Here is a 72,089-nt window from a genome sequence, read left to right as displayed (position 1 = left end):
GAGGTTTCTTCCTGTTAAAAGGGAATTTTTCCTCTCCACTGTCGCTACAAGCATGCTTAGTGTGAAGGATTATTGAAGAGTCAATGAGTCGATGCAATCAGATGGTTTCCCTTAGATAGAAAACTTTGTATCAATTTGACTGTATGATCTGGTTGAACTGCCTTGAGATGACGTGTTGTGTCTATATAAATAAACTGAATTGAATTTAATTGAAAATTACAACGTTAAAATTTTTACCAATATAGACATGTTAGACATTGTTGAAAAGCTTAGATTCTCCACAATTCTACTGCCAAGTTCCTTTTATGGACACAGATAGCACCAACGCACAATTGACACAGATATAGCAGCATGTCAAAATGTAAACATTACAAAGCATCCACAACAACATACCTTGAAGGCGTCCAGAAGCCGTTTTATAAATCCAGTCTTCAATTGTTTATGCCCCATTCGTCAATAAGGGTCCACAGATTAAAAGTAATCGAAAATATTAACAATAAAATATTCCATGAAATGGCCATCTTGGTAATAAGACCTATTTCCTCATTTGTTTGCCTATGTTTGTTTGGAATTTTCTTTTCTTACCTACAAGACAAAAGTGTCCGCATCATTGTACGGTTTGATTTGAGTCAGGGACAGCCGATGAAGTCTCACAAGCGCTCCTTGCCGGTCAGCCAATGACACACCAAATAGAGCAATATTACGCCTGATAGAGTCCTGCTATTATTGGTTAGGACCACGTGGGCTACTGGGCATTGTAGCTAATGAAATAAGGTTTCAAACAAGGCTAGACATGGCTGGGTTGCATAAAGCAGGGCTGTGTTACCGGCTTGCGTAAGAGTGAAATACAATGCTGAGGCTGGATCAATGTGGGCAGTTCAAAGCTGAATACTTACAATGTCTGACGCGAAAAAACAAAAACACTACAGGTGCTAGGCTTCAGGTACTTAGAGATTCACTTCCAAACAGAAACCCCACATTCATATCTTCAGGTAACACAGAGTACATGTCAGACTTAATAATATTACTTTAGCCATAGTTTCAAGGTGTTGCTTTATTGTATATCTCGTACCATGTCTTTCGGTTGTGCTTTTCTTTTTTTTCATCTCATTACAGGTGATGAAGCAGACTGAAAATGTTTTTTCATTGTCTCCTTCCTATCTCCTCTTTCATCTTTTGTCCTTTTTTTTTCTTTTTCTTTTTCCTTTTTCTTTTTCTGTTTTTCTGCTCTACTTACATTGCAGTGTCCATATAAACTGTAAAACTCCCTGCATAATTATAATAAAGCAATTTATATGCATGAAACAATTGGAGCAGTATAGCAATTGGCATATCGCTACACTTGTGAAAGTAAAATCTGTTGGGCTCCTTTTGGCATCAAGACAATTATTCTTATTGCCACCTTGCCAGACAGGACACTGTAAAAAAAGAAAAAAAGAAAAAACAAAGCTCAGAAAAGGCACTGGGGCTTATTTTAGCTTGAAATAAGCTTTTATAGATTGTATATTATTTTAGGTTTCTAAATGTTACATTTTGTTATGTTCTGGAAAAAAAGTGGAAAATACTTGCTTTATAAAATACTTGCTTTATAAATGTTTTTTGGCCATCACAATGCTTTAGTGTAATTCTATAGGTTTGGCACCATCTGGCAGATTTGGACAGGTTTGGAGACGCTGGTGACACCAAAAGTTCAAAGCCCCACAGCTCTGGAACTATTGTAGAAAGAGGTCTGAAATATTCTGCATTTTGTTATGTTTGAGCTGATGCAGCTTAGGCTGTGTTTTACTCACCCAATTTTCATTTATATTTTCAGAAACTAGGAGATGAAAGCTTTCAAATGATTACCACACATGTAATGTGGGCTTACAGTTCCTCAGTTATTTACTTTTCTATTTGGGTATTCAAAATAGGTGAGGATTACTTAAAATTGGGTGGGTGTTAAGAGGACTATGCCGTTGTCCCAAAAACGTTGCTAGTCAGGAGCATAAACTACATATACTGATATACAGTCAGGTCCATAAATATTGGGACAGCAACACAATTCTAATCTTTTTGGCTCTATACACAACCACAATGGATTTGAAATGAAACAAACAAGATGTGCTTTATCTGCAGACTTTCAGCTTTAATTTAAGGGTATTTACATCCAAATCAGATGAACGGTGTAGGAATTACAACAGTGTGTATATGTGCCTGCCACTTTTTAAGGGACCAAAAGTAATGGGACAATCTGCTGCTCAGCTGTTCCATGGCCAGGTGTGTGTTATTCCCTCATTATCCCATTTACAAGGAGCAGATAAAAGGTCCAGAGTTCATTTCAAGTCTGCTATTTGCATTTGGAATCTGTTGCTGTCAACTCTCAATATGAGATCTAAAGAGCTGTCGCTACGGAAAACCACTGTGGTGGATGACCGAAGAATTCTTTCCCTGGTGAAGAAAACACCCTTCACAACAGTTGGCCAGATCAAGAACACTCTCCAGGAGGTAGGTGTATGTGTGTCAAAGTCAACAATCAAGAGAAGACTTCACCAGAGTGAATACAGAGGGTTTACCACAAGATATAAACCATTGGTGAGTCTCAAAACCGGAAGGCCAGATTAGAGTTTGATAAACAACATCTAAAAAAGCCTTCACAGTTCTGGAACAACATCCTTTGGACGGATGAGACCAAGATCAACTTGTACCAGAGTGATGGAAAGAGAAGAGTGTGGAGAAGGAAAGGAACTGCTCATGATCCAAAGCATACCACCTAATCAGTGAAGCATGGTGGTGGTAGGGCATGTATGGCTGCCAATGGAACGGGTTCTCTTGTATTTATTGATGATGTGACTGCTGACAAAAGCGGCAGGATGAATTCTGAAGTGTTTCGGGCAATATTATCCGCTCATATTCAGCCAAATGCTTCAGAACTCATTGGACGGCGCTTCACAGTGCAGATGGACAATGACCCAAAGCATACTGCGAAAGCAACCAAAGAGTTTTGTAAGGGAAAGAAGTGAAATGTTATGCAATGGCCAAGTCAATCACCTGACCTGAATCCAATTGAGCATGTATTTCATTTGCTGAAGACAAAACTGAAGGGAAAATGCCCCAAGAACAAGCAGGAACTGAAGACCGTTGCAGTATAGGCCTGGCAGAGCATCACCAGGGATGAAACCCAGCGTCTGGTGATGTCTATGCCTTCCAGACTTCAGGCTGTAATTGACTGCAAAGGAATTGTCACCAAGTATTAAAAAGTGAAAGTTTGATTTATGATTATTAATCTGTCCCATTACTTTTGGTCCCTTAAAAAGTGGCAGGCACATATACACACTGTTGTAATTCCTACACCGTTCATCTGATTTGGATGTAAATACCCTCAAATTAAAGCTGAAAGTCTGCAGATAACGCACATCTTGTTTGTTTCATTTCAAATCCATTGTGGTGGTGTATAGAGCCAAAAAGATTAGAATTGTGTTGATGTCCCAATATGTATGGACCTGACTGTATGTAGTTTATCCAGGGCTTTCTACTTTTTTACATAAAAAACTCAATTCATTAAGTTGTTGAGGACAAAGTTGCATAGTCTAAAAACATATATTTAGTGTAGCCAAGGGTATTCCCAGAATGACCATTTCTCATTCATTTAATGTATCAACAACTTTGAATATAAGGTGCTCAACGCCAATGGTTAGAGTAAGAAATAGCTAAGAAAAACTGGGAGAAGGTCATTCTGCCAGTTTAATTTCAAATATGACTGAGAGTTAGACATACTTTACTTTTATTTTATCCAAACAAAGTGTATACAAAACAACATTTTGTTACACACAGCTTACTGACAGTGAATGAGCAGCAGCTTAGCTGTGAAATTAATCTTTCCATTTATAAAGTGCAGCAGTGATCAAAGTGTAAAAAGTGTGGGAGAAATATGATGTGAAAGGCATTGATGTGGTAAGGTTCAGAGCAGTGAAAAATAAATAAATAGATATAGTGCAATTCAGTAAAAAACACTAAGTTGATTTTTTAGATTCACCATGTAGTGCAAGTATGATGTTATTAGTGTGATGCATTGGCTCGATTTGTAACTAAATTAGTCAGTCTGTTTTTCAACAGTACAGCAGTCTTATGGCAGTGGGGGAAAAGCTGTTACAGAACCTGCTTGGCCTGCATTGAATGCTGTGAAGCCTCTTTTCAGAGGGCAGCTGGGAGAACAGTCCATGGTGGGGGGGTGAGAGGGGTCACTAATAATGTTAGAGGCTTTAATGGAGGGAAGAGGAGCCCAGATGATCCTCTCTGCTGTTCTCACCACTCTTCTTGCCTTCTTCCAGTCTGAGGCGCTGCAGCCTCCACACCACACAGTGAGAAAGCTGGTCAGAACGCTCTCTATGGTGCTTCTGTTGAAGGTTGTGAGGATGGGTGGGGGCAGGTAGGCTCTCCTTAACCTCTGCAGGAAGTACAAGTGCTTATTTGCCCTTTTGACCAGTGAGGAAATACGCTACAATTTTTGGTATCCATCCTTTCCCACTTATATTGTCAGGGTCGCAGTGGTTTATTGGTGAAACACAGGGTATACCCTACACAGAAACACACACACACTCACACCAAAGGACGATTTAGAGAAGCCAATTGACCTAACAGTCGTGTTTTTGGACTCTGAGAAGGAAGCTGGTGTATCCAGAGGGAATCCACACATCTACAGGGAGAAGATCTAAACTGTAGGCAGAAAAACCTTGGGCAAGGAATTAAACCCTGGATTTCATGTTTGTATTTTGAAAAACAGGTTTGTGTTAGTACATAAACCTGCCCTAACAAAGCACTAACCATTCAGTCTATTAGCTGGGTTTTATTCATGTACGTAGGTTGGATGGCAATTTCTATCAGGATTTGTTTGTGGAAGTTTGACCCAAAGCAGAAGCAGGAAGGCAGAGGTGAAATGTAAGTGGATTTAATGATGAATAACTGTAAAAACAAAGTCCAAACAAACAGGCAACCAGGAATCCTAAATGAAAACAAAGTCCAAAACCAACAAGAAACCACGAGTCCAAAAATTCAAAAATCAAAACATGACAATGAGTAAAAATGAACCAGAAACTAAGGAGACATCAGGGGAATCACTACTCAAAGGAGGAAGGCCCAGAGAGACGAAGTTGGAGCATGTTAGATGAAGTTTGACGAGGACCCAGAAAAGAGGAACTGAAGAGAGGGGGCTTTTAAAGGAGACAGAGACAAAGAGAGGGCTAATGAGAAGATTCGAAACAGGTAAGGACAGAGCAGAAACAAAACAGGAGCTAGGGAGAAAGGAGAACACAAGAGGGCAGCAGAGGGCAACAAATGAAAAAACCTGGAACACTGACAATAACGACGTAGAAAATACAACAAAATAATAATTAAACCGGTAAGACTCTAAAACAAGGAGAAAAGTAAAACCAAACACTCAAAAGAAAACATAACAGAGCCAAGACTGAAACAATAGCTAAGTATTAACTAGAGAACACAGAAAAATACAATTAAAACCACTAACACTATAAAACAAGGAGCAAAGCAAAACTGAACACTAAAAAGAAAATATAACAGAACCAAGACTAGGACAGTAACTGAGAAAAAAAATACAAGAACACAATAAACTAAGAATTAAACCATAAAAACTAGGAAACAAGTAGAAAAGCAAAACTGGATACTCAAAAGACAAACATGACAGAAAACAGAAACCTAACAGCTTCAAGCAGCTCAACCTTCACCTATTCAATGATGTGGCCCCTGGTGAAGCAGTGGTTAAATCCCCATGGGGCATGCGGACAGCGGACATTAAAGTGCTCATTCTGAATGTGGTCTTGGGTTTGACAGAATATCTTTGATCCATGTGGCATCGCGGCCAAACAGACAAACACAACAAACAGGTTTGTTTTATGTAACTTGATGGGAATTAAGGTAAAGCTGGAAATTCAGATCTTTGTATGGAATAGGATATCAGTACATTTTGTAATCAGACATATTTCAAAGGCGAGATATTCTTAGAATAATATTTAACTTTATTGTCATTACAATCACAAGTACAAAGCAACGAAATACACCCTCTGCATTTAACCCAACTGTTAGGTTTATTCAATGATGATTATAAAATTAATGTGTTCATATGAAACATTGTTGAAATTAGATGCTTCACACTGCCTTGTGATTCAGTCAAGAGGAGAGCGTCCTGTCTTATGACCTGATCAACTGTCCTGTCAGAACAATACTCTGTTTGTAACCATGTGTTATGTTCTGTTAATAAAGCGCTCTGCAGAGGAGGTCCGGGGAGAGACAGAGTGTTTGAGTCTTGGGTGCAACTGTCTCTCCTCCTGCAGAAGCTGTATGAAAATCTCTTACTGTGTATTTCAGTTCTTCTTTTACAAACCTACATTTTTGAACCCAACACCAACCTTTAGGGGGGCAGTTTTCTGCCATTGTGCGGCGCTCGGTAAGCAGGGGAGCCTTCTTCTTTGATGTTGAGGATAAAGAGTGGAAGTTCAAACTTGCCAGTAAGTCTGCAATCTCAATCCACAGGTTCCTGCCTACTGTTCCTAAATGGTGTGATTTGCAATCAGTTGGTGTATTCTAGGTGACGAGGATCTAAACGACACGTCGGTCTCACCATGTGCTGATGTTTTATAACCTGTTGCGATATCAGAGCTGCAATATATGCGGGGAGATGTAGTTACAATCTGGTTATTTGCAGTCAGCTCCAACAGGACAGCACTAAACATTGTGTTCAACGATTTTCAACATAATGAAAAAGGAGGGTCACTTTAGCCTTACCAAAGGTGAAATCACATGCTAACATGTTTTTAGACAGAACAAAGCCAGTTCTTAATGGGACCAAAGAAGATGTCATGATCTGGCCTGTTTGCTCTCCCTTAATTAGTAATTCCTTTCACCTGCCGTTTTCCCTCCCTGCCTCAGTTATAATTTATTTTTCTCACCTGTTTCCTCGGGTTTAAATCCAGTTCAGCCTGAGCATTCAGTGCCAGATCATTACTTGTCTTTCTGTTAGCCTGTCTGTTAGTTTTATTTCCTTGGTTCATGTCCTGGATCCTAGCAGCCAGTGGAAAGAGGGTTTTTGTGTTTGTCTCGTCTCCTGATTGTCCACTGTTCCTTCCTGTGAAGTCCTCTGGGTTTTGGCTCATTATGTGGGGAGGTTCAGTTTTTATCCAGTAAGCCTGGCTCCAGGGAGGAGACCAGTTTAAAGTCCTGCTTCAAATTCCGGTGCTACGTCCTGTCTCGGCTCCCCTTTTCCACTATGCCTGCCTGTCTGCAACTGATCCTGTCTGCTCCTGTGCATGATCACCTGGTCATGCTTCTGGTCCCAGTCAGACTCTGAACCCTCCTGGGAGCCTGTGGATGCCTGGAAGTCTGGATCCTGCCACCTATTTCTGTTCCTGCCTGATCTGGATCCTGCCTGTTGTGTCTGTTCCTGTCTTTTCTGGATCCCTGACCAGGATCAGCTTCCAGCATGACCTCTGGGACTGCAGCACTGGGGACATTCTTGGTCTGGACTGTTAAACCAGGTAAATGACCAACGCAGATAATCTTCTATAAGTTGATCGTGGTCACTTACCTGTGTTTCTCCCCTAGAGTGTCTGAGATTGGGCGGTGCCCCGCCCCCCCCCCCCCCCCCCCCCCGCCTGCAGTGTCCGCGAGCCACAGCTTCACTTTTGTTTTGTTTTATTTGATAAACGTTTTGAACTTTCCTACTGACTGTCTCTCCCTGAATACTGGGTCCATCTGTCCTCGGTTCATGACAGAAGACTGGTATCTTTAGGAACAAAAAAAGGAGTTTAGTAAACTCCGGTTAGTTTTGTCACAAGTCGGATGATAAGCTGCAGCTGGTATCCAAGGCTGACCAGAATAATTGCCAGAGTTGTGATATGAACCAAATTATTCTCATACAAATGAGTAGGATGTTCTCATACATTAAATGCATCTTTGCAACACCATATCATTAAAGCTATTTGCTTTATGAATGGATGATTGAGACAAAGCAGACAATACTTCCCTACGATCTACGTTAATGTTTTCACAAGTAGGTGTGGTTCGTTGTTGTTGCATCAGGAGAATTATATAAGTAGGAAAAAGTTTCAGACTCTTCTTCAATGATTTTCATGGTAGAAAAAGCTGCCACTGGCTCAAAATGAACTAGTTATTAAATGAAATCTGAAATTTTACATGAACATTTTTATTACTCGTGTAATTCAAGCTCCTAAGGCAATCATTCAGCTTTTCACTATATCTTCTTGATTTAATGTGTCTCACCGCCAGAGGAGGATTGCTGAAGCATTTCACCAAAATTTACTTTTCTCTAAAGTGAAGGACATAGATCTTACCTTTCTCATCACTGCAGCAGGCCTTTCTTCATGCCTGCCTTCCGCTCTATAATTTGTTATCTGGACTTCCACAGTGAGTCTTGCATGCTAATCACATTATGAGTGCAGTTTTTGGGGGGATGGAGGACAGTGTTGTACATCAGTGTTTGCTGTCAGCAGATGACCAGCAGCGGAAATGAAAGACAAAAGCCAAGGGAGATCACATAAGGCTTCAGGGCTAAACTAATCAGATGACTGTTCAGTTGGGGATTCACTAATTTGCTAATTGGTCATTCTGTCTTTCCTCTCACGACACAGCCTGGACGGTTCTGATTAGATTGTTTTCACTAATGTCTTGTTTTGAAGCCATAGTTTGCTTGTTTCCCGTGCCTTAAAGAAATGATTTATCCTGATCATTTCAAATGTTATCAAAGCTAAGCAACACTATTCATTTTAACTTCTCATAAATGGAAGGATTAAAGGTGCCTATTAAACATAACAAATTTCAATACATCTTTCAAAGAAAATTCTTCCACTTCTTTAAAGTGTATTGCTAAAAAAGGATATTTACCTAAAAACATGAGCGTTTGTTGAATTTCTATCTCACTGCAGTGACCACTGTATTACCCTACAAATTGGCCATGTTAACAATATCTGCTCATTTTACACATGACACATTCCTCATGATCAGGCATCATCAAAGTCGGTCCTCCTGCAGGTTTTAGAGGTTTCCCTGCTCCAGCACAGCTGATTCTGATGATTGTAGTTCAGCAAAAGCCTGTTAATCAGTTATCAATGTAAATCAGATGTGCTGGAGCAGGGAAACCTCTAAAACCTGCAGGACAGCATCCCTCGAGGACCGACTTTGGGGATGCCTGATCATGATACTGAAAGCTCACATCTTCTTAATTTTTTTTTAATGGAAATTAACACATAGTTCCTGTATTCATGCTTTCTGTAAAGGCAGCTGCAAAAGAAATAAATAAGTAAAAATAACAAAATAAAACACTTCAACATTCCAGGTCTCATAAAGCGGTTCACTGCCAGTCACGGAAATATCAAAATGAAATTGTTATCTATGATCATTTGTTCTCATGGTTCTACACAACTAATTTGAAGGAGCATAATAATTACAAATAATCAAAAATATTCAATATAAACCCAAAGAATTTTTGTCCTTGATTCTGCTCATGGACATTATCAACTGTGTTTATAACGTATGCCACTGAATGGAAGTCCTTCAGTCTTGGGGGGGGTTATGCTACAGTCACACTTTAAGCAGCAGGAGCTGTTTAATTTTTGATGCTTGTACAAGTTTAGTTCTGATGCGCAGCTGAAGCATCTGTGCTGCTCTAGCTGCATGGTGGAAAAGTGGGTCTGATGCTTGTTGGGCGGAGCTACCCTATCCTTTCTTTGCCTGGAACAATTGCAGCTATATTTGCTGTGATCAGTGCATAAAAAGCAGTTTAAAATCCTTTTTATTGAGATAGTGTTGGGATCCTGAGGCTTGCCCACCAGAGGGCGCCGAGGATCCCTTCATAGGGGTTTTTTGTGTTACTGTTGGGATCTGGGGTTCTGTCTACCTTTCTCCACCAGGGGGCGTATTGGATCTCCTGAGGCTGGAGCTGACTCCACCAGCTGTTCCTCATCTGCTCATCAGGAGACCAGTATTTAAGCAGGCTGAGAACCTCACTCCAGTGCCAGAGTGTTAGTTAGTCACGATACAGCAAACCCTGAGCCAACCTGCCTGTCTAGTCTCCAGACTACGAAACCTGAACCTGAACCTGATCCTTTTGTGTTTTCTGCTTCCCAGGTTGAACCTGCCAGAAACCAGAAATCTCCTAAAGAGTTTCTCTGTTGGAAATCAGTCTGTCTGATCTCAGTAGAACCCTGGAGAACCAAACCTGTCAAGGATCTGCCAGCCTGCCCCCAGAAGAATCTGGAAGGGAAACTGAAGCTGAAACCAGGTGATCAACAAGCCCTAACCAAACTCAGCCTCCACCAAGCCTCAGCCTGCCGTCAGGCTCTGGACCCCCCTGGTTCCCCCCTTTGCCACTCAGCTCAAAACTCCAGAACAGTAACCCAGTCGTGACCAGCTCTGGACCTGATTACCCCCTGACCTGTTTTTGTTCTCATTAATTATTAAACCTTTGAGCTTTCCCTGCCTCCTGGTTGTGTTTCTGCATATAGGCCTGAATCCGAAACCCATCATGACAGATAGTCCACCTGAACTATTCATTTAAAGCTAGAGTGTGTAGTAATTACAGGGATTTACTGACAGACATCTTATATATTATAGGTAATGATGTTATTTATTATCATCTAAAACTGCAATACTCAATATTTTTGTTTGTATTGCCACAGAAACTATTTATAATTACATTGGAGTGGGTCATGAATTTATTGAAACAGGCATATTTGCTCTATGGCAGTGCAGCGCTAAAACACTAGTGACTGTAGAGATTACCCTGATGCTCAAATGTGAGAGGTTAGGCCAATATAAAAGCTATATCCTAAAAAGACTAATAAAACACCTAAAATTATATATGTACATTACACTTGCATCGGATGTTACAACAGGAAACTTTCTCTTGTTCTTGGTCCATGTTTTCTTTGATTGAGTGTAGAAAACAGAAGGATGAATGTCCGGGACAAATAAGGAAAGAGGAGACAGTGTTCTGGAACTCAAGCTGCAGTGAAGAAGTCACTGCGATAACACAAGAGGGCACCTGAACCGGGCCATGGTGGACAGCTGTGTCCGCCCCTGGAGCTAGGGAACTACAGCGATAGAGGCGAAAGCTCGGCGGTGTCCTGTCAGATGAGCATACCTCGTCAGACCAGTATGTCATTATCGATTTAAGGAATCTGACCCACATGCAGAGAAACCACTCAGAGAACACGGGGAAAAGTTTAACTGGTTTATTTGATGTCATGTACACAGGAGAGGGATCTGGAACTCAGCGGACTGGTGAACTGGAACTGGAAAGTCTGAAGGGGAGATCACAGAGATCAGTTCAGGGACTGTAGGAAATTTGACGGCGGGTTGAATAATGCTGGAGAGGGAATCACGTTTGAGGGGGCTCTTGTCAATCCTTGAATCCAGTCAGTGTGGGGGTAATCCTGAGAAGGAGGGAACTTGTTGGAGAGCGGACAGGTAGATATTTGTTGGACCCAGAGGAGTTATGGAGTGGACTGTCACTTGAATTTCCGACGGGAACTTGAACGGCTCATGTGGAGGTTTTCCCCTGCTCAGTGTATTTTTAGTAATTCCTTCCAGGGGGAGAAGGTCCAGGCATTCATTTTTCACAGGAAGGCTTCCTGTCGAAGTGCAAAGACAAAAAAACCTCAATAAACTCAGAGAAACACTACCTGTCACTACCTCACAGCCCACTGCTCAAATACTCCTCCAGTAATGAACAAACGAGCCGCAGGTGTGCGGGGACGCCCAACAAGGACAGGGCACCCCCTGGTGGTGGAGAGAGAAGAAACACACAAACCTGATTCCTAACACAGTACACACAGTCAATACATGTTTATCCCTTACATTTGGTACGAAAAAGAAACTTTTTTTTTGTTTGTTTTTACGGCACTAGTGGCTCGTTTTTAATAGACAGTAGGCTGACAGGAGAGGGGGGGTATGAGAGAGGGGGAGAGACATGCGGGAAAGGACGACAGGCCGGATTTGAACCCGGTTCACCGCGTCAAGGACTAAGGCCTCCATACATGGGTTGTGTGCGCTTAATGCTGCGCTATCCACCCCTGGTCAGACCCAGTGAAATGCTGGAGTCAGAGCAAAAACATATGCTAGAGGGGGCCACTCCAGTGGCTGGGAGTTGGAGGGAATTTCGCTGGGAGTTGGAAGGAAGTGGGCTGCTATAAGGCTGGCGTTTGAATGGGACGGGCCTTTTTTGAATGGCTGCTACTGTATAGAGGCTACGAAGGATAAAAGCCGGACGGCGGTGGATCAGATATGTTTGGTTGGCAAACAGACAGCTGACGGTGGGGGAGAGCGATCCCACACTTCATCTCACCGGAGACTCTGAGTTTTCGGTTTCACAACGGTTGGTGTAATTTAGCTAAATAAGCTGAGTAGGTCCACTAGGAGTCAAGGAGTCAAGCGCATGGCATCTTCAGTTGAGCCCTGATTAAACTGGATCAAAAAGATTTTAATGCTAAATTCTGAAATGGTAAGAGTAGCTTTATTTTATTACTGCACTTAAGTAGATTGTTTAAGTATCTTTGCCTTAGTTCAGTAATTTGTTTTATTTGGGGGGCAAGCCTATAACTTTCATTACATTCAATTTCAAATTCATATATTGTTCTTTCCACTTCACTACTTTTTTAGGAAACTAGTTCTTACTTGTTCCTTTTGTCTCAGCTTAGCTTTGTAATCTGCTGTTGCTGTTTTTCTTTCTTGAAGACATGCAGAACTCTCAAAGTAGAGTTGTAGATTATTTGTGGTAACAGATTCAACCATGTACCTATATTCTATAGTGAAAGTGTGAGAATCAAGTTACCCATATTTTCTTTTTCGCTTGGTTTTTAAATAAAAAAATTATCAAATTAGCTTTCCTAATTTTTTGCAGCACCTCTGGTAGTACACCTTTGATGCTGTATGTTTGTATAATGTTGCATACAAATTAAGGAACAAAGTTATTTATACATTTAAAACTTAAACATTAAATAGGGAAACCCTTATTAATTACCCTAATTACTTCTTGCTTAAAAGTATGGTTGTCATGAAACAGGACAGATGGACCCAGTATTCAGGGTGAGACAGACAGTGGGAGAATTCAAAATGTTTATTAAAATAAACATAACGAATCACAGCGGCTGCAGGGGGGAGGGGAGCAACCCACCACCGGCGCTCTGGTTTAACAGTTCAGTGCATCCTCTCTGAGGAAGACAATCCAGCCAATGGACTGCTAAACGAGCGCAGAGCCACCCAGAGAGTGTCCCCGACGCAGCAACCTCAGTGAGCAGGTAGGAATCCGATCCAGGTCAGGGAAACAGACCAGACAGGAAAAGTTCTAGAATCCAGGTGTCAGCAGCCCAGTCATAGGTTCCAATCCACCAGGAACAGACTGATCCAGGGTTCCAGGAATCCACAGAGCGTGAAGGCAGGTTCAGAGTTCCATGCGTTCCATGAGCTCAGACAGAAACGCACAGATGCAGAGAGGCAGGCTCAGTGGTTGAGGGACAGAGACAAGACATGGTACCAGGAATATTTGCAGGAACTTCAAACTGGTCTCCAACTAGGCCTGGCTTATGGGACTTAGACCGAACTTCCCTGCATTCTGAGCCAAAACCCTGAGGGCTCCACAGAGAAGAGCCGGGAAACGATCAGAAGACAAGAGACAAACACGAAACCCTCTCAATCCACTGGCCTCCAGAGATGGGAACATGAACCAGGGATTAAACTAAACCTAACTAGAAAAACAAACAGGAATCAAACAATGATTTGGCCCCGATAGCTCGGCTGAGCGAAATATAAAGCAATAGACGCAGGTGAATAATCTGAGCACTGATTAAGAACTGGGCAGAGTTAGGCATGTGAATGAAGTAAATAATCAAGGTCAGCTATCAGGGTAGATCATGACTATAGTAGAGGATTTTCATTGATTTTTGAAAAGATCCACCCGCTCGACTTTTAAAAAAAGAATTGCACATGCACAACCCTGTACATGCTGTCGAGAGGGAACGCCTATTGAACGCGTGCACAAGCCCATTTCTCCTTGTGCATGCTCTGCTTAAAAGTTGCTGTTTGCAGATCTCATATAAGCTTATCTTCAAAAAGAAGAGTTGATATTGTCCACAATGTTAGACTCACCACCGTGTTATGCAGAGAAAAACCTGCTTGCCAAGAATTACCTCCCCTCCCACACAGTGATGAGAAAATGGATTGAAATATGAACGAAAAGGGATCTTTTAAATATATTCTTAACATTTTCATATTTCTCATTCACAGATGCCCTAAAATTGAGAGTTTTAGTGGCAGAATTTGAGTGGTATACTTTTCAGGTCAAGTTGATACTTTGGAAACCTTGTGTTTATTGAAATCGTGCTATATAAATAAGGTGGATTGAATTGGATTGGATTAACTTTAACTTTGACCAGAGTGTTTTCAAACTGCAGTCTCTATACTTCTACTTAAGTAACAAATATGTGAACTTTTGACACCACTGGAGAAGCATAAGTGATAATAATGCCAGGAGCAGAGATTAATGTAAACAAACATTTTACTTTGCTAAAATCATGAAAAAAACAAATTTTTACAAAGGTTCTGTTAAAGAAAAAGGAAAGCAACAAATGTGGTCCAAGACCTGACATGGCTTCTAGGTTTGCCGTCAAATTTAGATGATTACATTGAGAAATGTTCTGAGTATATAACACCATATGGCAGGGGTGCTCAAGTACCGTCCTCAAATGATAAATGGTAAATGGCATGTACTTATATTGCGCCTTTTTTCAAGTCAGGAGACTTGACCAAAGCGCTTTACACCACATGCATTCACCCATTCACACACACACTCACACACTGATCTGAGCTACTCACCAGCAACCTTTTGATGCACCCCATTTTTAACACACCTGAATCAAATCTGCGTCTTGCTATGCAGAAACGGCAAGAAAAACAACAACCATGGCAGATAATGATGTGGAGAGCAGTATTTATGTTTAAACATATTGAAAAGAATGAATTTTTATGGTTGGAAAAGACCGCTAGATGCACGCCGGCACTACCATCAATGTTTACTTCCGTAAACATGGAGCACGCTGGCCTGTGACGTCATCACGTCCTCTACTGCGCATGAGGGACACTTGCGTTGTATGAATGCAGTTCACACAGGAGATCACATACAAGTCGCATATATTTGGAAATGCGAACGGCAACGCAAAAAAAATTGGATTTCACCAAAAAAAATGTAATTGAGCATCAAGGCCTGCAGTGTGAACGTAGCCTAAAAGTTATAGGATGGTAGCTCTTGACCTGGCTTCAGCATCCCTGCCTTATGAGAACTCTACTGTGGAAGACTGTGCATGTATGAAAAAAACATTGGGTTACTGTGCAATTTGACAAAAATTTCAGCAAGCCTGTTTAATCAGTAAAACTGGTCTGTTGATCTTTCTCAAAGCCTAGAGTTCATTAAATGAGAGCGTCTGAGGAGCTGAACTCTGTAGAACCCTCCCATTCATCTTCCTGTTGACGTTAAACAAACACAGCCAGCTTCACTTCAGTTTTTGGCTGAGTCATTTGCCCTGAGCGAACTGATCATTACAGGCGGTAAATCAGCTGCACATACATTCAAACAAGAAGAGAGCTCCAATTTACCAAGTGTCACAGTGACAGTGAGCAGAATCTCTGCTAGGATCCAACTGAGCAGAGATGAAACCATCAACACACCAGCATTCATCTTAATATTAGCCTGTTCAGAAGATACAAAGGTATGCAAACGGTAAGCTGAAATTCATTTATTGATTTATTTGGCACAAGAAACTGATGTGGCCTAACCACGCCCCACTGCTCCTCAACAGCTCAGCTGTAGACGTGGTCAGCAGCACCAAATTCCTGGGGGTGCAAATCACAGACACCCTCACCTGGACTGGAAACACCATCTCACTGGTTGAAAGGGCAAAGAAGCACTTGGACTTCCCGCAGATGAGGAGAGCCCACCTGCCCCCCTGCAAACTGAGGGTTTGTGGGGAGGCCGTACAGGAACTTGAAGGTCACACACAATACTTAGCCCTTATTTTGACCTGTTTTATGGACAAAGTTGGATCAGCCTGTGGTGTGTTTTCCAACTTTAATTTGGGTCGTGACTCCACATTCAGACCTCCGTTGGTTAATAAGTTTGATTTCCATTGATGAATTTTGTGTGATTTGGTTGTCAGCACCATTTGCTTTGTACAGAACAGAATTCAATCAGAGTATTTAATTCAGATATAGGATGTGTCTTTGAGTCTTGCCTTTATTTGCCTTTACAGAAATCGGCATCACAGCTGGGTTTAGGACTTAAAACTAATGGTCGTGTTTAGAGCTTAACATGGAAATGATATAAAATCAGTTGCCTTGGCTGTAATCTTGCAATAGTTGCTGTCTAGCACTGAATCTGTAGAGAAAAAATTACATAGGTAAGCCCAACCTGTTGGGGGGGTATTAAGTAAGCAGCTGCTGTAGCCATATTCAAAAGGTTTTGTTTGTGTAGTAACATTAGGTATTTTGCTTCACCACAGGTGGAAGCCAACATCATAGTTGGACTAAAATAAACATAATTTATTTACTTTGCAACACGACATGGTGCTTGCTGCTGTCATAAAATGACATGGTGGTCTTGTAGTAAACTGTCAAGTAGTAAACAACAATATAGAATCACCAGTGCAGTGAACAATATTGTGACAGTTCATAGTTAAAAAGAACTAGCTCAAAGTTCAGTTCACACAGATAAAAATGAATTAACTCATGTTCATAGTTCACTTTTTCAAAAAGTAGCTAAGTTTACAAACCTATAAATGAACTACTTGGTAAATTAATTCACAATCTTCCACAAGAGAACCTTGTATTTCATCATTTAAATCTGTGATCATAATATTGTCATGATTTTACTAAAAATCAGACCCAAATGCAGAAGACCAAACAGGGAGACCAGGAAAAGGGTTTCACAGGTTTATTAGGAGATTGTGAAGAATCCAGTGTTGCTCTGAACACTGCTCAACCGGAACTGAAAGGTGAGGAGCAGACTCTGCGGTTAGTTCAGGCTCGGTGGGAAATTAGATTCTTGAAGAGGAACTTGAAGAGGAGGTATAATTTGCTGACTCACATTTCCAGAGAAGTTGTTGACTCTTTGACTCTAGTCTGTGTGCTGTTGTTCCAGTGTTTGTCTGATTCGGTGGAGGGCGGAACATGGTTTACTCAGAATGCGGTTGTTTGTAGGTGAACGGAGAAGCTGACTGCCACTCAGATTTCCTGCAGTACTTGAACAGGTCCTAGTGGAGATGAATCCCTTGCTCAGTGTGAAGCTCAAATGATCTCTTGGGGAAAAGTAGATTCAAACCTCCAGTTTAAATCCTTAGCTCAGTTTGAAGCTCAGATGATCCTTCCAGGGAGAGAAGGTCCGAAACATCCAGTTTGCAGGATGACTTCCTGCCGAGAGGCAAAGACAAAAACAAGATTTAGACTCAGGTTGACAAGAACTCAGTTTGACTCAGCAAAACTCAGCTTGGCTAGAGTACCCAAAACTTGCAAACACTCTGGCGTTGCGGTAGTTTTGGTCAGCAGCTTCAGAGCGCTCCGTTAACGAGGTTATCTTCTGCAGGTGTGTGAAGAGGCAGACCAGAACCAGGTGCCTCCTGGTTGAGGAAGGAAGACAAGCACAGAAACACAAACACACAGACAAGAATCCTGACAAATATATAGGAAGAGATGGAAAATACTCTATTCATTCAAGGTATACTGGATGTGCTGTGAAGCCTTCATTTAACCAAATTACACAGAGGTTCAGAAACATACAGGAACATTCAGGTTCTGTTGAAAAATCTGGATCAAAAATGAGGGTTTTTTTTCTGTCCGAGTCTTCCTTTGTTACTTCATCAAACTGTGCCAAGGTTACTTTCTGTTAATGGTGAGTTTTTACTGGAGTTTTAATACAGCGTGAAAATGTATGATTGAAATTAACTAACTTTGTAAAATGAGAGGACATGTTGGGGATTATTGCTATAGAAATAAACCGACTGAACCGACTTGCAACTTCTCTGCAAGATTGACCACAGGCATAATCGGTCCATTTGTCTTCCTCTTCTAATCCTTTATGAGGTGGCATGCTCTCAGTGATTGCTCAGAAAGCATGAAACAGCTAAGCTCTTAAACAAATCATAGTGTTCTGCTTCAGAAAAATCTGTTTATGTTACCAAGAATAGATGCAGTAATAACAATGTAATGCAAATCGGGTGATGTTTAGAGAACTCTTAAGCATCTCTAATGCCTTCAGTTACGTAAAACCACAGGGGAAGCAGGCCCAAGGATGAAAGGTTGAGGAAATGAAAACATTCCAGTTTGTCCCAGATATGGCTGTTTTCCATTGCTATCAATAGCACTCACTTTGGGAACCTCCACATCACATTAGCCAAATTGCTTAGCAATTTTATCTCTGTGACAATTCTCCATCAAAAAGAATGGTTCCATTAGCAAACGTTTAAAAAATATACATAAAATAAACTGAGGTCCCCTGGTTCAAAACTCATTTCCTGAGGACTGTCCCACATTTTTGACCAGGCGCAGAGCAAGAAAGGCAGATTTCCCAGCAAATCTGTCATGCCTGTTATGTATTTTGATACACACACACACACACATACTTGCATAAAGTATTGGTAATGCATAACAAATTAATGAGCAACAGCAGAAATACATAATAAAACCCTTGAAATTATGTTCTAAAGATCAAAAGGAAGGGTGGGGCTTAAAAAGAACAATTTCAGTACTTTGATCATGTCATTAGTTTAACAGTTATGGGCTTAGCATTAAACCATTTATAACAGCTAGTACACCTGCTAATCATCTGGTCTTGCTGCTGGATATTAAAGGGGCTCCAGGTGGACTACCCTTTGCCTTAAAATCCATCTTTATACTTTTACATTTAGAAATTTGAAGTATGTTCTCAGGTTTTATCTTTTATGTTACTCTTGTTTCCAGGTTATAATATTACTTCTGCCTTGAACACCAAGTTCACTCCATGCTTTCAAGAACTCTGCCTGCTGGAAATGTCTAGCTCCTACTATTCCAAGCCAAATGCTTTTCTACCTGGGGGAGACTGCTATCACTCTCCACTCTGGATTCCTTCCTGTATTAAACTTCCTCTATCCAGCACATATGTTCCTCAGCTCATATTATTAAAACAACCTATTATCAGGACTTAGAACTGTGGACACAGATCTTCAAGCAGACAGACAGATGGTATTCGCAAAAGCGTATATTGATTAAAAGTTGATTCTGCGACTCAGCAGGTAGAGCGGAAAAGGCTGGAATGTCTGTAGAGGGAAAAACCACATGTGAGTCACTAACCTGGTTTTAAAATTCAGTCTGTGCCAAGATCAAGGAGTGGAATACAGCCAGATGACTTCCAACTTGTTCACCAATGAGGGAAGAAGGGAGCGGGAGATCGACAGGCGGATTGGTGCAGCGTCTGCCGTGAAGCGGGCGCTGTACTGGTCCGTCATGACTCTGGGTCATGACCGAAAGATCGCAGATACAAGCGGCCGAAATGGGTTTCCTCCGTAGGGTGGCTTAGAGATAGGGTGAGAAGCTCGGTCGTCCGGGAGGGACTCGGAGTAGAGCCGCTGCTCCTCCACACTTCGAGAGGAGCCAGTTGAGGTGGCTCGAGCATCTGGTTAGGATGCCTCCTGGACGCCTCCCTGGTGAGGTGGTCCGGGCACATCCCACCGGGGGGAGGCCCCGGGGAAGACCCAGGACACGCTGGAGAGACTATGTTTCTCGGCTGGCCTGGGAATGCCTTGGGGTTCCTCCTGAGTGGCTAGAAGAAGTGGCTGCAGAGAGGGAAGTCTGGGACTCCCTTCTTAGGCTGCTGCCCCCACGACCCGACCCCGGATAAGCGAAGGAAGATGGATGGATGGATGGATGGACTTCCAACAGCATGCAGCGAAGTCGCCCGGAGAGTTCTTGGAGTCGAAGCCAAGAAGGCTGCTGAACTGGCTGATGAGCAGAAGCAAGCAGACAAGGGAAGGCAGGAGTTTCCAGAAGGCACAGCTAAAGCCAGTGTAAACAGATGTAAACAGGAGTCCAGGCCAGAAGATCAGAGATCCAAAGAGGTCCCGAAAGTAAATCCAAGACGAGGTCAGGAGACAGATCCAGGGTCATAAGAAGGTAGATACCAGCAGGGATCCGAAGACAGGTCAGGCATACAGATCAGAATGGGAACAAGCAGCCTCCGAGGTTTAAAGTGCAGAACTATTCAGGATCATGCAGAGCAACAAACAGTGTACGCTACAGAACTCTTACAGAAGGGTTGAATAATCTGGCCCTGATGACTGGTAACAAGCAGCTTTTAGACCCCCTTCTCACCAGGATGATCCCAATGGAATGCCCAAATCAAGCTTTTGTCCAAAATAAATCTGGTAGGTACCCAGCACCTCTCCTCAGGTCCATAACCTTCCCAGCCCACAAAGTGTCATAGTCGATAGCCTTTTCTAGAGCAACATGACACCTAGGCACAGTGAGAAAAGTAAGGGGATGTATTGCTGCTGTGGCAACCCAGTGCAGAAACATTGTCTGGCTCTAACAGTCGTTACTATTAACACCACGTAGCATCACGGGGCCTACATCATGGCTGATGAGCTCACAGCCCAGTCACATGGAAAAAACAGCAGGCCTAAATATGAAATATTCTCCACATATCAGTCTTCAATCCATTTAACCTGGCTTTCTCAAATCATGTTGCACAAAGAAAAAAACCTTTGGACAACCCAAGTGGTGAATAATAGTCCCAGTGATATAAAACTTATATGTTAAGAAGCCTACATTGAGTATTCTCTCTGCTTTTGCGCAGCAAACATGCTGTTTCTCTAGCATTGTTTGATGCCTTTGTTAGAATGCAACACCAGCCTCAAGCAGCAGGCAGAGCAGAGAGGAAGGAATGATGAAACCAAGGCTAAAAATAGCTGCCTCCCAGGATCTCCCTGTAAATACTGAGAGCTGGCGACCAGCAGCACTGGCCTGTTTATGTCTGTATGTCTATGTGTGTGTACTTGCACATGCAGCTGAATGAGTACATAATTGTTATATTTAACTAGTAAAGCGAGGACATTTTTTTTTTTGTTTCTTATTTTCCAGTTATGCCATAGGAAGTGTATAGAATGACTTCCAAAACAATGGAAGTCAATGTAAGATGTGTTTGTTTGAGCTACAGCTGGGGGCAGTGTATTGTCAAATATCCCCCATTGTGGGGACGTACACGTCTAAAGTGGTCCAAATGGGGACATTAAACTGGTCCCCAAATGGTGAAGTTTTCTTCTTTGCGTTGGGGTAGGGTTAGGTTGGGATTAAGGTTTGTGTTGGTAATAGTTAGGGATAGGTTAAGGTTCTGGGTTAGGCAATATCATTTGTATGTATGTCAATGAAATGTCCCCGAAAGTCATGCAAACAAAGGCTGTGTGAGTGTGTGTGTATGGGTGTGTGTATGTTTGTACTGGACATACTGCAGTCCTCTTTGTCCCCTCCTTAGTCATAAACCAATGTTTATTTTAGCATTCATGCTTCATTCGAAAGCGGTACAGTTAAAGCCATCTGTAAGGTTTATTCTTGAACAAGTACATTACACAGGTCTTTGACAAAAACAATGCTATCACACAGTCAAAGTATAACAGTAAAACCATCTGGTGGAAATAGGCATCATGTCATCAGTGTCATGATAGGTTCACTGGTGGGACCCAATAATGCAGAACACCACTGAGACGGAAACTGGAGTAAAAGGTTTAACAGGGTTTATTGTCACAAGCACAGAGAGAATGACTGGTTCTGGTTCAGGCCTGGGAAACTGGTTCACCGGAGTCTGCGTGAGAGACAGTTCAGTAGCGTTGCGCATAGGAGTTTGATTCTTGATAGTTTCAGATTTGTACCTTGAGGGTTCTTGGTTAAAGCCTTGAGAGGGAAACTGTTGGGTCCGAAGATGGTTTGTTCAGCAGAGTCCGTGAGCTGCTTCAGCATCTTACTTCTTAAGAGTGAGCAGACCTTGACTTTGAGTTTCCAGCTCTTGGTCCAGAGCTGCATGGAAGTTCAGAGAGAAACTTCAGGTTTGGGCTCAGAGGGCAGGCTCGGCAGGTTAAGCTCTTCCTGAGCTTCACAGGAGGAAAAACTGGTTTCCTGGAAGACAGAGATAAAAGTTAGAATCCAGTCTGGATTCAAAAGTCAACAAAGGTTCTCAGAGATACTAGGCTTAGGTGCTAACCAACTGGATCAACACTATGGCGTTGAGGCAAGGTCTGAAGACAGCTTAAGTACTGTGGATCCTCTCATGATGGAATGAGCTCCAGCTGTGCAGGAGGCTCGACTCAGGAGGATCCACGGCGGACTCTGCTGGAGGAAGGTGGTACTTCTCCAGCTCCCAACAATCAGAAACAAAATCCATTTATGTTTTTCAGATAATACTGACACTGTTAGAGAATGATAATTTTTAAACCTTAATTCTACCAGGTATATCTGCTTGAGATAAAATAAAAAATAACAACAAAAAACTCTTTCACAGATGGGGAACTGACCTAGAATGGGAGACTTTTCACAGACTATTCGACACAAAAATTAAAGAAATGACAACACATATACAAATAAATTTTGGTGCACTTCAGCCATCCCAATTCTATACCACTCTGCTGAGTAGTATCCCAATAATACTCAGCAGAGCTAACAGAGGGGTCAAGAAGGGAGCTAAGGAAAAGGAGGCTGACACAAGAAGGCAACGGAGGGCAAACAAGAAATACCTAAGAACTCAAATACAATAAAAAATGACAAGAATAAGACCAAATGGAAGTAAAACCAATGATAGGTGTGATAAAGCAAAGACATTAAATAACGTATGAGACTGTGAATTCTAAGGGCATAGACGGGAATAACAATGACTGAAAATCAGTGGATGTCAATGGGAGTCAATACATTATCCTCGCTAAATCAAGAAGAGAATATCTGTTTCTATATCAGAGGATATGAGAATAACTTTTTTAACAACACCAGCAAAGTGAAAACACTTTAATTTATCCACACTGCTGGTGCTTTTTAATATCCAATGAGGAGGAGCTAAAAAAGGGGTTTGAATCCCCTGTGGCTGATGCCAAATGGTCCTTAATTGTTGACTGGCAGTCAGCTCTCCATTAGTTTGTTGGTGTTCATGTTTCTCATGATTCAAACTTCTACTCCTTCACTTCATTACTCATCTGCCTTTTGACCTTTCAATGCTCCATCTTCATTGTTCCCCATAACCAACTCTTCCCCATCACCACTGAAGAAATGGTTTTTCATAAATCATTATTTCTAAAGACAGTTACAACTAAATATTGAATAAGTGGACAGATAGTCAATGTTGTTAGGTCTGATTTTCTGAAAACCCTAATATTATCTCTCAGAATGGGGCACCATTTCATATGCTTATGTACATATGTGTACATAAACAATGTGCATATAAACCAATCTCCCAAACACGGTAACTAGTTTGAGGCCAAAACTAAAACTTTTTGTGCAAAGTTGGAAAGATTTTTGGAAAACTTTCTCAGCAAATAAGTTAAAAAAGATGGTAATAGTTAAGAATTTCTTTCCACTTTGTAGTCACAGACAACCCTTCATTAAAAAAGCCTCTTCGTTTATTGGTTATCCTGGTCTAACTTAATTTAATATGTAGGGAACACAAACTATGGAAACATTAACACCATTAGGCACTGAGGCTCAGTCCAAATCTGGGTAAATCTATAAGGACACATAAGCCAAAGTGCTTCAGCCATCACCATGATAAGTGCTGTCTGAATATGACTGGCAGTAAGGAATGAGGTATGAAAAGGAACCAGGATGCTTCTTATAGATGCTTCATTTAGCAAAAGGACCTCATGACGTTCTAATATGTTGCTTAGGAGCTACACAGTTTCTCACAATCTTTTGCAATTCAGGACATAAAGGCAGAGCACACCTCACTGAATTGGATAAAAACACATTATTTCTTCATGTGTAATATTTGAAACACTTGTGAAAGTTTAAACATTCAGTCTTTTGGGGTTTTATAACTGCCTGCTAAAACTGCAATGTTTTTTATTTTTTAGCTGTTTTTTAAACCATCATCCATGCAAGTTTAACAATGTCTGGAATGCTAAAGGCTGTCTGGATTTAGCACGGCAGTTTGAACAGTAGTGTATATACACTGTTAAGCTCACAAAAGGTGAAGGAACAGGACAGAGAAACAGGAAATAGGAGCAACAATCTGAACTTTTCAGAATCATCCTTGAATGATTATTAATGAACATGAACCCTACCTATAATCCCTAGCCCAAATCATGTGATGGACCATCACCAGGTGCACTGTGCTACGTAGCCCAAGCTGAAGAGCTGGTCATCCCCAACTGCCCCATTTAAATGTTGGTAGAAGTTTCTCCTTGGCTCTATCTTGACCCCACTGTGGATCTACCTTTCTTATACCTCACCCAAAATACTTAAGTTATGCTGAGCTATAATCTGCATGTGTGCTGCTGTAGGCTTGGACTGCTGGAGGACATAGGGACCCCTTTTCATCATTCTGCTTCATTCTATCTCTATTCTCCCACTCTGCAGAATCTGTTAGTTCAATCTCTAACGTTCTGCTCTCTCTGCTTTTTCCCATAGTAGCTTCATCTGGTCTGTTCCTGTTTGGCTGTGACTCCATCCTGGAGAGAAATATCAGCTGTGCTGCTGCCATCAACACCTTTGTTTATAGATGTTGGAGATCAGCCTGTTTTTTCAGTGTAGTCCTGTTTCTCTGACTGTGACTAACTGGATGTGCTCTCTTCATCCTCTGACATGGGAGCTGGCTCGGAGCTCGTCTGCCTGGCTGTGTGTTTCCTGGACGGGGCCGCCTGTGGAGCTGGTTGACAGCTGCCTTTTGTATCTATGCTTCTTTTTCTATGTCTGCTTCTGTCTCCTTGAACCCCAGTTTGCCTCAGCAGATGGCCGCTCACACTGAGCCTGGTTCTGCTGGAGGTTTCTTCCTGTTAAAAGGGAGTTTTCCTCTCCACTATTGCTACATGCATGCTTGGTTAGAGAGTTTGCTTTAGAGACAATGAGTTGATGCAATCAACTAGTTTTCCTTTGAACGACTGTATGCTTGTTGAATTGTCTCTGTAAAGATGGCATGTATTGTGAATTGTCGCTATACAAAATAAACTGAATTGAATGGGATAGAAAGCTGGACACTTCTAATGATCTGTACTTCCAAATTGGTTTCTGAGACAGTATTTTAGCAATCAAAGAAATGCACCCATCCTTTGAAGAGCTTATAGTCCATTTTGGAGTCTGGGTGATGTTTTCGAGAAAGAAATCTCAAGTATTGAAGGATGACTTAATTTTTCTGCTAAATAAAGTTAAAGGTTTTAATATGAACATGTTTTTTAGGTAGGACTTTGTTTCCATTTATTTTTGGGATTAGATTTTTTTCAAGAGTTTTGCTGATCAAAGACACCATTTCAAGAAAGATGGCTTCTGTCTTATGGTCAGGAGCAAAACTATAGAACAAACAGAACAAAAGATATGACTGTATAGACTGGTGCAGTCCAAGGGTTGCAAGTTCAATATCATCCTAGGAGGTACGACCCTGGTTTATCTAGCAGAGAACTAGAAACCTCCTTCCCCCCAGGCAGCAACCAAGAGTACAGCAAATTGTCGCTCTGCTCCTGATTGTCCAACAAGAAAAATTAGGACACAATTAATCAAATGTAAACCTTACATTTTCTTCGCACCGTTACACCCTTTAATGCATTCTGACAGAGCCACGCCCTCCAAACTACAATTATTTAATTTGATAGAGCACCAGTTCACAAGTCATTTTTTGCAAGTCCAAGTCAAGTCTCAAGTCTAGAGTAGGCCTGTTGCAATATTAAATTAATCGCACAATAAATTCTAATCACATGATTAATTAAAATAAGTGCAATAATTTGTGGGCTTGCTTGTTTCTCCTTGTGTTTTCATCTCCTTCACTGAGACGGTATAGCCTAAAGGTCGCTATTATATCTATGGAAAGATCATTATCTTGAACTGGTAAGTGAAAAATACATGCTTATATGTCACGTAGCGTTGTCACGTAGCGTTGCGTCAGTGACGTCCGTGCTAAATGACTGTTTGACGGCCCCTCTGCCGTTTTTTCTTTTTTAACCTCTGCTGTGTGCGGGTAAAGCGAGTGGCGATCAGTCAAGTTAGTAAAACAAAAATCACTTAGAAAATAAAATATTGTTCACAAGTCAGAAATCGCGAGTCTCGGTCAAGTCTGAAGTCTTTCAAATGCAAGTCTAAGGCCCCGTCCACACGAAGACGAACCCTGGCCTAAACGCACAAATTTTTCACCAAACCAGCCTCTCATCCACAAGAGCCGGCGTTTTGGGGGTCTGTAAACGATCTTTTTTTTTTCAGCCTTCAGAGTGGGAAGATTTCGAAACGACGTTTTCGCGTCTCCATCTTTACGCACTAACCGCATTTTTTTTTTTTTTACACGCATGCGTCATAGCGTCGCCTCTAAACACGCATGCGCGTCACAGTATCAAAACAACAATGGCGCCGTTGCTGCTAATGCTACTCACCCTGCTGTCGGGCTTACAACAGAATCTTCTTCTTCTGGAATATCTCCAGGAAGAACAGAACAATATCGACGACATAGTTCAGCACCTGAATTTGACTGAACCACGAAAATGGACCCGCAGGGCAACCATGTATAAATATTAGTGCGCATGCCCAACATTTCGTCGCTTATTTTTGCTTTGGCACCACAGCGCCACTTACAGGCCTGGCATACATTTTGCAGCGTTTTCATGCATTCGTGTGGACGCTCACATTTATTTTACGTCTCCGTCTTTACGACAAACGTTTTCGAAAATATCAGCGTTTCGTGTTCGTTTTGACTTCGTGTGGACGGGGCCTAAGTCGAGTCTGAAGTCATTACATATGCGACTTAAGTGCGACTCGAGTACGAGTCACAAACTCGAGTCTCCATCTCTGTAGAGCACAGAGCAAAGCAGAGGTGCAGAAGTGGCTGGAGCTTAAAGACTCACTACAGATTAAAAGGTATTTCAAATTATTTTGAATGTTGGGTCTCCTAATGAATAATTACAAGCCTTCTAAGCTAACAAAAAAAAAAAAAAAATTGTTCAGCGATTTAAGAATTGAACTTTCATATTGAAAACCTTCAAAACTGGGTCATTATGTGATATTCTTTTTCTACTTTGTTAGACTTATCATGTTAAACAGCAGATGGACAAACAGACATATTTTGGAATTGATCATCACAATGCTTAGAGATGCAATTTAAACATTTCCAAGGTACCTGCAGCTGGTTTTGCCATTTCTGAACATCTTTCTGTTATTTTTGAAAGCATAATATCCAATGATTAGACATTCTGCAGAATCTCATTTTAATATACACTCATGAGTGTTCTGTAATCTCCAGCTAAAGACCAGGTCTGTCATCCATTCATCACCCTCTCCATCTCTCTCATACATTAATTGAAACTCTTAATTTGACTAATTCAGACCGACCCAATCCCAACATTCTGCATTTCGCCTTATAACAAAGCTGAAGCAGCTCCATGGAGTGCACTACATGCTTGTCTGACTGTCAGAAGAGTCTCAGGCAGCAACATGTTGCTTTCTATTCATGTTCTGTTTATGATGTTAGTTCAATAGTAGCTTGATCTGACATAGAACTTGCTGACTGTTCTTTCATTTGATGGAAACAAATGAAACCTTTGTCCCCTGGATACCGACATGCCATTCTGTCATCAGCAAATAACAATGTATTTTCTGGTTGCAGAGTTGCTTGACATATAATTATATAGCCTATAGATGGTCAGTTGTTTTTAAGCAACAACAAATGTGGTAATTCAGTGGAAAACTGGGTTTGGATAAAAGCTGACTCCTACGTCAGTCTGAAGCACAATGGGTTCAAAATGTGTTTGTGCCTGAGAGAATATTAAAAATAGAAGAAAAATGTTGAATGCAACATTTTCTCCTAAATCACTCGTAAGAGATTAAGAACTTAAGAAATTTGTTTACATGAATGCTTCTTGCATGAGACCCAAAGTCTTCTACTCCATGCATGAACTTGTTGCATAACTCTTTCAGTCAAAGATAGCCTATTCTGAATGCGCAAAAGTTAATTTAGATTATTCTTCCCAGCAAATGTTAGACTTTATAGCCATTCGTATATTTCAATCATATGATTATGATCAGTCTATGCTACAAACCCTACTTATATATGTGTGTTTATGCATATGTATGTATATTTTCTTCTCTTCTTCCCTCCAATTGTATCTCATTGCTACTTTTCTTGTTTAATGTAGAGCACACCACTGAATACATTTTTTTTATAAATGTTACTACTCTTAATGAACTTCATATCTGTTCATATGTTATCTGCTTTTTTTTTTATTTTCTACCATTTAATGTAAATAATCTACTAAATGTTTGTTCATTTTATCTAATTATCTAACTAAATGGGCATTTTTTAAGTCTTAATATGCTAAAATTAAATCACTGCACAGTATTTTTTTTTTCTTATGCTGTGAATTTGCACTTTTATTTTAATTTTTTATTTTCCTAAGTGTTGGAAAGATCTGTGTCCATACTAGTCTGTTCTTTTGTACTCATGTGTTATGTAGCATATCTTTGAACCGAGGATTCTGTTAGATTCTAGGATTTCCTGCCTTTTAATCTCAGAATAAAACAGGCTTCAAATGGTGCCATAGGAAAACAGAATGAAAGCAATTTAATTCATGAAATATTCATAACTCATAATGCAACAAAGCCTACCCATCCCTTGCAATAATACAGCCTTTAATTCTCACAACCCAGAGATCACAGGGAAACTAAGTGAGATAGGTTTCCATGGCAATACAGATTCTTTCCTGCACCCCACTCTGACGTCACGTTGAGCTTCCTTATCAACCTGCGTCATGAGAGACCAAAGGAGGGACTAACGCTAAAGGGTGTGGCAAAGATATTAAGAATCTGTGCGCATTTGTTTAAAAACAACACTTTTTTTAAACAAATGTCTGCTGGTGTTCACATCAAACAGTTGAACAGTCTGTATTTCTAATTACACGAAGGAATACTTTCAAACCAAGCAGATCTGTTAGAGATGCCATTATCAGAAAAAACACAATAAAAGAAAAAATAGAAGAACCAGGCAGTTTCTCTCACTTTATATCTCCTCCTATAACAGTGTCCATTTGTCACATGGTTAAATTGTAGAGGATTTGCTTTGCCCTGGTTTAGTGTTTCATTACATGTTTAATACTGCCACCTTTTGGCTTCCTGTGACCTATGCACTTTTAGAGAGAACTGCACCTGAAAGCAGTTCTTTTTTATACTTCTTTTCATATGAAATGGAGTTTTTACTTAAAGTCTGAATTCAAAGTAACTGGATCATGTGTTTGTTTAATTTGTCAATAGTTGCACTGCAAAAAAGTATTTTTTTCTTAAAATAAGTGCATTTTTTCTTGAATTAAGGAGGTAAGTGAGATACTTTGCCCTCGGAACAAGACAATTTACATTTCAAATAAGAAAAAAACAATTATATTGTCTTACTACAAGTACATATTATCTACTTGTCTTATTTTAAGAATAAAAACACTAATTCCATTGGCAAATCATCTTATTTACCTGCTCAAATTAAGGGTGAATCCACTTAATTTAACAGATTTTTTACTCATTTTTACATCGTTTTTGCAGTGTGTGGTCCAAAGCATCTTCTTTTACAGAATGGTCAAACCAATTTTGAAACAATAACCTACCCAAAATGTGAAGATAAAAAAAAATCATATTAGATTCATTGGATTAATTCTAATACTTATTATATTAATTTTATCATAAAAGGTTGTTTCTCAATTTTCTGTATTTTTTAAATTGCATCTATTTTCTGATAGAGAAAAAAGTACTTATTTATACTTATAAATATCATTTTTTTTCTCAAAATATTATAAATTCGCCCATTTTCCAAAAATGTTACTTTTCAGTTAAAATGATGAGCTAAACTATAAAAAAACCCACCAATTTCATACCAAAAAGTAAAAAAAAAACAATCCACTGGACTTTGTTTCTGTCAGGGTTCGGTGTTCTGTGCTCTGCTGATTCTCTTCCACAGGTGGTTGCTGCTGACAGATGTGTCGTGGCCCCGCACCTGCGGCTCGTTGAGGCTGCTCTGCTGAGCTTATGAGGAGCAGTCATACAGCTGAAGGATGCCAGGGGGTTAAACCGTTGTGGTACGCCTAGGCCTCTGTCCTGTCGACGGATCTCTGATACCTGATGTGTTGGATTTCTGATTCTATCCCGTCTCCTGTCTCCCTCAATTCGTTGATCCCTGGATTGCTCACCTGCCCGTCTCCGTGCTCTGACTTAGACAGATTTATTTTGTCTTTATACATGAGTGTAAACAAAAAGAAACAGCTCTAGACAATTTCATTTATTTAAAGTGCAGCCTTGAAAACAGTAATAAATACATAAAAAAATAACATATGACTGTGTATTTACAGTTCTAACATACATTTTTTTGTATAAATAAATAACCCGTTTTACACAACATTCAGCAGTCCAATGGCAGCTGGGAAGAAACTGTTATGGAATCTGCTGAACCTGCATTGGATGCCTCGAAGCCTCTTTGCAGGGAGAACAGTCCATGGTGGGGGGATGAGGAGTCATTGATGATGTCATGGGCTCGGGACACGCAGCGCTGGGATGAAATGTCTTTAATGGAGGGAAGAGGAGCCCCCATGATCCTCTCTGCTGTTGTCATCTTCTTCCAGTCTGAGGCGCTGCAGCCTCCACACCACACAGTGAGACAGCTGGTCAGAACGCTCTCTATGGTGCTTCTGGAGAAGGTGGGGAGGATGGGGGGGGCAGGTGGGCTCTACTCATCCTCCGCAGGAAGTCCAAGCGCGTCTGGGCCCTTTTGATCACATTGTAAAAAGGATCAAGAAATAAGTAAAAAATTCTTATATTAAGTGTATTTACTCTTAATTTGAGTGGGTAAAAGAAATGCTTTGCCAATGGAATGAGTATTTTTACTCTTAAAAGAAGAAATTTAGATTAAATGCACTTGAAATAAGACAATGCAACTGTGTTTTCTTATTTTAAATGTAAATTGTCTTGTTCCATTGGCAAAATGTCTCTTTTAGCTGCTCAATCCAAGAACAAATGCACTTATTTTAGGAAAAAATAACTTATCTAGATTTCCATTTAAGGTGCTGTTTCCAGTCCAGTTTAGACTGTGATGTCACCCCCAGGAATTTGGTGCTGCTGACTACCTCTACAGCTGAGCTGTTGATGAGAAGTGGAGCGTGGTTAGGACGGTTCTTCCTGACGTCCAAGATTATCTCCTTCCTCAGATGAGAAAGTCTAGCAGTCTACACAAAGGGGTGTATTGAAGCCCAGCTGTTCCAGTTTGCCCATCAGATGCTGTGGGATGATGGTGTTGAAAGCTGAATGAAGTCCAGGAACAGCATCCGCACGTGGGTGTTCTTCTCCTCCAGGTGTGTCAGGCTCAGGTGGAGAGCAGCAGAGATGGCGTCCTCAGTGGAGCGGTTCCGTCGGTAGGCGAACTGGAACGGATGGAATGTTGGCGGCAGACTGGAGACGATGTGTTCTTTAACCAGCCTTTGGAAGCACTTCATCATGATGGGAGTCAGAGCGACAGGCCGCTAATCATTGAGTGAGGTGACCTGAGGCTTCTTTGGGGTCTGGAATAATGGAGGCAGACTTAAAGCATGCTGGCACTATGGATTGGTCCAGTGATGTGTTAAAGATGTCTGTGAGGACACCTGTCATCTGATCTGCCCAGGTATGTTATCAGGCCCTGGGGCCTTCCTTGGGTTGACTCTCCTCAGTTTTCCTCACTTCAGCTACGTCCAGGTTTAGTGTCTCCTCCCCCTGGTGTGGAACAGCTTTCACTGCCGGAGGCTGTTTAGTGCCTCAAACCTTCCAAAGAAGTTGTTCAGTTCATTTAGGAAGTCAGTGTTTGCTGCATCTAACAGGGGGTAGGGTGTGTTGTAGTCTGTGATCATCCAAATGCGTTTCCACATCCTCCTGGTGTTGCTGTCGTCATGGAAAAGATCCTGGATCTTCTGGCTGTGGTTCTGCTTCGCTGATCTGATGGCACGGTTTAAGTTTTTTTTTTTTTTTTTCTATTTAAAAAGGCGCCTTTCTGGACACTCAAGGTCACCGTACAAAACATAAAAAGTGTCAGAAAAAATAAAAATTATAATTATAAAACATTTAAAAACATTTAAAAAATACAGAGGCTGTGACAGTGAAATTGATATTTTTAAAGAGAATAAGCAATCTTGAACAGATGGGTTTTGAGTTGTATTTTAAAATGGAGAATTGAGTCCGTATTTCGAAGTTGGGGTGGTAGAGAGTTCCAGAGGCGGGGGGCAGAGCGGCTGAATGCTCTGCTCCCCATGGTGGTGAGACGGGCGGAGGGGACAGACAGGTGCAAAGCAGATGAGGATCTAAGAGCACGGGAGGGGGTGGGAACATGCAGGAGGTCTGACAGATATGGGGGGGGCAAGATGGTGAAGTGCCTTGAAAGTCATCATGATAATTTTATATTGAATGCGGAACTGTATGGGGAGCCAGTGGAGCTGTCGGAGGACCGGAGTGATGTGGTGGATAGAGGGAGTTCTTGTTATGATGCGAGCAGCTGAGTTCTGGACCAGTTGTAGTTTGTGGAGTGATTTCTGAGGAAGTCCAAAGAGGAGGGAGTTGCAGTAATCTAGTCGGGAGGTGACAAGGCTGTGCACAAGTATGGCAGTAGTGTGTGGGGTAAGGGAGGGACGGAGGCGGTTGATGTTTCTTAAGTGGAAGTAGGCAGACCGGGTAATGTTATTTATATGGGATTGGAAAGATAGTGTGCTATCGAGGATGACACCCAGACTCTTAACCTGGGGGGAGGGGGAGATGGAGGAGCTATCAATAGTGACTTGGAAACTGTCGGTTTTGGAAAGAGTTGATTTGGTACCAATGAGGAGAACCTCGGTTTTACTACTGTTTAATTGAAGGAAGTTGTTGGTGAACCAGGCTTTTAATTCACAGATGCAATTTGTGAGGGAGGCGGGCGGAAGAGAGGACGATGGCTGCGTGGTGAGGTAGAGCTGGGTGTCATCGGCATAGCAATGGAAGTGGATGTTGAATTTACGGAAGATATTGCCAAGGGGAAGGAGGTAGATGATGAAGAGCAGAGGCCCCAGAACAGAGCCCTGGGGCACACCTGATGTGACGGGGGAGGGGGTGGATTTGAGGGTCTTCAGTTGAATGAACTGAGTGCGGTCAGAAAAATAAGAAATAAACCAGTCCAACGGAGTGCTCGTGATGCCAATGGACGAAAGCCTACTGAGGAGGGTGGTGTGACAGATGGTGTCGAAGGCTGCACTCAGGTCGAGGAGGATGAGGATGGTGAGTAGTCCAGAATCAGATGCCATGAGGAGGTCATTGGTGATTTTGATGAGTGCTGTTTCAGTGCTATGGAGTGGCCGGAAACCAGACTGAAATTCTTCATACAGGCTGTTGGCACATAGGTGAGAATGGAGCTGGGAGGCAACTGTTTTTTCAAGAATTTTGTAAATGAAGGGTAAATTGGAGATAGGACGGAGGTTGTTGAAGTTGGTGGGGTCGGCACCAGGTTTTTTTACAATCGGGGTGATGGCAGCAGTTTTGAGAGGTGTAGGGACAGTTCCAGTGGTGAGGGAGGAGTGGATGATAGCGGAGATGAGGGGAGCCAGAGAGGGAAGGCAGGTTTTGACAAGTTTTGTTGGGAGGGGGTCCAGTTGACAGGTGGATGATTTGGATTTCCGGATGAGCTCTGTGATTTCCGAGACAGTGGGAGGATGGAAGGAGGAGAATAAATGTGTAGGCGGGGGGAGATCTGCTGAGTTGTTGAGATGAGCCGTTGATCCAAGGTTCTGGTGAATGTTCTTGATTTTTTCTGTGAAGTATGACATGATGTCATTGCAGAAGGAGGTTGTGTAAAGGTGCAGGGGGAAAGGGTCCTGGGGTTTGATGGTATTGTTAAGTATAGAGAAAAGTGACTTAGAGCTCTGTTGATTGGCAGTGATTAAGTTGGAGTAGTACTGTGATTTGGTGCTGGCAATGGAGTCCTTATAGTGCATAATGTGATTATTGTACATTTCTTTGTGTATAGTAAGACCAGTTTTTCTGTAAAGTCTTTCAAGTTGCCGTCCTTTGGTTTTCATGCTTCTGAGATTTGGGGTGTACCAGGGGGAGGAGACAGAGAAAGAAACAAATCTATTTTTTAGAGGAGCAAGTGAGTCAAGACTATTATGGAGACCAGTGTTGTAGTGAAAAACCAGATCATCAGGGGTTAGCAGATTATTGAAGTCAAGGAGGCAGGATGAGTGGATACTTGAAATAAGGGTGGAGGGATCAATTTTCTTTATGTTCCGGAAGGATATGAGGCGGGATGTTTTAGAGACTGAGAGAGTAAGATTAACTGCAAATGAGAGGAGAAAATGGTCACTTATGGGGAGTTCATCAGATATTATGTTGTGGGGGATGACACCAGAGCAACAGATTAAATCCAGAATATGTCCTTTGGTGTGTGTGGGGGTAGTGGTGTATTGCTGACATCCAAAACTCTCTAGGCAGGAAGTAAAGTCTTTGGTGAGAGGCGAATTGGTGTTGTCCATGTGGATATTGAAATCACCCAGCAGAATTAAGTTTGGTGAGAGAGAGGATAGGTGGGTGAGAAAATCAGCAAACTCAGTTAAAAAGGCACTATTCGGTTTTGGGGGGCGGTAGACAGCAGCAATGATGGTTGGAGTTGGACCAGATAGCTTGCAGACTGTGGATTCAAACGTGCTTGAAACTGGAGCTGATACCGGCGAGACTTTCCAATTCTCGCGATGAATTATCGCGAGACCTCCTCCGCGACCGGAACCACGGGGTTGAGAGATGTAAACAAACCCACTAGGAGTGGAATCGTTGAGCTGAGAGTAATCTTGGGGCTGTTGCCAGGTCTCGGTTAAGCAGAGAAAGTCCAGTTTACGGTCAGTGATGAGATCCTGAATGAGATGTCCCCTGCTTGTCAGTGAACGGATGTTGAGCAGAGCAAAGTTGAGTGCGTTGTTGTCGCAGCTGGTGGTGGTGCTAGCCGACCGAGCTAGGCGGGCTAACACGCTGTGGTTGACAGGCCGGCTGGTGGAGCATGGAGGGCGACGAATCCACCGTCGGGAGCTGGACCAGATCGATTTTATTGCTGTTGAACCGTTGCGGTGGACAATCCGACGGGACCCTCGGTGGATGTATCTCCGACGTGGCTGGAAGGTGATGTCCGGGTGAAGGTGGAGAGCCTCGGGCGCAGGTCCAAGGGAGTGACAGCGGAGCCGGAGCAGGTCAGCGGGTGAATACTGCAGCAAACCCGCCACTTGCAGGTGAGCGGGCAGTAGGAATATCCAGATACAGACAAGCAGGGTGTATGTCCTGCCGGTCCACATTATTAAAAACGCCAGGTGAGGCGGTGAGCGAAGGCAGTGAGCAACGAATACAAAAATACCGGCGAGGAGCGGCAGCAAGTCGTGCCAGCGTTCACTCCCCTAGTGAAGAAAATGAGAAACCACGCGCTGTTCTCAGTGCCTCTTTATCACCAGACTTGAAAGCTGAGTTCGGTGCTTTTAGCGATTTCCAAACCTCTCCATTTATCCTGGGTGGCTGTTTGGCCCTTGTGGTGATGTTCTTTCTGATGCTGACGTCCTCAATGCATTTGTTGATGTAGGCTGACACAGTCATGGCATACTCATCAACATTTAATAAGTTATCATATGTTGCTGCAGCCTTGAAGATGTTCCAGTCAGAGCATTCAAAACAGTCTTGGAGTTTTTCTATGGCGCCCTCAGACCACACTCTGACCTCTTTAGCTGTCGGATGGGGCTTATATGCAGGGATAAGCAGGACAGATAGGTGATCTGATGACCCGAGGTGGGAACGGGGGGCTTCTCTGAATGTATCTTGAATGTTAGAGTAAACCAGGTCTAAAGCGTTTTCACCCGGACTTGCAAAGTCCACATGTTGGTAGAAATGGGGGAGAACAGTCTTCAAGTTAGCCTGGTTAAAATCTCCAGCGATAATGAAAACACCCTCTGTGTGCAGATTGGAGCTCAGAGGTGGCAGTACAGTAATAAATAAATATGAAATAATAAACAGTAATAATCTGACTAATTCTTCTCCCAGTGTTGTCCAGCAATGGAAAATTGGTGTCCATCAGCATTTGCTAAAGTGCGTTTGGAAGTATCAAATCAGAAAAGCTTGATGGATTTGGCAAAATTGGAAAAATCTCCCTCAACTTCGCAAAAAAGTTTTATGCTTGCTTGACGTGGTTTTTGGCTTTCGCAAAAAAGGGTTAATGGGCAAAGTCGGAGATGGAGAGACTCTTTTAAAATCAGCTCTAACGTAGCAAACTTTGCCTCACATGACTGAGCAGCTGTTTCTGATGTCGGCGTCTTCCTAAATGTTTCTTTTATGTGCTTAAATATCTGGAAGCAACATCGCCATTACTAGCTGACATGTTAACATAAGAAAAACTTGCCTGATAACAGATTTATTAAAACTTTTCTCCATCAGTGATCGATCTTTTGTCAGTTCTGATTGCAGCCTTTACTTCCTATTTATTACAACCATGCGTGACGACATACTGTGGACAACCATGTATGACAACAATCCGCTTGGGAGAGCTAAGTTTAACCCAAATTAAAACACCAAATTTGCATTTTCTTTTTATTTTTGAAATTTCGCTTAAAATCATATTGCAGTTGGATGAAATTCTGAGCAATAGGTTTAAAAACTTTGACCAAGCACATGATAGGCAACCTTTGAAAGTAAAAAAATTCCCCAAAAAACTGAAAAACATAGATGCACAGATTAGTAATAGAGTAGCTATTACAAGGTGATTCAACCAATCATGTTTTGTAGAATTGTTTAAGACTTGCATTTTTTCTGCAACAAAAGCAGATTTAGATTTTGATACATAAAACAGATGAATGACAAGCTTTAATTTTCCCCCAATGATGTACGGTGTGGCATTGGTCTATCACATATGTATGGAAGAAAAACAGTCTCATTGGAATCTGCCCTTTTTTTTAACACCAAATTTTAAACACTGAATTTTTTTAGACATGAATTCCTAAAAATTCAGCTGCAAAAAATGTACTTGCAAAAATTCAGCTGCAAAAGTGTTGACCTTTTGGTGAACTCAAGCCAAAGCAATCTACACCCGATAGTCAAGCAGCTTCTAGCCAATGAAATCAGCTCATTTGGTCACGTGACACGAGTTCACCAAAAGTTCAACACATTTGCAGCTGAATTTTTTTTGCAGCTGAAATTTTTTTCTGGTGAAATTTTACCAGATAAAAATTGAGTGTAAGGAATTCAATGTTTAAAAAAATTCAGTGTTTAAAATTCGACGTAAAAAAAAAAGTCAGATTCCAATGAGACTGTTTTTCTTCCATACATAAGGGCCAAAGTTGATGGACAAAATGGAAAATTCAAGGGGGGTGAATACTTTTAAACACTGTACTATAGATTCTAACTCTTTCAGGTTTAATAATTTACATTCTTCTTTTGCCTCTGACAACATTAGCATTGCAGCCTGAATTCCAGCTCAATGAACCTGTAATGCAGAAGCAGGACAAAGTATCTTGAGATTCAAGAGTCCAGACATAGGGCAATAGAGACAACCATCAGCAAATCGTCACTTCAGCTGAGGCTCATACAATAAACCAAAAAGAAACTGATGCTTCAGGTTAAGTTGATTTTGTTGTAGAATGGAAGAAATTGTAAATCTGTTCTGATCTGTTCAGGATGTGTCTTATCTTTTGCTGTTTTTTCAAATTCAAACTTTAATGTTTTAACATAACTTCTCTTCTATTCTGTTTATTATTTTCTGTTCTGCTTCTTCCTGTCTCCCTCTCCTGCTGTCAGTCCACCACCATACAAGGTATAATTTCCACCCAGAAGACGCATTCTTCCCTGGAGCCCCTGAGACAGGTCATATCAACATGAGTTATAAATAACTTGAAAAAGAAACGCATACTTTTAAAACAGAGGACCTTCAAAGGACATGAGCATTGACCCAACTCTGTATCATTTATAGACACCAAAGTCTTGAGGAGATCAAATGATTTCTGTCTCATTTTACCATTGATTCCCTAATCTAGGAAAGTTTGCATAAGTCTGTATACAGTAGGTGTGATAAGAACCAACCTGACCCAATCTAACTTGACATCAGTCGCAGTCAGACAAGCATTTTTAATTATTTACATCTGGATGCATTGGGATAATGTGAACTGAAGTTTGACTGAATACCCAATAAATAGAAGAGACAGGAATATGTTATAATCTGCAAGAATATTTTTAACTTCACAATGTGAACATAAATGCATAACAGCAGTCGATATTGTAAAAACTGGCAGCTATCTAAATACAATCACACAGTGAAAGAACTCAGTTCCATTTATTTATAGGCTATATAGCATCAACTCTTAACACATAGTATCTCAAGGCACTTTAAGGCTGAAATGTACTTGCAAGTTGGCTTGTCACGCCGGTCAGTGCACACGTTGCACGAGCCCTGAGAAGCGCTGTGAACTTTTATAGATGAAGGGATGAAGGGGAAGTACTTGCAAAAACCACAGAGGGGCAGTGATCAACATGACAAGCGGAAAGGCAGAAAAAAACAGAAGAAACAGTTAACATCCCCCTTCCAAATGGATGAAAGCAGCATTGTTTATAGTCACTACCTTGCACATGTGCAAGCAGATGTTTATCCAGGTCATCATAAATCATATAATTATGGTACTAAAAGTACGTATTTTGGTCCCTAAATCACCAAAGAATGCAGACATGTGTCATATCAGGCGAAAGAAGGCAGGAAAATCAAAAGGACGAAGCCAGAGCCGGTGTTGAAGAGGTTCACTGGAGTCAGGGCCAGAAGATCAGAGATTGGAAGAGGTACGGTAGGAAAATCCAGGTCGGTGTCAGGAAGCAGATCCAGGATCGTAAACAGGCAGAATCCAGCAGGAGCCTGAAGTCAGGTCTGGCAAACAGAGCAGAAAAGGAACAGGCAGGCTCAGAGGTCCGAAGGCAGAATGGGTCAGGATCAGGCATCCAGAACACAATCAAGTACGATAGAAAACTCTCATCAAAGGCTAAAATAATCTGGCACTGATGACTAGAAGCAGGATGGTTAAATAGAAACTGGAGCAGGTGAAACAAAAGAACGGTGATAAGAAACTGGGAGGAGCTAGGCAAGCGAATGGACTTAACAATCAAGCCAGTCATCAGCACCAAGATCATGACAATCTTATTGAGATGTTCAGATCATTTGATCCAGGCAGAACTCTGGTTAACCAGCTCATTAATAACATTCAAAATTTTATGATTTTTCTTGTTTTAAAAAATAGGAATGGAGAATCGACTGGAACCAGAATCGAAAAAGGAATGGAAATAGTTAAAATTCCAATTAGGTCTTTTTTTTTGTTTGGTCATTCCTTCTCATTTACTTTCGTTTGTTCTTGTTTGTTCTAGTTCGTTCACTTTCATTCGTTCTGCTGCAGCATCCCCTAGTGTCAAGAGGGAGATTTAAAAAAAATGTCTCAAAGAAACTTTGCACAGGTTATAAATTTCTTATGAATATTTTGGGAAGTGATTTAGTCTTTTACTATTAATTGTCCTTTGGTTGTAATTCAATTATTTTGAGGCCTAATCAACACAAGTTCACGGCGGTTACGTCATGGCAACCGTCTACCAAGCTAGTGATCGCTGAGGACAGAGATGTCCCGCTCATGGCAGCAGAATAGAAAGATTACGTAGTCTAACGACAGAAACGAGGAAGTTACATGGCACACGCACCTTGTTTTTTTTTTTAAACCACCACCAATGAAAATGAACACTAGTACTGTATTCACGAAAAGCAGCCGGAGTGAGGAGACTGTTCGTCCGCCTCTGATGGCAGTCGCACCAACAGGCTTAGCTCCAGCACCCGCAACCCAACCTAGCCTGATTGGATTAGACAAGCCCTAACAGCCAAAATTCTCCTGTTTTAAATTTCCCGCATGGCGTTGTGGTAATGAAACGTTCTCACATTCTGTGGAACTGGCTTGGTTTGCTAGACAGCAGTGGCTGCATTATGTGGAAGAGACTGTTTCATGTGTCTGAAAGCAGTTGGAAAATCAGTCATATCTAGAGACACTTAAGTGTATATGACAATAAAGTAGTGAATATCAATCTATTTATAGACTTTAGACATAGGCTTAGAATGATTTATTTTGTCATTTTGTATACACAAGTGTAAACAAAAAGAAATTTCATTTAGAACAGCTCTATTGACAGCTAATTTTTGAAAGTGCAGCCTTATTTATTTGTATTTATTGTATTTAAATAGGCATATAGGCTCATAGTAAGGTGTTTAGATTTCTGAAATCCAATCTGGTGACATTTCCAGCTCGTAGATAAAAATAAATACATACCATAAAAATGTAAATAGAAAACAGGGATAGTGATGCTTTGATCCATTTTTACATTAATATATTAATATTTAAACAACAAAAATCAAGTGTAAAATCCAGGAATGTGTCTCTCCTGGGGCCTGTTTCAGAAAGGAGGTTAAGTGAAAACTCTGAGTTTGTTAACCCTGAAATGAGGGAAACTCTGGGTTTTCTGTTTCAGAAAGGGAGGTAAGTTAAACCTGAGAAAGCAGAGTAAGTCAAGCCCGTTTCTGAAAGAGAGGTAACTTATACTCAGAGTCAGTTACCATGGCAATTTACTCTGTGAACCTAACCTGGTCGGGAGCAGGTTTTCTTCAGAAAATCCAGAGTTTATTTTGGTCTCCTCCCCTTTTTTAAACAGGAAGTGGTGTTTAAACACCTCATTGATTCTTTGGGGACATACAGTATTCATTGCACACATTTCAGTCACGTAGAGCGCATCAAAGGGAATGAAATGGCATGTCCTTTTATGGATGATCCTGTTGACGAAGAGGCTGTATTACTTCGTAGGGAGTTACATTTATGTCGGGAAAGGATTTTGAGGCCCAGAGTGGATTTTTTGTCATATCCCTATCCATTTTTATTTGAGCGTTACCGTTTTTCTTTACAGTCAATAAGATACATCCATAATCTCATCCATCCTTACATCAGAAACATCAACCATCGTGGCCGTGCTCTTACATCCGAGCAGATTCTTTCCGTTGCCTTACGTTTCTTTGCGAATGGAAGTTTTTTTTATAACATCGGGGATGCTGAACATATTAGTAAGGCTACTGTTTGCAGAGCGGTAAGGAAAGTGTGCCTCACTCTTAAGCGCTTTCTGAGAATTTTTGTATTGTTACCTGGGCACAAACCAGTGAGAGTCATCAAAGCGGAGTATCACAGGATTGCAGGTCAGTGGTGTATAAATCGGTTTAAATGAGGCTAACCTGATAAATTACATTCAGTTAAGAATATCTTGCTGTGACCCCTGGAAGTAACCTAATAATTAGAATTCCCTTTAGGATTTCCGAATGTGGTTGGATGCATTGATGGCACACATATTCCGATCATTGCACCTTCTGAAAATGAAGCAGACTATGTGAACAGGAGATCCATCCACAGTATTAATGTGCAGGTACACTGACAGCCTACTGTTTCTAATGGTCAAAGACTACACCACAATACTGTAACATCTCTCATTCTTTGCACTGTCAAGATCATTCACTGTTGGGACAGGAGGCTCCAAGAGGTAGATATTACCATCCGACTCTGTTGGGACCAACAAAAAACCCAACCCAAAGTAATATAAATGAAAATATCACATTTAGTCTACATAAAAAAATAACACTGTAGGTAGACCTCTTACATTTTATGAAGGCACTTAAATCTTCTGGAGTGACTGGCTCTGATGAAGTCCCTCCAGGAATTCCCTCAGCCATTGGCCTTCCAGCATTTAGGCTCAGGGCCATCTCTTCTGCATTTGTCAGGGGGGGTGGTGCAGGTCCTCCCCCTGTTTTACGAGCCTCTGCCTTCTTTCTGTTGGCTGAGTAGAAGTTAAGAATGAACATTTAGACCTATGTCAAAAATGCTGCTGCACTGCTAGACACTGAATGCCATTTAGTCATTTAATATGTCAAATGTTTGTAAAGCCAGGTAGCTACTCTACTCCCATGATGTGATCAAGGCTTACCTGCTTGAAGTATGTTTTTATATTTCATTTTCAGCTGCTGCCATGTTCTTTTGATGCCTGCAGGATTGCACCTATCCATGAAAACTAAATTAGGTTTAATAAAATACTTTTCTTCCAGTTTCACCTCTGATATTATAACAGTTGGGTAAGTTACTCTAAAATAGTTCTTAATTACTAACTACAAATTTTATCTTCAACAAGTCTAATTAGATTAATGTAATAATTACTGTCTCTAGAAAGTATTGGTCTACTTACTAATTTGTTTTACTTACTTATTAATTACTTTCTAAATCCCAAATCAACCTCAACCACTTGACCAATAGAAGGAGAGACAAGAAACTGCACTCCTAATGCTTTCAAATAAACAATATTCAATTGCATGAATTAATCTTAAATTGACCAAAGTGTGTAACTAGAGGGAGAAAGTTCAAATCAAAAATTTAATTTAATTTAATTACAGTATTTATATGACTTAAGTAACTTAATTCATTACACCCAACACTGTATAAAAGTAATTAAAATGTAAACTTACGCATTGATTGAACTAACTCATTTCAGCTGTTCTGAAACCCAAAACTCAGAGTTTCCAATCTCAGGATAAGTCAACTCAGAGTTCAAGTTTTAACTCAGAGTTGGTTGAACTTCCTTATTGAAACAGGCCCCTGATATTTCCTAAAATAATTAAATTAATCAACCGATCGTTAGTGTCATCTGGTAATTTAGTCTTCTCCGTCTTCTTCCCTCTCTATCTTCTTTTCTTTCTGGCTCTCTTCCCTACTCTTTGTTTAAAGTTTCTAAGTAGACTTTCCTTCCTTCTCTTAAACTGTTCTGTCAGTGTTCCTATTTCCTCTGCTCTCATTATATCATCAGTTTTCTAATCTTCTTCTCTCCTCTTCTATCAGGCAGCTCTTGTCTCATTCTGTTTTCCTTTTACTGCTTCTTATTTTCTACAATTAGTAACTTTCATTTATCCAAACTGAGTGGTAGAAAGGTAGACTTAAGCCTGGAAGTCTATGCCCGTAAAGCACAACCATAAAACAACAACAACAAAACAACTAATAACTCTCTGAAGATGAGGAGTGGTGGGGAGTGGGCAGTGGAGGCCTTGGTTAGGGCATTGCTATTGGATCCCAGAGGTGCAGAGTTCAAGCCCCACTCCCACAGACTGCCACTCTGGCTCCCTGAGCAAGACCCTAAATCCCCATACTGCTCCCCAGGCCCCGCACAATGGGGATGAGTATCATGAAGAAAACCACCTAGTAACTCCAGAAGTACTGAGAGACTCAGATTTTAACAGATGGGTTAAATGCAGAGAGGGAATTTTGTTGCTGTGTGACAGTTTAATGGTAATAAATTTGATTTCTAATTCTAAGATAAACTAAAGCTTCCCATTCAGTTCTAAAAGCATCTTTAGGTGAACCCTCGTTGATCCCTGGAGAAGCGCCGTACCAGATTAGTGCCCTTGCAAGGAGTTTTCAATCATTCTGTTTCATTTTATCTGAGCCTATTTACTCAGGCCAGCTGCAGCCAATGGTCTGTCTTACATTTTGTTGATTAGCTTGGTTTATGTTAAATTTCTTTAAAAATACAAACACATCAAAGACCTTTTTTTTACTAACCTATGCATGAACCACTCACAATGATCAGCTCAATTCAAATCCAATTAACCAATTAACACCCTCACCATAACAGGGCAGCTGTGACCCGTTCTGATAACTAACTTCCTTCTCTGTTTTAAAAGTGATGCCCTGTCTTCCTCATCTACACGTTAACAGCTGCCAACCAGCTAGCTAACAGCTGCTTCAGCGTGCAGGCTGCTCACACACTCTGGCCGTTTCTCAATATGTGTACTTATGCGTTCTCATGTGCTCGTGTCCTCGTGAAACGTCGTCAGCCTCAGTCCGAGTACTGTTCTAATTCACAAAAACAAGAAGAACAAGAACGGACACATTCCCCGAATGGTGTTTTCTCACAGCTCCCTCTTTATCCAGCATGCATAAGAAAAAACTAGTCCGTTCTCCAGATTGACAGCTGTCCCAGCATGCATTGCAGCAGGAGCAGCTTAGAATGGTGAGCTCAAAGATCTCTTTTCTGTTGCCGCTGTTCAATAAATGTATGTTTTAAGATCAGTTGAGGCAAGAACATCATATTTTTAAGTGTCACTATATGGCAAATTTACTTATTTAGTGCGTAATTTAAATTTTTTATTCCGAAGGTAAGAGGGCAGTGGCAACCAGCGGGCGTCCGAGGCTAACTGCAGCCCTTTCTCGGCATAGCCACGTAAGAAGTACCGCTGGCTCTGATGGTGATTTTTTTGTTTTATTTGGCAAAATGTTCATTTGATTGGTGTTTATCGGACTGTATTAACTATTATTCCCCCAATAAATGAAAAAAGTAAGAGTTTATGAATATCTAGAGACTATTAATAACAGGAGGTGAAATGCAGCTGTAGACTAGCCAAGCCAACGTCACAAGTACGCTTCTGTCACGTGACTCATATTTATGCTGTGTGCTCCCGTTCTCCCCAGGTCCATACTTTAAGTGTTCTTCTCAAGAACATACTTGGCGAGGACACCAGTCCGTACTCAGTTCTTGTGAAATGAGAAATGGCATCTTTCTACCGTAATAACAGTCTACACACAACATTCATAAAACGGTAAAATCAGGGACATTTCATGGGGCAGCTTTAGCCGGGGACAGGTGGTCCAAAATGGGGACTTTCCCAGGAAATCAGGGACGTCTGGTAACCGTAGTTCATAGGCCTTTTGTCCAAAAAAAACAAAAAAAACATTTTTACAGCACCCTCTGTTCACAAATACTTCCAGTGGCACTCTGTCTGTCTGTCTGTCTGACTGTCTTTCTGTCTGTCTGTCTGTCTGTCTGTCTGTCTGTCTTAATGGGCTTCAGTCTTTAAATTTAATTTAACTGTCTTTTTCAGATATATTTAATTATTTCTTCTAAATAAAAATTGTATTTCTTCTTGTTTGTGAGCACTACATCGCAGCCACGAGTAGGTTTTCTAAACAGAGACAAAAAAAGATTTATAGTCCAAGTTCTATTGTTGAAACCTGATGCACCACATTCAAAATATGTTTAAAGATGTGTTCATTATTAAAAACCAAAAGCCTAATTATTTTAAATGACTTCATATTCAGCTGACTAAATGAGCTGTGTATCTTTATTATTCTTGCTGCTGTCACCCGGCTTTGATGGCCTCGTTCAACACAGGAGCCACAAGGGGGCGCTCAATAGCTCGATGTGATATTTGACAGTCACCATTGCTCCTAGCCTGATGTTTCTCATTGAGAGCCTTTTTCAGACAAAATACTCTTTTTGACAGCTAGGGGTGGGGGGTGGAGTGGGGGTGTGTGGGGCAATGGCTTTGCCTCCTTTGTGTTTTTAGGTTGTTTTTACAGCATCAGCACAAACAGAAGCTGGCACGGTCCAGGCTCACAAAACCCTGCTGAGTCATCAGCAGGTGGCTTCTCTTTGTCCGCAGGCTTAGGTAAGCTCTGATCATAACCAACTCTGATGAACACACAAATGATCCCCCCCCCAACCACACACACACGTACTGTTTTGTAAGCTAACCCTCCAAGCACCACCACAACACAGGTTCATGATGTGCAACCTTTAACGAATCTGTCTTCAATGCTGAGCCAGTTCATAGTTAAAAAGAACTAGTTCAAAGTTCAGTTCAGTACAAACTTGTTAGTGAATTTTGCACAAAAATGTGAGCTTTTTTCCCCCCAGAGTCTTCCTTTGTTTGTTCATAAAACTCTGCAGAGGTAAAATTCTCTAATGTGAGATCAATAAATTAAATTATTAAACTTATATAATTAATTGCTTCTTAGATATATATAAATAAAGAAAACCCCATTCCACTCTTGAAATTGTCAAACATATCATAAATCATAATGTAAAAAAAACTAAGGACTCACTATACTTCCCTGTGGTCTAACATTTTCAACAAAAAACTTTTCTGACAAATGTTGTCCTATTCTTACTTTTATTAATCCATCTTGTAAGAAATATTTTATCCAATAAAACATTGGTCCTTTAATTCCCTTTTTTTTTTGTTTAATTGAAAAACCTTCTTTACACATCATATCATAAGCTTTTTCTACATCACAGAGATAAGCCACCGCACTCTCCTTATTAAATTGCACTTTTATAATTTCATGTTCAAAACATAGAATAGGATCCATTGAGCTTCCACCTTTTTTAAACCATATAGCTTAGTCTTCAATTAATCTTTCTCTCAATTATTTAACATGTGGAATTAAAGCAATAAGCCTATAACTTGCTGGATTGGAACGCTCTTTATTTGGCTTTAAGCTTGGAACTATGATCGCTTATTTCCATGCCATAAGTTAAAAAAAAAATCACTTCCCATATCTTATTATAGATTCCAATAAAACCCTTTTGGATGCATTACTAAGCATATTAACCATAGTATAATTAATATTATCTTTTCCTGGAAATTAATGTTTTGATTTTCTTAAAGCATGATTTAATTCAAATAAGGAAAATGACCATTTAATAAGTCATTAAAACTTACATTTTTGTCTACTAAATTAACATTTTCATTCATTGTACAAGCTCTTCTTTGTTTTTCTTCTGTAAATAAATGAATACACTTTTTTTAACCAACATGTTTGCCTTTTCCTCCTCAGTCAAAGCAATAACATTTCCTTCTTTCAGAACTGGATATCCATATTCTCTTAATTCCATTCATTTGCTCCTTTGATCTATTTTTTTTTTATGTTTGTTTCCCTACCTACTGAATTAATAAATCTTCACCAATAAACCCTTGTTTGGATTTGTTACTGTTCTTTTAACAAGAGCCTGTGACCTTTTATATTCAATAAAATTCAGATATCTCTCTTAACAATCTAAAAGCTTCATTTCTAGATTGAATAGCAACATCAGATTCGATTGTCCACCATCATCTTTATATATTTATATTTTTCTATTGTTTCACGTGCAGCACCTGACATGGCTTCACAAAAAAATACCTTCTCAACATCCAAATTTATATTGACCTTTTGAATTTCTTAATCACTTAGTATTTTATATTTTTCCCAATCAATATCTCCAAAAATCCATCATTCTAGGTTCTCATTTTCAATTTTCCCATCTCTAAACCAAGGTCAATGAGGATAATGATCTCTTCCTATTGCTGATTCACTTAATATTTTCCAATTAGTAATTCCGGCAAAATCTTCTGAAGCTAAAGTTTAATCTGACGCTGTTCGAATTCTAATATTAATCCTCGTCCCTTCTCTGTTATTAAGGAAAAACAATGGTTTTTCTATCCAGTGTTTACTGACTGGGCCCAGGACTCGGACTAGAAGACACTTGACTTTTCTGAACTTTTCTTTTTTCTTAAACTTTTTGCTGCTTCGGCGTCAGTCATGTTTTTAACTATTCTGCTGCCTTTTTCTTTACTTCACCACCTCCATTTGCTACATTACGCTGACCGCCACTGTTGTAACATTTCATCTGTACATCTGCTCGACATTCATCACAGCCTGCTAATCTGGGTCTCTAAGCAAAGACATTTAAGCCCACACTGCTCCCCTGGTGATGCACAATGGCAGCCCACTGCTCCCCACGGGGATGAGTATCATGAAGAACACCACCTCGTAACTCCAGAAGTACCGAGAGACTCTCCATTTTTTACCCATCCACAGATTTTAACAATCTTTTCAATCTCTGCACTTCACCACCATTCATGTTTCCTTTAAGTTTTTCTAAATCTTGGAGAGCAATACCAGTGAGTACACCACGCAATACTCCAACAACTTTAACTCACGTAATATTCGAATGTTATTAATCTGCATACTTTTATTCTTTTGTTTTACATTTTATCAAAATTATTTCATCTCACAAGAATTTTACAAACTCCACTTCCCCTTCTTTTTTATTTCTCTATAAACTGCTATCAGACTTAAATTTATGTTCACATCTTCCTTCCTGAATTTAAGTATTACATTAAAGGCACACTATGCAACATTTTTCAGTTAATTAATGTGTTCCATAACGTTATGGATGATTAAATGAGTCATTTCAGGTTGAACAAAGGTATTCTCGGCCGCCCTGGTGGTCTGTAGGGGAAATACTGCACTTGCAACTGCAGGAGCACCGACCCGCACCCACAGGCTCAGAAGTCTCGCGAGAGTCAGTCTTGCTTTACGGCGAGAACTGCTACACCCCCCAGTTAAAAGCATTCTCGTTGCTAGCACAGTGGCGATCTTTGTGCAGTTATGCTACGTTCACACAGCAAAAGCAGCAAAATCGCGTCTGCTGCTTCATTTTTGCTGCTTGTACCAGTTTAGTTCTGACGCGCGGCTGAAGCAGCTTTGCTGCTCTGGCTGTGCGGTGCAAAAGTGTGTCTGAGGCGCGTTGGGCGGAGCTTCACTATCCTTTCTCTGCCTTGCAGCTATATTTGCTGTGATCATTTGGAATAAAGTAGTTTTAATATGTGTTTAAGTGAGAAAATACACCTGAAAACGTAATCAGTGCCGTCAGTTCATTCAGATTATTATCCTGCCTTCAATATTTTTTCTGTCGGAGCCGCTCAGACCCCCACATACCAGGGATGCGCCGATAGTAGGAATCCCTTCATCAGCATCCTCTGGCCGGGTCACCTCCTCGCGGTTCATCTAAATAATCCAAACTGCATATTCTGCCGGCAGATTTCAGCATTTTAAGTTAATTTAGGCGTCAATAAACTGTTTAAGGAAGTGATCATAGCCTCTGATCATCAGCGCTGTGTCTCTCTCCCTGCGTCAGATGATTAAACGCGCCTGACTCGCTGCTTCAGCTGCTCAGACGCGCTGCGCCTGCTGCTCAAAACGCGCCGCGGGACCTTTTGCTGCGCCTTGACGCGCGTCAACCATTGACTTTGCATGTAAACACGCTGCTTCTGTCGCGCCAGCTGCGTTCGCCTGTCTGCTAAGCTCAAAACAACCACGCCTGGCTTGACGGAGAAACCAGGAGAACAGCTGTGCATATTTACGACAGTGCACTTTTACTTTCGCCCTCTGGGGGGAGCCCCGCTGGAAAATCAACACCGGTTGCATAGTGTACCTTTAAATTCCTAATAATTCCTGACAATCTCGTTTCCTCCTCTGAACTTCCCTCTTCTGATCTTCTCTTACAATTTTGTAAACCAATCTCTCCAGCATCATTCAAATGTTTTTCCTTCCTTTCCTTGAAAATTGCTGTTATCAATTGTAAGTGAATGCGAGCTGTGCATGTTACTCATTCTCAGCTCTCTGCTCTCGTTCACGTTCAGAACTTCAAAACTGATTGATTCACTTCCTTGTTTACAAAAAAAATTAACATATTCAGTGAACGCCGTTCAGTGATTTAAAAAGAAAATTCTCATAGAAAAACTTTTTGTCCAGGTTTATGATAGAAAATAATGTAATTTCGGAAACTGAAAAGTCTAAACTGTACATAATGCATGGAAACATTGCAAACCTCTTTTTACGAGACTGATGAATCTGTTCTGTGGAGGCGGTCAATACAGGATATATGGCCTATATTTACCGTGAAGAGTGAAGCGCATTCTTCAAAGTCAGTAAATGTGATTAAATATTATATAAATTAAAAAGATAAAAAGAACATATAGCAAATAAACCTTTGCTGAAATATCAAATGGGGACTGGCAAACAGGTAATGTAATGCAAAAATCATTAAAAGCAAAAACAGAATACTGACATGTTACATAGACTACAGACATGTTTAAAAGACCTAAAAACCTGGATGACTTTTCTTCTTTTGGATACAGATTAAAGAATATGATTAATTCAATTCAGTTTATTCATATAGCTCCAATTCACAACACATGTCATCTCAAGGCACTTTACAGTTCACCAGATCATACAGTCTCTTTACCTGGCTAATGACATCAGCTTTGTATTGGATAATAAAGTGAGAAAACCTTGGTGTTATTTTAGATGTTTTTTTAACCAGGTTTAAACCTAAATCCAGTGTTAAAAAGGTTTCTAGAATTTCCTACCTCCACCTCTGAAAATTGAAAGAAAAAAAAAAGAAATTAAATCTCCTGTCCAGTGGTGATGCTAAAAACTAGTCCATACTATTGTAATTCTTTACTATCAGTAAATCATCAAAGTGTAGCAAAAAGCATGTAAGTGCACCAAAGTGGTAGCCTAGTAGGTCTAGCCTCGACCAATGCCTCAGGCCCTAGAACTGGCAGGCCAATCACAACTCAGAGATGTGTTTTGAATTTCTGGATGCAAAGCGGGCGGGGTTTTGAGAGCGGGATGACAAAAATACGCGACGCTGGAGAAAGCACAATAAGGAAGATGGCAACAACTATTGAACAGTTCTCATTTGACTCAGCTTTGGAATCAGTTTTGGAAGGATTAGACTTGGGGTTTTCGTTGAAACGTGAGCAGGAAGAGGCTCTATGCTCATTCATTTTTAAGAAAGACGTATACCAGCTTTCTGTCATGCTTCCTACCTCACAGTCATTTGCTCTCATTGGTCAGGGCGTTGGCAAATAGGCACTGACAGCAATTTGAAAAACAACAAGTTGTTCTCATCAACAATCTTCCGATGTTTCATACTAAATTATACATTTAATCTCACATTTAGTCTGGTTTATTATACGCATCCATGTCGAGTCAGCAATGAGTTCAGCAAGGGGCTCTAAGCAAAGACAAGCTTTAATGAGGTGCGTAAGTAAATAAACAGAACTATGTTTGAAAGTTATGAACTTATAAGTAATATATGATCAACTAAATATCAGTGTCTTGACCAATCTGATAAGAAATCAAAATATATATTGTATTAGTAAGTCACAATGACCACCTTGTGCTTGTTGAGCATTAATAACTGTAGAGGTTGAGGGTTATATTGTTGAAAAACCAGATATTGTGTTCTTGTTTCTTCCAAGCCCAAACTGGACCGTATTTGTGTCTAAAATTTTAACTTAGAATCTTATCCTGTCTTTAAAAACAATAGATTTGGTTGATTTCTGTTCTGGAAAACCGTCTCACACCTACACGTAGCAGCGCAATGCAGAAGCTCTGTTAAATGTAAACGTATATTATAGGGCTGCAACAACGAATCGATAAAATCGATAAAAATCGACTTTTAAAAGCGTTGGCAACGAATTTCATCATCGATTAGTTGTGTCGCACGATTAATGCGTCATCCGCCGCCGTCGTCATCACTGCCATTCGATTGAAACGGGGGAAGAAAAAAAATACGGCAGCGCGAGTCAGCGCCGCAGGTGAGTAAAGGCTGTTTTCAAAAGGCAGAAACGTCTACTGTTCTAATGACCGACACCGCAAACGCAAGCTGCGTCTCAATTCGCAGACAGCCTGCGCTTTGTAAAGCGAAAAAAGTCGCAACATGCAACTTTTGTAAAAACATATTAACATGGCACGGAACCACCACTGTTATGACGCAGCACCTGAAAAGAAAACACGTTGGAGCCTTCGATGGCGTGAAGAGAGCTGATCAGCAGGATGAGCGGCCATGTTTGTTTGGTTTTAAAGTGGGGAAACGTAACGTTAGTTTCTCAGGTAGCTCATCTGATGCTTTCCTTACCGTGTTAGTAGGTTACAGACAGTGATAAGGTTGGCGACTTATTTTATTTTTAATTTCATTTGAATTCGCTTAAGCAGCGTTTATATTTACTTTATAAATAACTTGCAAATTAGGAGGGCAAGGCTTTTAAAGTTTAAATCTTCTAGATAAAGTAAAGAAGATCCTGTATTTTATGGAAGTGAAGTAAAGTGATAGGTCAATTAATTATATGCTACATTCCCAAGTAAATATCTGTTTTTGGAGGATGTGTTTTTTAGCACCCCTAGTCTAAAAAAAACTCATTTGTTGAAATGGGGGGGCCTATTGTTTGAACCCCTTAGGGGCTTTTAAAAACAAAAATGTCTCTTTTTGCGCTTTATGAAACAAAGTACCCTATATTTTGATTTTGTCTGAAGTATTTTTTTTTTTTCAAACATTGTCATTCTATACATGATGATGTCTTATAAGATTTCTGGATTTACTTTATGCTACATTTAAAGATGAATGACCTTGGTTGGGGAGGCAAGTAAAACCTGGACAATAGGCTGGTTTGTCAAAAGGCAACAGCAATCTATAAACATATTCAAACCAAGGGCAACTTTAAACTACCAAGCGATTCTAACAGTCACGTTTGACAAGTATTGGAGCACACAGGTTACAAGTTGCAAGATATTCAGAGAGAAATGTTCAAAAGTGTCACCATGGAGAGGATTATTACCAAATGAATTTTATGTGTATCTCATCTCATGTATTTTATACAACATTTATTGGATTCGAAAAGAATCCTTTTTTGAGGAATTTCCCAAAGCCTAAATGACAAATGGCACCTCTATTTTATTATTAGAATAAGCTTAAAATGAGCAATGACTACACTATAGATCATTGTAGTGCCACCAAACTTGTAGCACACACAGATAACCTCATCTAGTTCATACTACAACTCTTACTTTCGGAATATGTGCTAAACTCGACTTTTTTAAAGATTTTTTCATTGTTATTATAAGCAGGCCAGGTGTGCAATCTCTGCAACAGGAACCACAGCACTGAGCGTTGTATGCACTGCACAAAGTATACCTGTCACAAATGCAGGAAGGACTCACCTTGGGTTTGTAAAAACTGCTAAATGGGACAATTGTAGCTTCATATGTAGAGCTTTTCTTTGGGTGAAATAAATGTTACTGCTATACCGTAATCTTACTGTTTGTCATTCTCTAAGCTGAAATGTTGAATGACACGAAAAGGCAAGAAAAGACAAAATACAATTATCCTCTAAGTTTCTTTCACATAGTGAGCTTTGCAATATAAATCAGTCTGTTGGTGAATGGACAATATAAATAGGCTCTGCCTTGCCTTGTTGGAAAAGCTGGTTATGACCTGTTCTCAACTCAGGAACTAGGACCCGTATGATGATATCTGGTTGTTCAATAGGTTTGCCTAAATAAAATATTTAGATATGACTTATCAAGATATTCCTGCAAAAAGGTCTGATCTTGCAGGGGCAGGTAATGAAAGGAATGAAGTGCTGGGAAAAAATGCTCTTGTTCTAATGCCAGTTTGTTTCAGTCACATGTAGAAGGGCTGTTTATACCACAGGTTATTTGCATTACAATAGGAACAGTTAGCAAGGTAGAGTCAATACACAAACTTGAAAAGGGGAGGGGGGCTTGCAGAGAAACTGAAATTATCTGGGGCTTCTAGTAGGGGTGTAAATAATAATCGTTTTGTATCGATGCATCGATCCAAAAGCCGACGATCCGATGCATCGACAAGTCCGCAAGAGAATCAATTCATGTTTTTTTTTCCTCCGGTCTATTTTTATCCATCTGCTCCTGGGCGTAATTCTTCCTCCCGTGCTGCGGTGGCGCTAAACCTATTTTCCCCTCCTACCTCGCTTCCTGGTTATACTCTTACAGCAGTGTGTTGCAGCAAGCTTCACACAGACATTTTTAAATTATGCTCAGTATTGAAGCGTGGTCTGAGCTACACACTGTGGGTCTAAATACGGCCGAGGCGGCGAGGAAGAGGGGACGAGTTTAGTGCGACGACGGAGGGACATGAGGGCAAAAAGAGCGGAGATTCAGCTGGAAAAAGGGTCCCAGCGTTCTCGTGCACCTCGCTCTTCTAGCGGGTCAAACTTCACGAGTTGTTTTCCGCAATTTCGCTCATAAAAACAAAACTAGCCGGCCTCCTGTCTGCGGTCAGCTACAATTTGGGAGAGGAGCAGCGGAGCGTCTCTCAAGGGGGCGGTGACGTCAACACTCTGGAGCCGCCTTCTTCTTCTTTTTTTTAATGGCGGTTGGCAAACAACTTATAGGTGCATTACCGCCACCTTCCAGAATGGAGTATGGACCAGACAAACTATTATATTCTCCCTAAAATACCCGTTCTTCGTAGAAAATTCAAAATACTACCAAAAACTACATCCCCAGATAACCTTTGAAACAATTCCCTTATGTCTAGTTTATTTTTATTCCTGTCTAACTCTCTAAGCAACATCTCTCTTTCCTGAGTATATTTATTACATTCTAAAAAAATATGTTGGACAGTTTCTCTGGAGCCGAGGTATTGCATTGAACTCATTACACTGATATTGTGCAGTATTGTTTGATGCAACTTTTCTACTTCTGTTATTTGCTGTTGTTTCTAAAGAAAATGCATAACGATATTACAGCTTTCATTGATTTATTTCAAACTTGAAACTTTGTTTAGCCTGTAAGGTGTAAAATAATAATAATAAAAAAAATATAACCGATTAATCGAATCGTATCGTGGTGTATTCTTGAGTATCGAAAATAATCGAATCGTTGGGTCAGGAAATCGATACTGAATCGAATCGCCATGATGGATGTGATTTACACCCCTAGCTTCTAGTGTTGATATGATACACCACAGCTCCTACTGCTGCTGTGATTGGATAAAAACTTGTCATGGGAGGCACTTACCCTACTAGCTTGAAAAATTTTATTGAATGTCCCTTTCTTTTTGTGAACACTTTCTACATAAGGATTTACATATTGCTTCAATCTAGCCAGGGGTGGATGAAGGAAATTTGGGGCCCTAGGCAAAGACAGGCATGGGGCCTGAATGGAGAAGACAACACATAAAACAGACCCATTAGAAAGATACAGAAATTTTAATAGAAAAGACATCCATTATTTGCTCTACGTTTTGTCCCTCTCTTCTTGTCCCTTTCTTGTTTTCTTCTCTATGTTTTGTACTCAGCTGACTTTTCATTGTGTCTCTAAAGGAATGAAAGATTTTTTCCAAGCACTAAGTAGTCCATCTTTTCACTGTAGACAAGCCATAATCTGCTCATCTTATTACCAATCTACTTGCTCTGGAGAGCAGAGTTCGCTGCTTTTAGATGTTTTCTCCAAAGTCTCCAGTAGCAGAAAATAGATGCTAGATTTGGCGCCAGGTGCTTTATTGAAATCAAAGTGCTAAAGGAGTCTGAAAAGTCATTAAGGCCCCGTCCACACGAAGTCAAAACGAACACGAAACGCTGATATTTTCCAAAACGTTTGTCGTAAAGACGGAGACGTAAAATAAATGTGATCGTCCGTCCACACGAATGCATGAAAACGCTGCAAAATGTATGCCAGGCCTGTAAGTGGCGCTGTGGTGCCAAAGCAAAAATAAGCGACAAAATGTTGGGCATGGCACTAATATTTATACATGGTTGCCCTGCGGGTCCATTTTCGTGGTTCAGTCAAATTCAGGTGCTGAACTATGTGGTCGATATTGCTCTGTTCTTCCTGGAGATATTCCAGAAGAAGAAGATTCTGTTGTAAGCCCGACAGCAGGGTGAGCAGCATGAGCAGCAACCATTCAACACAGTACGGCGCCATTGTTGTTGTGATACTGTGTCACGCATGCGTGTTTAGAGGCGACGCTATGACGCATGCGTGTAAAAAAAAAAATATGCGGTTAGAGCGTAAAGATGGAAACGCGAAAACGGCGTTTCGAAATCTTCCCACTCTGAAGGCTGAATAAAAAAAAGATCGTTTACAGACCCCCGAAACGTCGGCTTCGTATGGATGAGAGGCTGGTTTGGTGAAAAATGTGTGCGTTTAGGCCAGGGTTCGTCTTCGTGTGGACGGGGCCTAAATATAGCAACAAATGCGCTAAGTTGGCAACACTGCTCTTTGCACCATTTGTTTTCAAATGGTTTGCTGCTGTCTGTTTGGAACTTTCTCTCTCTTTTTTTTTATTTATAAAAAATAAATTTTGCTTTTGAGTGTTTATGGCACTGGTGGCTCATTTGCTGACAGTAGCAGGGTATGAGAGAAGGGGAGAGACATGCAGCAAAGGACCACAGGCACATTCGAACCCAGGTCGGCCACGTCCAGGACTAAGGCCTCTGCACATGGGTCAGGCACACTAACCACTGCGCCACCTGCACCATTCATTATGAACTTCTCAATATGTCCAAGAAATGGACAGATCCAAAGCATTCTGATAGCATTTTAGTGAAACATTATTGATCTGCACAAATAAGGAGTAGTTGTATTAATCATACATGTAAAAAGAGTTTTATTAGGGGTCCCCAGGAACTTAGGGCCCTAGGCAACAGCCTAGTATTGCCTAATGGTAAATCTCCCCCCCATAATTTAGCTTATGCCTGGTTAGAATGCTGGGGTACTTAAAGAAAACCCATGGACTCAGTTGTGCTCGCAGACATGAGCACATTCAGACTCCAGGCAGAAAGACCTTGTGATGGATTCAAACTATGGAGCTTTTTGCTTCAAGGTAAATGTGCAGCCTACTGAGGAACCCATATGAAACACAATAAAACACAAGAACAGAACATCTTACAGTTGATAGCATTTATTGGAAGCATCGTGAGAACTTCTAGCTGTCTGATTTTGGCAGCTCCATGATTCTCCTGATAGAAGCGACAGTTGCCGTCAAGGCTCCCCACTCAGAGGGACTTCCATACTCCCCTTTCTCCAACAGGTACTGCCGACCACTGAAGTTGGGATGTTCATAAAAAACCCAGGAACCCTCAAGGACCTTACAGGACATGACTTTTTGAAGCCATTTTTCTCTCAAGGACTTCATATTTTCTGTCACCTCCAGAGTCTGGCCATTAAAGTTTGGTTGACCATAGAGCTTCAACTTGAATGGACCCTTGGACTGTAAAACAGCAAAAAGAGGTTTGTTCAATTGTATGTATTAGTAGTTTTTACTGTACTATGTGTTTTGTAGACTCACATTTTTGATTATCTTGCACGATCTGACACAGTCATTAAAGCCCATCCATTGACCATAGACATTGTACTCCCCCGGACCAACAATATATTGGTAACCTGAGAAGTTGCTGCGCTCATATAGGACCCACCAGCCACCATGCACCTTTACAGAGTTGCATCGATGGATGTAGCTGTACAGGTCCGCCGAGTCTCCTTTGCAGTCGTAGGACTTTCCCTGGAAGTCCTGACCTTCATAAAACACAATCTAGAAAGAAGGCAAAGAGACAAACATTTGATATTATTACATGCACTATCGAAATTCTGACCATAAATTGTTTTAAAAGAGCTATTATTCCACCATAACTATCTCACCTTCTCCATTTGTAGAGGTTAAAATACTGCAGTCACCGACGATCAGAGTAGTCTTTATATATAACAGGAACAATACTGACAAATGCGTAGTTAGCAGTACATGTAACACTTATTACAGTTCAAATATTTTTCTAGAGTCTACCTTTTGTTCTTACTCACTGAATTATCTCACAAAACACAAGGGTAGTGTAGCAGTGCCAAGAATCAAAAGCAGCTCCATCCAACCCCATCTGAGCCAGTGCAGATTATGCAGTTACATTTTATATATGCTAGAAACAGTAGAATTGTTTTGTTTTGTATCCAACACTTGAGTCATATGTAGTTTTATATCAACAATGTTAAAAAAGCTGCTATGAAGACCAAATACATATATATGTGGGTGTGTGTGTATGTGTGGGGGGATTGGGGGTGGATCGGGGGATGCGGGGGGGGGGTGTTAGACTGCTGCTTTGACTTCATGGTCAGGTCTGGGGTTTTTTTTCTTTTAGGATGCACTAGCCTCTGTCTAAGGGTCTTCTTTGGTTGGAAATGGTGTGGGGTTTTGTGTTTGGAGAAAATCCTCTTGGGTTTTCAGAGACTCCAGCAACATATGGGATGGCGATGTTTTTGCGTTTAATCTTCTCACCATATTTTCATAACATGTTATTTTCATAAGTTATGTCACACCATATACAGACTCCCTAACATTAAGTGCAATTTAATAAATTTTTTTTTTCATATAGCACCAATACACAACACATGTCATATGTTGTGCAACGGAAGATTAAATATATTGTCATGATTTTATCTAAGACTCTGACCCACATGCAGTGAAACCAAACAGAGAGAAACGGATGAAAAGTTTGACGGATTTTATTGAAGATGTTAAGCTTGGTGCAGAGTTTCAATGAACTCTGCTCAGCTGGAACTGGAAGGCGAGGGGAGGACTGACTGTTAGTTCTAGCCTGGGTGCCATTCCGAACTTAGTCCCGCCCTAACGTTTGAGGTCGGGAAGTTCGGTCTGGCATTGCTTAATAGTAGCGCGAGTATGCTCGCATAATATCTGGCGGGCCAATCAAATTGTCAGGGCGGGCTTTATACGATGATGGACAGATGATCAACAGTAACGTAATCAACCACATCATCAATGCGCACTTGGGTGACAACAACAATGGCTGCCGCTGGAGAGTTGAGGTGTGTAGATTCTGCTATTAGGTCTGTTCTAGAAGATATCGACAGCAAATTAATTTTAAAAGAGGAACAGAGAAACGCGATCAAGGCTCATCTTCTTATTCTAGGCGTGCAACTGCACGCTTTGATTTTTGTTGACAACAACTATGCCTCGCTTAACAACGTCACGCCCTCCGTTGCTCTTATTGGTTGTAGGTCTATCCAATTGAGTGCAGAGGCATTTTTTTTCCTGGTTCGTTCGAAACACGCCCCATAATCACAGCTCTATGGAGCAGCATCAGACTCATTCTGACTAGAATTGAATAGGACTATGTCAGGCTATGTTAGTTCAGGATCAGTGGGAAATTTGATTCATTGATCTTGAAGGAGAGGATCTGATTGTTGACTTACGTTTCCAGAGAAGTGAAGGATCCTTGACTCCAATCTGTGTGTTGGTTTTCCAGTGTATGTCTGATTCAGCGGAGGGCGGAACAGGGTTTACCCAGAATTCGGACGGTGTAGGTGAACAGAGACGCTGATCGCCACTCAGATTTCCTGCTGTACTTGAATAGGTCGTGGTGAAGATGATTCCCTTGCTCAGAGAGTAATTTCAACGTCCTCAAAAGGAGACTGGATCCAAACCTCCTGTTTGGAATCCCTGGCTCAGTTTAAGACTCAGTTGATTCCTCCTGGGAGAGGAGGACCGAAAAGGTTGCAGTAAGACTTCCCTGTATTGGCAAACACTCTGGCGTCGAGGTAGTGGCAATCAGCAGCTCAAGAGCACTCTGTTAATGAGGTAACCGTCGGCAGGTGTGTGAGGAGGCGAACCGGAATGAGGCGCCTCCTGTTGGTGGAAGGGAGACAAACACAAAAACAAACACACAGACAGGAGCCCTGACATATATATTAATAACTAGAACTGGAAGTTAATAGATAATGAATACAGACGATAAAATTAGTATTGAACATGCCACAATTAATTTCTGAGGTGCTATTGCCATTACATTTTCACCAGATGAGGATAATATTTTATGCAATCCACACATTCAAAAAAACAAAAACAAACCATAGATGATCAGGAATTAAGTTATGTGTAACAAAGTGGAAAAACACAGAGAAAAAGTATTGAACACGTTAATAAAAGGATGGAGAAAGGCGTGGACAGCCAAGACAGCTGCCATAATCTCTCAGTAATTAGAAAGCAATCCAGCCTGTCTGTACAAATTAATATCAGCCAGTTCAGTCCCAAACGATGGCCTATAAAAATGTATCTCTGGTATCACACAAGAAACATCTGTTGATGGGTAAAAGTAAAGAACTTTCTCAAGGCATTTGCATCCTTACTGTTGCAAATCAGAATGATGGAGTTGGATACAGAAGGATATCTATACATCTAAATGTTACAGTGAGCACTGTTGGGGTCATAATACAGAACTGGGAAGAACATCAAAAGATGTATAGAGACACCTTATGGCTTTATGAATTTTTGAGTTTATTAAATTATTAATTCCGGACCCCAACCCTGATTCTTACGGAATCCCCTGACTTTATGAGTTTATCACATCCAGACACCATCTCATTCTAAGGTTGACCAATGAAAATATGGTGCATTGTGAATATGGTGAATTTTGTCCTTCTCTAAATATAGGTGTGGTAAAAGAGTTTCTTTATTTTCAGCAATAAAAAAAGCACTAACAATCTCTCCAACAATGCCAAGAATTCCAAGAGTTATTTACAAAAGCAGAGAATTAGCCTCTATCATGGAAGAAGAATCTGACTTACCTGACCAGTGTGAACTAACCTGTTCCTGTTCTGATCTGTTTGCCTGACCTGGCTTCTGACTCCTGCTGGATTCTGCCTGTTTAAGAGACTGGATTTTTCCTTTGGTACCTCTTCAGATCTCTGATCTTCTGGTCTGGACTCCTGTGAACCTCTTTGACACTGGCTCTGGATTGTCCTGCCTTCCTTTGCCTGCTATGATCGGATCTCCTGTCTTCAAGACTTCAGTGTTTTGAACTCTCTGGGCAGCGTTCACCACGTTGTGTTGGCAGCTGTCCACCTGGAATGCACGGATTGAACTTTAAGACCGGTTTATTGACTCTCACATTTGCAATCATCCTCCGTCAGATTAAAATGGTCACTAACCTGTGTTTCCCTCCATTACAGGTTCCTGCCTTAGACGCCTAGCTGCCACCTTCAATCCATTGTTTTTAAATAAACACTTGTTGAGTAATCTGGGTCCAAAGTTCTGAGCCTTGACACCGAAACCTCCACTCTGACTCCATATCATCCACCATCTTCGACTTTATACTTTTTGTAACTTCTCCAAGCAAGATTATTAAAGTAAATACATTGGAGGAGGAAAAGAAATGGAGAGATGGAAAACAGATCCCAGCTAAATAATTTCAAACTAATTTTAGCTTTGTTAGGAAATTTTATAGCATGTCTACCTCAATGAGTCATCATTTACAGATCTTCCTCTCAGCATTACTCGCCAGGAATTTAACAAAGGATACTCGCTGTTTGTCTTTAATCTCAATTGAGAAGAGGAAGCCTTGTCTTCTGTGTCTCATGGTAATTTGAGACTGGATAGGTGAATTATCACTACCTCACACCACTACACTCATTGTTTATGCCTGTTATATTTCTTTACTGTAGATTGACTCAAAGAGAAAGGTTTGATGAACTCCAATAACAATTAATCAATCTTCCCTACTACCACACCATCATAACCGGCCCTTTTTTTAAATTCTGAATCCTTATCCCTCAGACATGCCAGGCCAGACCTGGTTGGTTCTGACTCAGTAAAAGAATAGGAAATCCACTTTTTTGTTATTGTCACAGCTTCCATACGAATTTAGACTTCTACCCTCCCAGCATTTTTTTTTTATATTGAAAGAAATATCTTAAAACATGTTGTATCATGAACAACAACTCAACACTCTCTCACCACAGTATGCAGTGAGCATTGTATATCTTACCTCCGTCACAGAGGGTGTCGTTTTTCAGTGCAAAATGTATGTAATGGTTTCAAACTTTGTAAAATAGTGACGTAATAAAATCCATACGTTCCGCTCCTTTAACCAGGGAATTTATTCTTCAAAAATGTTTAAAGATTGTTTTAAATTGTGATGTTTTCCAGTAAAGTAAGAGTGAATGCTTTAAATGGAATTTCAAAAAAAAGTTATTTATAGATATTCAATGAGAATATTTTCACAGCAAAAATTATGGTCCGAGGTGAAGGATTTCTTCTTCTCTTATGTTTGCTTATTCTTTTTTACTTCCCTTACTTCATCCTCCTTTGTTCCAGAGAAATGTAGAGACAGGATAAAACTCTTTCTACTCTTTACAGAAGACCTATTTTTTGTGGTTCAGTCTGTTCAGTCTATTTAGTCGGTGATACTGTTCATGTGCATGTGGGTTATTTACAGATGATACTGGCATGTTTAATCGATCCAAAGTACTGAGGAAATATTTCCAGCCTGTAGGTTGTAGAGTATTTTTTTATATTGAAGGATAAGGTTCTTCATTAAATCAATTAAACTAGATCCCTTAATAGAAAGGTCTTGAAAATAATTTTCATTTTAGGTCCATCCCCCGTCATGCTGAGAAAGTTTTCTTAATATATACTCGGCATTTTTTCGCTCCTTTTGTGGAAAGCTTTATATCACTTTGCTTACTGTTTCATCCATTTCAGACGGCTCACCAGCATTTCAGTCTCAGAGTGAGGCTCATTCTCTAGACCTTACGCCAAAAAGAAGTAGTTATACGAGGTTCCTCTAGCTGACCTTGCTTTATAAAGGTCATATACCTCTGTAGCAAAGTCTTTTATTTCTTTATTTTTTTTATTAGGGGTTAACCTGAATTCCTTCAAAACCGATCTCATTTTCATATCCAAATCGTCTTCAGGTGACTGTCTAATAGAAGTATCTGGCTGGGTCAGACATATGAACTGATGGGTTGAAACCAGATCAAATTTTTTGGATGTTTTTGGATGTTTTGGTTGTTCTTAGAACAATTTATTTCCTAATAATTCCAACCAAAAATTCTCTGAAGTCTGAAGTTTCTAATACAGGGAGGATTAAACCAGCTTCTGTCAACGCTCAGATAAGAAGGACCCAGACAGATGTTTAGATTTCTCAAAAATGTTTTTCAAGTAACGGATCTGCAGTGAACAGCGAGGATGTCTAAGGCAGGAACCTCTGCAGGGAGAGAACACAGTTTAGTGATCATGTCTATCTAACGGAGGATGATGATGAACGTGTGAGTCTCTAACCTGGTGTTAAAGTTCAGTGCGTGCCCAGAGAACAAGGTTGGTCCCAGTCGGTTGGCTGCAACAAGACACAGCGGGAGCCACCCAGAGTGTCCCAGATGCTGAAGTCCCAGAGGTTGGAGGACTGGCAGGAGATCAGAGCCAAGCAGAGGAAGGAAGGCAGGATAATCCAGTAGCCTCGTGAGACCATCCTGATCTCGCGAGCTTTCAAGGTTTCACTCGCAGATCAGTCTGGCTACTTTCCGTTAAAGAAACTTTGGAGCCGTTCACCAAACGAACGTCCAATCAGCGTTGGCTTTGAGGCGGGTTGAGGTGTGACGCAACGAGAAGCGCGACAGTTTGGTCTAAAGAACATGACGGGTTCAGCCGATGAAACTAGCGTTAGCGTGGCTATCGAGCAAGTTTTATCGGAATTACAGAGTATTTCTTCACTGAAAGAAGAGCAAAACACTGCTCTGGAGGCTTTTCTCAGAGGAAAAGATGTTTTTGCTCTTCTCCCGACTGGTTTCGGCAACAGTTTGATCTATCAATTGGCTTGTGCCTGGCTTGTGGTTGTGTTTTCGTCGTCGCTCTGTTAGTAAGTCATATGCTTCGTTGATCTGACCAACATAGGCCAATCAGCTAACCAGTATTTTCGCCCCTTCCCAAAATTACTTCAACGGAAGGTTTCTAGATGGATATTAGGGGTGTGCAAAATAATCGTCATGATGATGCATTGTGATTCTAATTTTCATGATCTACTGCATCGATTCTTGACGCCAAGTATCGATTATTAATTAAAAAAAATGAGTAAATAAAATTGCATGAATGGTTGGCGAAAATCAGCCAAAAACAAGTGTAATATAACTTCCAGTCCAGTAGATGTCGCTGCGGATGTGTTGATGCACACTCCCTTGTGTCACAAGCATTTCTACTGCGCCGAGTCATTCAAAAACAAAACATGGAGGAGAAAATATTGCAATCCATCGCAATAATTCAAGTATCGTGATGCATCGCGATAGAATCACATCGTGGCCTGTGAATCGTGATTCGAATCGAATCGTGACTCCTTTGGCAATAGCCACCCCTAATGGATATGAGGAGCAAATCCTGCAAATCCATCTGGCGGAGTCAGGTTAATAATCCAGAGGGTGAAGCAAAAGCCGGTGTCGAAGAGGTGCTCAGGAATTCAGGCCAGAAGATCAGAAGTCTGAGGAGGTAACGAAGGGAAATAAAGGACAGCGTCAGAAATCAGTTCAAGGTTTGGAACACAGGCAGAAATCCAGCAGGAGTCCGAGAACAGGTCAGGCAGACAGATCAGAACAGGAATAGGCAGGCTCAGAAGTCCAGAAGCAGACTGGGTCAGGATCAGGCAATCAGAAAACACTTTAAAACACTAGAAAACTCTCCCCACAGGCACAGGAATAATCTGGCACTGATGACTGGTTAGAGGGATGGTTAAATGGAGGCAGGAGCATTTGGAGCAGATGAATGGTAATGAGATACTGAGCAGAGCTAGGTAGGTGAATGAAATGAGTAATCAGTCCAATCATCAGTGCCAAGATCATGACACCTCGAGATTTGAGCACAGACCGCTATCGTTTTATTCCCACACATTTATCCACCAGTAGACTGATTATCTTTTGTTTTTTCAGTTTTTGATGTTGTGAAGGAGTTAACTTATTTCCGTTTAAAATATTTAGGGCAGTTTCACACAGAGCTATGAGAAAGTCAGGTGAACTCTGTGCCAGGGTAGCTTTACATTTCTGGGCAGTGTCAAAATACAGTGCCTTTAATTATGGCACAATCCTTTTTATAGATGACAGGCTACAATATTTATTTGTAGTTTATCCCTGGGACTTTTAAATAGAATAATGTATTTAGCATTCAAGCTAATAGAGTAGTTTGGCTATCACAATCATGTTGGTAAAACTGCATGAATATCTTGGCAACCTGCTCATTTTCTCCTGCCTGAAATATGAGGTTGTCAAGATTGTTGGGATCTGGAGATCTACCACCTGTCTCCAGCAGAGAGCGCCGTGGGTCTCCTGGGCTGGAGCCCTCAGCACACCTGAGGATCATCAGCCAATCAGGAGACCTTCTACATAAGCAGCAGTCAGACCTTCCTTCAACGCCGCAGTGTTGACCAAGTTTGGTTAGCGAACCTGAGCCTCTGTTTACCTTAAGTGAATCTTAGTTGACTCTAGAAGAGAAACTAGATTCTAACCTGCCTCTGTCTTCTTTGCTCACAGAAAACCCGACTAAAGTCTGAAGCTCTGGATGAGCTTTGCCTGGAAACCTGCCTGCCTGCCCAAGGAAGCCAAACCTGAAGATATCAGTCTGGATTCCTCCACCAGCTCTCAAGGAAGAGTTAGGAAACCAAGCCAAGGTCTGAAACTCACAAGCCAGAAGCTAGACGCTGCTGCCGCTGAGCTCTCTGCTGAATCTACAGTCTCTGGACCCAACCGGTTCCCCCCTCTCAAAGGGATCAGCCAGAACCTCATCAAGGTACATTCTGAATAGACACGCTAGACAAACCATCGGAGCTGCCTGGCTAATCAAACTATCCATCTCTGCAGATATCAGTCATTCCAGTCCCGGACCAGTACCTGAACCAGTTCATATTACTCTGTGTGTGTGTTCCTTCAATAAACTCTGTTAAACTTTTACTCAGCATCGTGTGGTGTTCTGCATGTGGGTTAAGTCTCTTAAGCCTATCATGACAAAGTTGACATTAATCCTTGTCTTGAAATGAAAGTGGGACTCCTTTAAAGGTAATTTAAAGGTATTTCTTTTTTGCAAATCAGCATTACGCTGATTGGGAATTTCCTGATTAGGAGAAGGTGTGGACAGAAGGATCTAGAACAGCATTACCAGTAGCTGTGGCCATAAGATCTTCACTGCCTGTCACAGTGGCAATCCCTGAACCTAGTGGTGGACGTTGGTAGTGAAGGATACTGTCAAGCTGAAGAAGGACAATTATTGAGCCTAGTTAGCTTGTGGGCCTCCTCAGGCTGTAAACAGGTGTCATGAGGCCAAACGTGCTGCAGTCTGCATTATGTCCTATTAACTAAAGCTATTCTTGATGCATATTGTTGTATTTTTTAGGCAGGAATTAGTTCTACCTCTTTTGGCCTAACTTTGTACTTAACCCCCTGTCTGCTGTTGATACCTTTGTCTCTTAGTGTCTTAGTGACTTAGTATCATTAAAGAAAGGCAGTCAGCCAATAACACATGCAGACTGCTTAATTTAAGAGTATTCCTACTAGGGCTGAACGATTTTGGAAAATAATCTGATTGCAATTTTTTTTCTTTATAGTGCGATTTAATGCAATTATTTTCCCCAGTTTAATTGATCATGTCTTTTTTTAAAAATATACAAACTGCAAATCAATCTGTTTCATCGCTGTGCAGATTAGGTGCTAAAAGACACGCTGTGTCCTAATTAATGATCGCGTTCTGCCTACGATATATTTCAACCAAAATTGCAATTTAATTTTGACTTTTCTCTACATAACCACAAGCAACAAAAATGGCCTCTAAATAAAGACAATTGTAAACAAGGACTATTTAAATCAAGAACTTTTAATGTTTTTATTAATCAGAATATTATTCAAGAGAACAGCTTTTAATTTGAACATCAGTCCTTGTTGAACATGAAGTCCAAAGTGCAACCAACAAACCAGTCTATGTATTAAACTGATTAACTGGTACTTGTATGGTGCTATGTATGAATATATAAACTCTAAAACAAGTAATAAAATTAGATTATCTCACTGCTGCAACTATCTTCCCTTCCATGTGGAGGCAAATCCAGTTTAATCATTTTATTGACACCTAAAGAACGCGTCTGATTCACTAATTGTTACATAGCCAAAAATTGCAGACGTCCGCGATTTAGAAATTGCATTTTTTTCAATCGCGATTATATTGAAAATGCGATTAATTGTTCAGCCCTAATTCCTACAGTAAAAATATAAAATCCTACATATCATCTTTAGATGCAGAAAAAGCATTTGATAGAGTAAACTGGACATTTTTATTCGCTACTCTACATAAATTTACACTCTGTGTACACAAAATGAAAATAAAAGTTGACTAAGTCTAATACTAAAGTCTAAGTCTATTTTGAAGGTGTGATAATGGCGATCAGTCTCTCATAGTAACTGGACACAAACTTGACATTAAAGCAAAAATGCCAAAACAAAAAAAAAATTTTTCTATATTTTAATATTTACATAAATGAAGTTGTAGATTTTCATTTTCAGGAATAATCGGTTCTATTCTTCTCCCGTGCATCTTCCACCGATTTCCCCTGTCATTGTTCTGAATCATGATGGCACAAATGAAATTAACAGCGATCGCAGAGCTGCTTGTTCATCAGCTTCCAGATGATTTGAATAACAAAACCCTGTAACAGCACATATAAAGCATAAAAGCCCCCTGGCAGTGGCGGCTTTTTGGACAGAATCCCACAAACACACATTCAACATGAGCAAGGTGGGTAGAGAGATGATCTGAGTTTATATGTCTGGATCAACTGCTGGGACTTTACTCTACAGAGCAGCAATTCCGAAAACGTGACGTATTAACCAAGAGGGGGAAATGAAATCCTTTCTTCTTTTTCTATTTCTAGATCATCTTCTATGAGGAGAGGAACTTCAAGGGGCGTCACCATGAGTTTATGAGTGACTGCCCGGATATGTCCTCCTTCCTGAGCAGGTGTCTCTCCTGCAGGGTGGAGAGTGGTTGCTTTGTCGTATACGACCAACCTGACTTCCTAGGAAACCAGTATTTCCTGAGAAGAGGCGAGTATTCTGACCACACCTCTTTCGGCATGAGGGACTCCATCCGATCCTGCCGCTTGATTCCCCAGGTATTCACAGGCTATTTTAAAACTATCCTACAATGACTTAATGTAAATTATATCACACATATCCCAGAATGATGATAGAGTTTCTGTTTCTGACTGTTCTACGTCCCATGCGGACTGTCTTTGTGGCTCATTCAACAGAATCAAAGTTCTTTCAGGATGCAAATCTTTGAGAGGGAGAATTTCTTGGGTCAGAGTCATGAGCTGGTGGACGACTGTGAAAACATCATGGAGCGCTTCCGCATGTCAGACTGCCAGTCCTGCAGGGTGATGGACGGTCACTGGCTTATGTACGAGCAGCCCGGCTTCAGAGGCAGGATGATGTACCTGAGGCCTGGAGAGTACAGGAGCATCAGAGAGCTGGGACAGAGCAGCATGAGGCTCAGCTCCGTCAGGCGCATCCTGGATTCTTGTTGAAGCTGAACAGTCATGTGTTCATGAATGAAATTAAAAAGAAATCCAAAACAAAGCTTTGTGATTGTTCTTTGATTTTTCTGTTAGCTTACTTCACGAATATGTTATTGAATACATTACAGAGGAATTATTTTAAATGAGAAACGAGGAAATGTGAAATATTTAAGTTCCGCCAGAGAACACAAGCACCAAAGATAAATATAGAGCTGAAGCCATGACATTTGCAAAGGTAGAAAAAAATGAGAAAACCTCTCTTCATTAGCAAATCCATTCATAGTAGAATTTAGTTCAATATGTTAATTTTTATTTAAAACATCTGAGAAAAAAATGATTAATCAACCGAGGAATTAGACAGATCAAACAATTTCTGGTTCCGGTTCTTTGAAATGTAAGGGGATTTTCATCCTTCAAATCCCCTTAAATCTATTTTCAGAACATCCTTTTTTCAGGGCTTCTATATGTATATCTATCTTTTCATTATTGTTATTTTATTGTCACAAATGTTTAATTTATCTTAAATAAAAATCACTTTACTACCACTTTCTTGTAGTCTACTTCTGTAGCTTATGGTTTCTTATTTAATCCATTAGTTTTACATCTTTCTTCTGAAATGGTTCTTTGTTTTCAAATAATATATTCTCCAGTACCTTTTAGAAAAAGTGCTGGTTTGTGTCAACGTATAGCAACACTTAACACGTTGACGCTGACATTACTATAACTTAACCCACAAATAAGTGAAGTCACATATTTCACAGGAGGATATCTGCCCTCTGACAAGTTTCAAGCACAGCCTAAAGACATAGAGAAGGTGCTGTTAGAACTATGCCTAGTAGTGACCATTGGCTGGATGGACACAGCAAAGCGGTGAACGTCAATATCTCACTGTTTGAATAGGGTTGGCTCTAAATTGCACGTTCATGAGCAGTGTTGCTCCAAACTGGATTTAATTCACCCTCCTGTTGTCCTCATTTTCTGTATACACCCTGTGTCCTCCGGGTCAAAATGACCCGTCTTCACTAAACCCCCAATATAAGCAGCTTAATTTAATTGTAAACACAAAATTTCATCTTGTATATTGTAATCCACCACAAAATGTGTGAAAACTTTAGTTTTCCCTCTCCACTTGTATTTTCTATACATTAAGAAAAGAAAAAAAATGTGCAAAAAATAGTTTCGAATGCATTTTTATTCATCTCAATTACTCATTTTCTTTTACTTTTCTGCAGTGAACAATTGAAGAGAATGTACAATACAAAAATATGAGAAATAACATCACCCATTCAGCTAATTAGCACATGTAGGGCAGTATGCAAGTGCACAGCCTTTGCAGATATTATTTCTTACACCTGCAGCACACAGTATGTGTTTTACAGTCCTTCGTTTGAGGGCAGAACTGACATCTCTTCCTCTTACTTGCCCTAGCTGGGGAAGTGGCTGCGGTTGATGAATCCTTAGGTTGATCATGAGCTGCTGCACTCTGAATAGCTTTCACAACTGCTGCTGAGGCTTCTGTGTGGGGTACATGCTTCCTTCTTTCATTGAGTGGAGTTACAAGTGCCTTTCCTAGCTGCTCCAGGAACACCCTCCTCTTTTTGTGCTTACGAGACATCCAGGTTGGGTTGATCTCTCTCCTAATCACAAAGGCATTGTAGGAGGACACATCAATGATGTTGTGGAAGATGACCAGGGGCCAACACAGTCATTCTTTTGCAGCTATATGTTCCAATAACCTTATCTAGGTTGTCCACACCGCCTTTGTTGCGGTTGTTTTCCAGGATGATGATTGGCTTCCTGTCCTCACGATCACTAATGTCGCCGTCTTTGTGCAGTGTGCTCAGAAGAACAAAATCCTTTTTTTCTTTGGGAGGTAGGAAACTAGAATGGTGGTAGGCTGAAGGCAAACTTTGAGGAGAAGACCTCTCTCTCCTTTTACACAAGCAGTGCAGGTGGGAGCTCAGGCTTGTTCTTTCGAACTTTTTCAACCATGGAGATCTTCCTCTTCAGGAGCTGCTGTCTGAAAGAGTCTGAGTGGCATTGTGGCTTCCACTCTCTGCATCCCATAGACTAGCTGCAGCCTCACCTCGGGACCTGTATACACCTGCTAGGATTAGCAGCCCTAAATAGGCCTGGAGGTCAATCTCATCCATCTTTTTCCAGCTGTCTCCATATTTGAGAAAACCCTCCAGATTTGGAGGTAGAATGTAGAAACAATATCATGGGCATGAGAAACGGCATACCTTATGGGTCCTGGGCTCATCTTTACAATGTTTTGTTCTTCATGCCTACCGTGTTGGTCATATGCTGCTGACAACCTTGTTATTTTGCAAAGTCTCACTTTCAGCTTCAGGGTTTTTCTTCTTCTGAAGATAATTCATTATGCTCTGGGTTTTATTCCTCTCCATCTTCTTCTTCGGATACATCCTCTACTTCCTCTTCTGAATCAGAGTGGTCTTGCTGGACATGTAAGAAAATCACCTCTAAAGCCTCTTCAGTGTTGTCATGCACACTCATGGCTTCAGCACAGACACACTTCAGGGTCCTGTTATGCAGGACCTTTATAACCTCTGGAAATAACAAGTGGTCTTCTGAAGTCTGCGAGAACACCACCTTTTTTTGCCTTGTTTACTTCTGCTATTGATTAGTCTGAGACACAACTAAAACTGTAACATTCTGTGGTTTGAAAATAACTCTGTGACCTTGATTTCAGCTCTATTTGCCTCATGGGTCATTTTGACCCGAAGACCATCTTTGTACCTTTTTTTGTACAGCTTACATGGAAATGTGAATAAAAGCAACAATTAACTTTTTCTATTGTCTTGGCCAATCTAGGAAAAGTCTTAAAATCTCAAGTTAAAAAAATAACATTTGGTGGATTTTTTGGGGGATTTTAACACAGTGGCGGGTCATTTTGACCCGAGGACAACAGGAGGGTTAATTAATCTTTGACACCAAAAGTTCAGAGTCACAACATTTCAGCTGCATCAGATTTTAATTTGAATGAACTTCATCCTCAGGAATATTTAAAACAGGTGCATCTTACTAATGCATCCTCAGAGCTGCACCTTGTGCATCGTAATGGACCACTTTCCAACACATTGCCGTGGTGAATCAACGACTCTGTCTGAACAATACCAACACTGACCACACTGAAGGTCAGGAGACAGGCTGAGGCATCGCTAAGATTTAAAGGTCACAAAATAAATCTGTGAGCTTTAATTTGTCTTCATATTGTCATAATGGGTTTGGGTTCCTAGCCCATATGCAGAACACACTCAGAAACTGGGAAATAGTTCAACGTTTTAATGAAGAATATTAACAAACGGGTCAGGGGGGTAATCAGGTCCAGGGGCTGGTTACGACTGGGTACAATGTTCAGAGGTTTGAATTGAGCAGGCAGAAGGGGGAACCAGGAGGGCTCGGAGGCTGACGGCAGGCTGAGGGCTTGGTGGAGGTTGAGTTTGGTAGAGCTTGTAGATCACCTGGTTTCAATTTCAGTTTCCCTTCCAGATTTTTCTGGGGGCTGGCTGACAGATCCTTGACAGGTTTGGATCTCCAGGGTTCTACTGAGATCAGACAGACCGTTTTCCAACAGAGAAAACTCTTCAGGGGGTTTCTGGTTTCAGGCAGGTTCAATCTGGGAAGCAGAGAAGACAAAAATGGATCAGGTTCAGGTTCAGGTTTCGTAGTCTGGAGACTAGACAGGCAGGTTGGCTCAGGGTTTGGTGTTCCGTGACTGACTAACACTCTGGCACTGGAGTGAGGTTCTCAGCCCGCTTAAGTACTGGTCTCCTGATGAGCAGATGAGAAACAGCTGGTGAAGTCAGCTCCAGCTTCAGGAGATCCAGTATGCCCTCTGGTGGAGAAAGGTAGACAGATACCCCAGATCCCAACAGTAACACAAAACCCCTAGGAAGGGATCCTCGGCGCCCTCTGGTGGGCAAGCCTCAGGATCCCAACACATATTTCATGATATGTTTCGGCTTGGTGGACAGGTCTCCAGTCCATCACA

General features: G+C 40.8%; 4 protein-coding genes across 4 annotated transcripts in view; 3 read left to right on the top strand and 1 right to left on the bottom strand.

Annotated features, from left to right (window-relative positions):
• Positions 1 to 40,997: 40,997 nt before the first annotated feature.
• LOC119777157 (putative nuclease HARBI1) lies at positions 40,998 to 44,861 on the top strand. The gene is made up of 3 exons (XM_038275956.1): positions 40,998 to 41,479; positions 41,591 to 41,703; positions 44,787 to 44,861. Exons 1-3 carry the CDS (start codon positions 41,041 to 41,043, stop codon positions 44,859 to 44,861), a joined length of 627 nt encoding a protein of 208 aa, XP_038131884.1. The 5' UTR covers positions 40,998 to 41,040.
• An 11,818-nt stretch (positions 44,862 to 56,679) lies between these two features.
• LOC119777151 (gamma-crystallin 2-like) lies at positions 56,680 to 57,401 on the bottom strand. The gene is made up of 3 exons (XM_038275946.1): positions 57,393 to 57,401; positions 57,043 to 57,285; positions 56,680 to 56,964 (listed from the first exon to the last, which is right to left on the bottom strand). The coding sequence occupies exons 1-3, from the start codon at positions 57,399 to 57,401 to the stop codon at positions 56,680 to 56,682; spliced, it is 537 nt and encodes a 178-aa protein (XP_038131874.1).
• Positions 57,402 to 67,263: 9,862 nt separating this feature from the next.
• LOC119777154 (gamma-crystallin M3-like) lies at positions 67,264 to 68,083 on the top strand. The gene is made up of 3 exons (XM_038275950.1): positions 67,264 to 67,293; positions 67,430 to 67,669; positions 67,808 to 68,083. Exons 1-3 carry the CDS (start codon positions 67,285 to 67,287, stop codon positions 68,081 to 68,083), a joined length of 525 nt encoding a protein of 174 aa, XP_038131878.1. The 5' UTR covers positions 67,264 to 67,284.
• A 3,492-nt stretch (positions 68,084 to 71,575) lies between these two features.
• Positions 71,576 to 72,089, top strand: part of LOC119777160 (gamma-crystallin M3-like) — a 3,487-nt gene continuing 2,973 nt past the window's right edge. The window contains exon 1 of the mRNA XM_038275958.1: positions 71,576 to 71,757. Coding sequence (XP_038131886.1) covers positions 71,737 to 71,757 — 21 coding nt within the window. The 5' untranslated portion in view covers positions 71,576 to 71,736. The remainder of the gene's footprint in view (positions 71,758 to 72,089) is intronic.

This window comes from Cyprinodon tularosa, unplaced genomic scaffold, assembly GCF_016077235.1.
Source record: "Cyprinodon tularosa strain WSP-4 unplaced genomic scaffold, ASM1607723v1 ctg982, whole genome shotgun sequence".
In the NCBI taxonomy this organism is placed as follows: domain Eukaryota; kingdom Metazoa; phylum Chordata; class Actinopteri; order Cyprinodontiformes; family Cyprinodontidae; genus Cyprinodon; species Cyprinodon tularosa.
The sequence above is the reverse complement of the archived record's forward strand: the minus strand, read 5'-3'. Positions and strand labels throughout refer to the sequence as shown.

Coding starts and splice junctions, on each gene's coding strand:
- LOC119777151 (XM_038275946.1), bottom strand. Junction 56,965..57,042: donor CGTGCAAGATAATCAAAAAT/GTGAGTCTACAA, acceptor GCTGTTTTACAG/TCCAAGGGTCCATTCAAGTT.
- LOC119777154 (XM_038275950.1), top strand. Junction 67,670..67,807: donor CCTGCCGCTTGATTCCCCAG/GTATTCACAGGC, acceptor CTCATTCAACAG/AATCAAAGTTCTTTCAGGAT.
- LOC119777157 (XM_038275956.1), top strand. CDS start 41,041: ATGGCATGTCCTTTTATGGATGATCCTGTTGACGAAGAGGCTGTATTA. Junction 41,480..41,590: donor GGAGTATCACAGGATTGCAG/GTCAGTGGTGTA, acceptor AATTCCCTTTAG/GATTTCCGAATGTGGTTGGA. Junction 41,704..44,786: donor TCCACAGTATTAATGTGCAG/GTACACTGACAG, acceptor CGTTCTCCCCAG/GTCCATACTTTAAGTGTTCT.